Source organism: Lichenostomus cassidix, unplaced genomic scaffold (assembly GCF_008360975.1).
Source record: "Lichenostomus cassidix isolate B80296 unplaced genomic scaffold, HeHo_3.0 unassigened_scaffold_chr26, whole genome shotgun sequence".
Classification (NCBI taxonomy): Eukaryota; Metazoa; Chordata; class Aves; order Passeriformes; family Meliphagidae; genus Lichenostomus; species Lichenostomus cassidix.
Window position 1 is genome coordinate 1,696,200 of NW_028147268.1, and position 70,642 is coordinate 1,766,841.

At 49.2% G+C, this 70,642-nt stretch overlaps 2 protein-coding genes across 3 annotated transcripts; one reads left to right on the top strand and one right to left on the bottom strand.

The window, feature by feature from the left end:
- Positions 1-1,970: 1,970 nt before the first annotated feature.
- TAFA3 (TAFA chemokine like family member 3) lies at positions 1,971-12,307 on the top strand. Its single transcript, XM_085044258.1, has 6 exons — positions 1,971-2,226; positions 5,428-5,512; positions 5,742-5,860; positions 9,352-9,501; positions 10,505-10,629; positions 11,035-12,307. Exons 3-6 carry the CDS (start codon positions 5,743-5,745, stop codon positions 11,044-11,046), a joined length of 405 nt encoding a protein of 134 aa, XP_084900384.1. The 5' UTR covers positions 1,971-2,226; positions 5,428-5,512; position 5,742; the 3' UTR covers positions 11,047-12,307.
- Positions 12,308-54,080: 41,773 nt separating this feature from the next.
- SLC16A1 (solute carrier family 16 member 1) lies at positions 54,081-70,049 on the bottom strand. Of its 2 annotated transcripts, none has more exons than XM_085044371.1 (5): positions 69,914-70,049; positions 60,992-61,249; positions 57,378-57,521; positions 56,035-56,898; positions 54,081-55,609 (listed from the first exon to the last, which is right to left on the bottom strand). In XM_085044371.1, the coding sequence occupies exons 2-5, from the start codon at positions 61,206-61,208 to the stop codon at positions 55,332-55,334; spliced, it is 1,503 nt and encodes a 500-aa protein (XP_084900497.1). In that variant the 5' UTR covers positions 61,209-61,249; positions 69,914-70,049; the 3' UTR covers positions 54,081-55,331. The 2 variants fall into 2 exon arrangements, with proteins under 2 accessions (XP_084900497.1, XP_084900496.1); XM_085044370.1 differs by lacking the exon at positions 69,914-70,049 and adding an exon at positions 69,585-69,722.
- Positions 70,050-70,642: the final 593 nt, after the last annotated feature.

Here is a 70,642-nt window from a genome sequence, read left to right on the forward strand (position 1 = left end):
TTCCAAGGTTTGCATGTCCCCTGTAATTGGGAAGTTCAGAATTTATTGTTATTTCTTTGAAGGGATAATTTGACTGCAACCACACATCTTGATTCCCTGTCTGTTCCTGCTGGAGTGCAGAGAAGCCTTTGGAGCACTGCTGCTCCAGGTATGTGTGTGACTTATCTGCAGGTGGATACATCAGTGTTTTGCAGAGCAGATGACCTGGATTTGGTGCAAATTCCCGGAGGGTTTTACCCTCTCCTCCCCCTTCTGCAAAAGAAGTGGGGGGAAGGGGGCACATTAACCTCCTTGAATCACTTGGCTTTTCCCCCTCTGCTACTTCAAAATCTTCCACACCATTTTCACATCTCCCAAGGGATCTTCATTCTCAGTTCTGCTCTCAAAGTCTTCAGGAGCCTCCTGGTCTCATTTAATATTACCTGACCGTAGAAATACAGAAGAAGAAAAATAAATGTGGGGCAATAACACTCACTGGAATTTATGGAGCCTTTGGGGAATTTACTTTTCAATTTGGAAACTCAGACCCACATTCCAGAGGATGCAGGAAGCAGGACTTCTCCCTGCCTTTGCAGCAGTGCCCAGGCTTCCCAGAGATCCTCTCCCTGGACTGTGGTTTTGACAGGCTGGGAATCTGCACTGAAGTTCACTGTTGGCAAAATTTTCTGAAAGGGGAACAAAATCCTCAGAGGTGGGTGCTCAGTGCTGAGACAGACTGGAGATGCTGGGGCCTCCTCAGAGGAAGGGGATAAATAAAATTGAGTGATCCACTAATAACAATCCACTGATAAACTTCAGTGATCCACTGAAAACAGGGTGTGATAAATCTTCTCCAGGAATAAAATGTCAGGAGTTCTGCTTTTTTCAGCTTCAATAAAATAATTTGTGCCCTTCTTCCTATTAGCAGCTGTAGATAAGTGGATTGCACCGAGCATTTGAAGTCTTTTGATGTGCTCATCTGCCTTTGCATAACCATTTGCCCCTAACCCTTGTCTTGTACCCCAAGCCCCAATCCATGAGTCTTTTTTCCTAAAAAAAAAAAAAAAAAAAAAAAAAAAGCTGATTGCTCACCTGGAAGTCCATGTCCAGGCATGTGACAGACACCTGGTCTAAGGGGAAATGATTTCTTACATGGAAACCGGATTTATCACTAAGGATTCATCAGGAATTGCTGCTAAGATTTTCTAGGGCAGTTCCTTTCCTTTCCAAACTTGGCTTGTTATGGATAATAAAAAATTGGGTCCCCCCCATCCAGTAAAGTACTGGGCTCCTTGAGGAGTCACAGCCAGGGAAGAAAGCAAGGCTGAAGGCTGCTGCTGGACACTCAATAAGAAGTCAGGATGATGATGAGGAGGAATGACTTTTTTCACTCCCAGCAGAATTTAAATTACACCAGTTTTACTGATGTCTTAATATTTCCCCCTGCATTTAAACGCTGTGATCTGGAATGCAACAAGTTTATATTTCTATATCATTACATCAATAAAGAGCTGGAGTTTTGTAGGCTTCCTTATTAAATACTCTGGCCTAATTTAATTGGGATTTGGCTGGTGTGAAAAATGTCTTTCTTTCTCTTTCTTTCTTTCTTTCTTTCTTTCTTTCTTTCTTTCTTTCTTTCTTTCTTTCTTTCTTTCTCTTTCTTTCTTTCTTTCTTTCTTTCTTTCTTTCTTTCTTTCTTTCTTTCTTTCTTTCTTTCTTTTTCTTTTTCTTTTTCTTTTTCTTTTTCTTTTCTTTTTCTTTTCTTTCTTTTCTTTCTTTTCTTTCTTTTTCTTTTCTTTCTTTTCTTTCTTTCTTCTTTCTTTCGGGGGGGGGCCGGGGGGTGGTGTGCTCGTGTAAGTAATTTTTCCGGTAAATTCTCTGTGCCCATTCCTCCTCCCCGGCCGCCTTGACGGGCATTGGGACTGACCGGGGTGGGGCAGCGCCCTGGCGGGCGGCCCGGCGCGCAGCCGGAGCCGGTGGCAGCCCGGGATCGCACGGCCGGTCCCGGGGCGGCGGCAGCAGCAGGCGGCGCTGCGCCCCTTCGCGCCGCCACCGGGTCCGCCGGGCTCCGCTCGGCTCCGCGCCCGCCGCCCCCGCCCAGCCCCGCGCCCAGCCCCGCGCTGCCGCCCGGCGATGCCCGCGGCCCCCGGCGGCTGCGGCCCGCGAAGGCGGCGCTGACCCGGCGGAGCGGAGCGGCCCCCGGCCATGGGCAGCGTCGGCCCTCGCCAGCACCGAGGCCACCGGCAGGTACGTGCAGAAAGTTTGGGGGAGGGAACGCGACGGAACCACCGGGGCGACTCCCGCCGCCGTGCCGAGCGCGGGCCCGGTGCCGCTCCGAGGGGACGCTGAGCCCCGGCGAGGGCCGGGCAGCCAGGGTCGGGGGAGACGCCGGGATCGGTGTGCCAGCGGCCACCGGTGGCATCGAGACGCCGGTCCGGGGCTCCGCCGCGGGGTCCGGCGCTCTCGGCTCCGCCCGGCGGCCGCACGTCGCTGCCCAGTCCCCGCGTGTCCCGGTCTCTTGTCGCCCCCCGGCGCTCCCCGGTGCGGGCTCAGGAGGGTCCCTATAGTCAGTTTCTCGGGGCCGGTTCTGCCTTGCGACCCGTTACCGGTGATTCCGACAGCAGCGGCACTCCGGGTCCCTGCCCAGCCCGTGACGAGGCTGTGCCGTGCAAGGGTATTCGGACACGGTGAGGCCCAGTGCGGCCACCGGCTCCAGGGCTGGGCTCGCCACGGGTGCTGTTTGCCCCTAGTAAAACGGTTTTGCCATCAGTGCGAAGCTACTCGCCTTTTTCAGAGGCAAAGCACCTAGATTCTGCAGCCAAGGATGCTCCTTCACCCTGGAAGGGGCCACGGATCCCAACCACTGCTGCCTTCAGTGCAAGCTGTCCCTGCAGCCAAAGCCTCGAGCAGGACAGGATGGGATGGGGGCTTTTATCCTTCTCTGCTGCTTCTCTCTCTGCTATAGCTCCTCCAGCCAGGATGGGTTTTCCTCTGACCAATACCAGGCTGGACTAAGCCAGTGGCACAGAGGGCCAGCTTCCTCATGGGGTGGTTCGAGGGGCACAGTATGAGCATGGGTCAGACAGGCTGCTGTCCTGTCACTGATGAGCCAGAAGCTGCTGCTATTGTGGGTCTGTGTTCAGGGCATGGCAGCATCTCTCTGACCAGCCTCCCCAAGGACCCCCAGCCTCAGAGCTTGGGCCCAGGATGGGCAGAAGCAGACGATCCTGGAGATCCTGGGCCCAAATCTCACAGCCCGTGTGTGTCTGAGCATTTCCTCACCTGACCAGTGTGGAGGATATCCAGTGCTGAGCTGTTTTTCCAGGAGATGAGAGGGAGAAAGGAGATGCCCTCTGCCCAGCCTGCCCTGCTGTTTTGCCCTTTCTTTGGCTACTGAAGACTGAACCATACCAGAGCCTGTGCTGCACCTTCCTGGGTGACTCTGGAGATGTCTCCTTGCTTGTCAGGATCTTCCAAGGAGGCATCAGCTTCTCTGGAGACCCAGCAGAGCCTCTCCACACCACCGTGTTGGCTGTTGTGCAGCCCGAGGAGCTGTGCTTGGCAGTAAAGGAAGGACAGCTTCCCTCAGGCAACCCCAGGCAGTGTTCTGGGGGTCCAACCTACCTTTTGTATGAGGAGGGAACAGCTCAGCTACTGCTGTCATGAGGTTTTTCAGGTGTGGCAGAGATGCACAGGGCTGTCCCAGGCTGAGTATACAGCCTGTCCCCGTGTCCTGGGCAGTGGGACATGGCTGAAACAATCTGAATTTTTGCTTCAGGGAAATACTAAAATCAAGTCTCCCCTTCCAACAAGTAGTATAACACCCCCAGCATTGTGGGAGGGTTTCTGTGCCCATGGGCTCTGGCCAGGTTTCATCCCTGCTCTGTGGCCAGGGTACGGGGCTGCCCAGCACTGCCAACCCCCAGCTTGTGCTGTGTTGTCCCAAAGCACCAAACAAAGGTGCCCAAGTCCCAAAAATGCTGAAACAGCAGAAGTTTGGAAATAGCTCTCAGAAAACTGGCAGGATTGTGAGACCAGCAGAGAGTGCATAGAGGTTGGCAGTGTTGGGGCTGCAGCAAGGAGGGTTCATTGCACTCAGCACAGAAACCAGACAATGTGCCAGCTTCTTTTTCTTCTTTTGGGGTGGAATTCTGCAAATTATCCAGCTCACGCGGACCATTGCAAACATTGCTTCAGACTGGCAGGACTTGGAGTGTAATTTGGCAATGCAGAGGACCTCATTAGCACTGTGGAGCACTGGGCTGTGCTCCAGCGAACTGCGGACGGAGCAGTCTGGCTGGAGGATCACAGTTTCACGTGTGGCTTTAATGGAGGAGGAGGAAAAAGTCCATAGCTCCTGTGACAGGCAGAGTGGTTTTTGTCTGGGAGGGCAGCAGGGTGCTGTTCTTGTTGTGTGTCTGTGCCAGAGAACCTTGATGAAGCTCCTATGTGGATGATGGCCTGTGCCCATGTGTGCCTGCAAGGAGGGACATGGGCCCACAGAGAGAAACCATCATCTCTTGGCACACGGGTTGCAGCTGAGATTGATAGTGATAGTGAAAGATTTGAGCACTTAACAGTTACTTCAGGTCGCAGCTCAGACCTGAAAGGCAAAAGCAGCTAAAAAACATTAATGAAAAATTCCACAAATTCCAAACAGCACGTAACAGAATGAAGAATACCAAGATTTTCAATCAAAATTAGGTGTTTTGACATGCCAGAACATCACTCTTCATTTCAAACTGACATTCCAGGCTGAAAAATCTCAAGTCAGACCAAACATTTGTAGTTGTAATCTCATGAAACTGGAGGTTGGTAACTGCCAAAATAGCAATTTCCGTGGAGCTGTGTTTTCTAATGGGAGTTTGGGCATGAATGGGAGCCCTGAGTGCCTCTGCCAGCATGGAGCACTGGGATGTACCTTGTCCTCGTCCTCTCCTGAACCACATGTGCTCTCCCAGGACATCCAGTGGGATTGGCCCATCCTGCTGTTTGTCACCAAGTGGTTTGCCAATACCTAACCTTGGGCATCACTGCAAGGGGCCTCAGCGAGACAAGGATGATGACAGTGTGTGACCACGCGCAGAAAAGGCAGAACCTGAGATGACTTGCTGCTGATTTACACTGGCTCTTCCCACAGATGCTGGGTCTGCATTTAGTGTTTGTCATCGGCTTTAATAACCTACCATAAAGGGCCTGATTTTCTGCTCTCAGCAGTAAAAAACAGGAGCAGCTCTTCAGGTCCTGTTGTTCAAAGAGGGGAGCAGGGTTATGGGCTGAGCTCCTGGAGAGGTTTCAGTGGTCTGATGGGCACATGCTTGGGCACCCAAGAGCTGTGTCCTGAAGTGGGGCTTGTGAAACTCCAAGGTGTCCCCAGCCACTCCCAGGGACATGGTGGCTCACACTGACAGCAGGTATCACTGCCCATATCATTCTTTTTCCTTTCAGATGTGCTGATGTCTGCTCCTTGTAAAGACCTGACCCACCTGAGGTTGGCAGATGCACAGGTGTGAGGGTGAATCCCCAGTAAAAGGTAACTGCCACTCACTTGTACTACTGCTGGTGGGGTTTCTTTCTGTCCTGCTGCAACAGCCAATGCTGCTAATGGAGTCCGAGCCCATTTGAGGGTGGTGGGTGAATCCCTTTGTGTCCCAGGACCATGTTCCCACAGCCAGGACACCCCAGTCCCCATATGTTCAGGAGTCAAACCACTGTGCAAAGGAGCAGTCCCTCTTCCTCCACATATCTCTTCTTTTTGGCAGAATGAGTGAGAGAGATATACAGAGCCTGAGCAAATGGGTTTTTGTGCTCAGTCTCTGCCTTACCACACTGTGGGGACGACTGACACTGGCCTCCACACATCATCACAGAAGCCATTCAGGTAGGGAGTGACATCCTTGCTGCATGTGTCTCATGCTTGTGCAACCATCTGGGTCCCCATGATACTGGTGGTACCTTGTGGTCTTCATGGGGTGCCTGAGGTGGGGGTTATGTGATTCACAAGCATCTCATCAGATGCTTGTGAAGTTTTGTCTTGTGCTTCTTGGTGGGAGGAGTAGTTTCAGGCTGTGGTGCGCACCAGGAGCAGGCAGGTGTCTCTCTGGGGACCAAATGCTGACAGCCTCAAGGAGCTCGGTCTATCTCTGTCTGTGGGGTCTGGGCAGCAAGGATACCAAAGGTGCAGGGCAGCATCCAGCAGACACCAAGAGGCACCAACACAGTGCCACTGTGACAGCTGTGGGATTCGCATTTGGGTTGTCCACACCTAACCCTGTCCTATTTCTGGTATTTTTGCCTGACAGTTAAAGTAGTTCTAATCCTGTAATCCCCACCCGCATTGCTTAAAACCAAAACCCATCTTCCAGAGTGACTCCCTCATCCAATCAGTTGGCAGCTCCCTGCTTTTCCCTTGTCCTAACTCTGGATGCTCCATCCCTGGAAGTGTTTAAGACCAGGTTGGACAGGACTTTAAGCAACCTGGTCTAGTGGAAGGTGGCCCTGCCACCCTTGAGCAGATTCCCCTGGGCACAGGATCCTCTAGCTCCCTCCTTCCTGCCTCTGTCTGCTGCTCAGCTCTCCTTGGGACACCCAGGCCCCTTTAACAGAATTTCAGTGCCCAGGAAAACCATATCATAGAATAGAATAGAATAGGAAGGGACCTTAAAGCTTATGTCATCCCACCCCCTGCAATGGGCACAGACACCTTCCACTAGACCAGGTTGCTTCAAGCCCCATCCTGGAAGCCTTGAACACTTCCAGGAGAAGGGGATTTAATGCAGGACTTTGGGCATTGCCTGGCACTTACATGCATCCAACTTCTCTTCATTTTGTAGCTCTCCACCAGCAGAGCAGTATTTTACACTGAACATGTGGAGTTGTGCCCACGCTTCCTGAGACGCTCAAAATGTGTCATTTCAGGTTATGCCATTAAAAACCCATGTTCTGTCACTCATTTAAAGGTCAGCCAGAGTAGGACAGCATTTTTATTTTATTTTTGCTTTCAGGATTCAAAAGCCTTGTGCTCTTACAATTCTTTTATGGTTCCACAAGATAAGGTGTGTCTTTTTAAAAAGGGTTCCAGTGGGGGAATACCAGTTAAATGGGAGGGAGAAGCATGCCAGAAGCTCTGGAACTTATCCCAGGCTCTCTGGAGGTTTCCTGCTGTCAGTGTTAAACACACCATCCATCTGATCTGCATTTTGTTCCACGTTTCCTGCTGCTCAGCAAAAGGAGAAGCAGCTGCAGGGAGCTCTGGAGCCCATTGCTGGCACTGCACATGGGCTCAGCCTCTCTGCTCACACTTCCCAGGTGTGGGACATGAAAGCCCAGTGTGGCAGGGAACCTCTCAGCCCTTCTCTTCTGCTGGCATCCCTTGGCATGGGGATGCTCATCTCCTCTGCAGTGAGGAAACAGCAGTGTCTCCTGCTGATGTCCTGGGAATCACCATATCTGAGGCAGAAGGATTTGTTTGCACTCAGTTACAAGCCCCCAAACTTCTGTGCTCACTTGAACGTTGGGATCTGGCATGGTTCATGTTGCCTACAGGCCAGTGGCTGTGCCAGGGCAGTGGGGTACCTGCCCCACACAGGCAGCTCCTCCTGGGCAGAGATTTTGAGGCTGCAGGTCCAGCACCACAGTGCCCCACATTCAGCCAGCTGCAGTAAGGCAGACAAGAGGCAAATTTCTCTTTATCTCTGAGCTGCACCTTTCTGAGCAAATTAAAAGGGCTTTGCCACGTTCACAAACTCCTATTGCATGGCTGTAATGACCGATTTCTCAGTTCTGCCTGGCTCTCCCTCAGCTGAACCTTTTAAAATTAGCTCAAAATGAGCAGCTGGAGAGCAGGAATGTGAGGGAGCAGAGGGGTTTCCTGGGTAGCCCTCCTGGGAAGAGCTCTGCTAATGAAGCTTTTCTGAAAGTGAGTCAAAATCATAACTAGGTGTGAACACTGAAGCTTGAGGGTGTAAAATCCCCTGGGGAGGTGCACAGGGTGGAAGAATATCTCCTTGTGGTCCTGGACCACCGTGCAATGGGAACGTGGGCTCATAGGCAGCCTATGCCAAGGTTCTCTACTTGTTCCTCAGATTAGTTGAAAAATGCCATAAACTATAATAAAAGGAAAAACAGTCATGTTTCTTCTGCAAGGAGTTGCTTTCCTTCTCACTTTCACCGAAGTCTTCCATTTCTGCATGCAAAAAGAGTGGAATTCATTATTAAAGCTGAATGACTATGGCATTTCAAGAGAAAGACAAAATCTGTGGCCAGAGATACTACTAGAAAATACTCCATATAACAATTGTGTAATTACTATGGACAGAAATGAAAGTAAGGGTTTATTAAAAAAAAATGACCATGAAATAACAATAAATAAAGTAAATTAAAGATGTGGAGATTGCACAGTCCATCCTGCCCGTGTGCTGGTGGATGCAGGGCACAGAGGTGTGTCCTCGAGCAGCTCCTTACATCCTGCTCTTTGTGTTCCATCCAGTGCTCAGACACGATGGGAACAGAAGGGCAGGGAGTGCTTTGGATGGAAGCTGGAACAGCCATGCCCAGCTGGCAGGAAGGCTCTGACGCCTGCTCACCTGCATGCATTTTGGGATGCCACACTGCAGGAATGCAGCTTCCCCGCCCTCTACCCAGCCTGGCTCCCTCTTGCTAGCAAATAAAAGCCTGTTCAGTGACCCAGGAGACCCAGGGGATGTCTGTGCGTGGCTCTGCAATACTCCTCCAGCGCTCATTAAGCAGGACCTGCAGGAATCTCTGGGGTCATGGGAATGAAGTCTCTCAGCCCTTTCTGGCTGATTTGTACTGTGCTTGTGTGGGCCATTACCCAGTCAAGGCATTGATTTGCGATGCTGACCAGCTCTAAACCCTGATCTCAGAGGTGACCAGCCAACACAGTAGTCTTCTATTTTCCTTTATATTTTGATGGCACTGAGAGAGGGAGCAGCAGAGCAGCCTGGATGGCTGATGAGCACCATGACATTTCTCTGCCACTGCAGGGTGGAAACACCATCCTTATCCCTCCTCCTCTAGGCAGAGGGTGGTGGGTGATGGCGAGATGTAGGCATTGATTGTGGCTGGGGTCAGAGGTGGTGGTGCTCTGCTTGAAGCCAAAAGCTGCATGATGCACCATCCTCTCTTGTAGCAAAGTGCATCTCATCATCAGCTGCAATTAGCTAATGTGCTCATTAGTTTCAATAAAGCTCTTGGCTTGCCCGTGGCAAGAGGGGATGAATTTTGGAGGGTAGGATGGGAGTGAAGGCTGTTGGGAGCGAGAGCTCAGATGCAAGAGGTGTGAAACAGGACCTGGGCAGCAGGTGGCCTGAGGTCTCTAAGGTGTGATGGTGGCTGTTTCTCCTTCTGCAGTGCACATAGAGCCCGGCACGTGTGAAGTCATTGCAGCTCACCGGTGCTGCAATAAGAACAAGATCGAGGAGCGCTCCCAGACGGTGAAATGCTCCTGCTTCCCAGGGCAGGTTGCAGGGACAACGCGGGCAGCTCCCTCCTGCGTGGATGGTGAGTACCCCATGGTGCAACCCCATCCTTTTCAATCCCTGACCTCATCGTCACATCTGGTTAAGCTGGTGTGGGGTTAAGCCCCTGGGGATTAACAGAGGAGACCTGCCCAGGGAGAGCAGTGCCAGGGAGTCCCTGCCAGGGAGACCTGCCCTGCAGCAGAGCAGTGAAGACAGTGCATTCTGGGGACACTCTCACTGGACACTCACAGAATTGCTCTGGCTGTGTTACCACACTTTGTGCAGCCCCAGGCTATGTGCTGTGGGGGAGTTACTGGGGTTCCAGCATTGCTGTGCTGGGGTCAGGTCTGCAGCATCGATCCCTGCACATTTCCTCACTGTGCTGCCACAGCTGGAAGCAGCAATGTGACTGAAACCATGCAGCACTTTCACCTGCAAGAAGCAGCAAGCCAAACTAGCACTGTGTATGTTTTATCAATTGCCATCATATGCCATGACCAAAGAGCCCTTGACAGTACTGGCAGCCCCTGCCAGCGTGGTATTGATTCACTTCACAGCCGGTGGCCTCTGGGTGCAGTTCTGTGCAACACCAGGAAATGCCAGAATGAGTTGTCAGAGAAGGCTCTTGTTATTCCAAACAGCACAGGTGTCATCATTCCCAAACATAGGAGAGTCCACTCTGGTTGCCCACACTGGAGGCATGAATCACAAGACTCTAGTAGAGCAAAATTATAGGAGAAAATTGCTTTGCTCTGTAAGTGGAGCCTGAAAAATGTTATTGAACAGCACTGCTCTCACTGGGAGTGAGGACATTGAGCTTTTTACCTGGGGTAGCGAGAGAAGACAGGGTGTTCTGGAGGCAGGTGAAGCAGCTGGGTCAGGTGAGGCCAGGCAGGTGATGAGCAGCTCCTTATACAGGGCTCCTTGGTGTGGGTTATGCTGAAAAGAGGGTATGTATCTCTGGCTGTCACACAAAGGTGGGCAGGGCTGGTCCTCCATACCCTGAGTTGCAGCTCAGCCTCTGATCCCCTCCTCTCCCCTAGCGTCCATCGTGCTGCAGAAGTGGTGGTGCCAAATGGAGCCTTGTCTTGATGGGGAGGAATGCAAAGTGCTGCCTGACCTTTCAGGGTGGAGCTGCAGCAGTGGCAACAAAGTGAAGACAACCAAGGTATGTCCCTGGCAGGTGACGTGTAGAACCTGGCTGTGCCTTCCCCAGGCTGGAGCAAGCAAAACCCAGGAGAGCATACCAAAACAGTTCTGTGGGGAAGGAGAGAGCTCCAAAATCTGTCCCCATTCCCTGTCTGAGGCAATCATTTCTGACAGAGCACTACATGATTATTATTTTCATGGCTTGCTGAATGCCCCAAAGAGCAAGGTGTAATTAAAATTTTATCAAAATCATTAGTAATTACATATATGCCATGGTTAATCAGTTGCATAATTTTGTAATCATTGTTCATACTGTTAAGTGTAATTATTCCTTATGCTTTCGTTTTACTCACCCCACATCCCCTGCCACAAAATGATTGTATTAAGTAACATTGTATTAAGCAATTTCTCCCCTCCTCCTCAGGTCACTCGATAGCCTCCGTGCAGTGCAGCACTGGCTGACCAGCCTTGGCTTGGTTCCTGGTGCTCCTGTGAGCAGCAGGATGTGGCCCAGTGCCTGCAGAGGTGGGATGCTGCAGGTCTGCTGTCCTGCACCTGCTGGCAGGACTGTGACAGGTACTGGATGAGAACATCTGCTGAGCCCCAGCTTCCCTGGAGGCTGCAGGCAGGGAACCCAGCGCAGCTGCCAGACTCCTGTCGCTCCACAGTTCCCTCCTTTTCTGTGGACACGATCACCAACCAAGAAATGGGCTCATTCTCCAATCCTCCTAAATAAAGTACTCCCACCGTGTCAGAGCTGTTGACAACACAGAGACAGACAGGCAGCAGCCCCCCAAAATGGGCTTTAATCTGAATAGCTGAAATCATTGCTGTGAGTTGCCCTCCCCTATCTCCCGAGATGCTGAGTCCAAGTTGCTGTCGGGAATTGGGAAGTCAATGGTTATGCGAAACCCTCCCCCATGTGGCTCCCAGCTCCTGGCCTGGGGGTTCCTAGGAGCAGCCACTGAGCTCCAGCCTGATTCTGAGTCACTGGGGCTGCTCTGCCCTCAGAGCATTGGGCTCTCCCTCCCCCATCACCTTCCTGCTGTAGCCACATGTGGCAGATGTGGCAGCGTAGTCAGAGGGTGTCTGACACCCTGTTGGCCCCAGGGTTGGTGACATGTCTCCATGGCGCATGCTGCTGATTTCTCCTTCCTCAGTAATTGCATTAATCAGGTTGCAAATTTAATGTTTTCCACCATGCAAGTCCCAGGAGCTCTGGGGTGCTCTGGGGCATGCAGATGCCCAGCCAGGGCCCCAGACCAAGCCAGGTTTTGTTGCATTAATCCAAAATAAAGAAAAATGTACCACCTCCTGGCCCTGAGCTTGTGACCTTCTCCAGGATGCACCATTTCCTGTGGTGTGGCAGCTCAAGGTAGGGGAGAATGTGAGCTCTGTGCCCCTGATATCAGAGGTGCTTGAGACCCTGGGGCTATGGGACCAACACTCCCAGCCCTGCTCCATGACTGCTTGGTGACCCTGCAGGGGATGTGCTGGCTCACAAGGGCCTGGAGATGGTGTGGGGGCCATGGCAGTACCAGGGTCACTGGTGTGTTCGCTGCCACCTGCCTCCTGCCCCAGGTCCCACCATGGGACTCATTATGGAGACATTTTTGTAACGGGGTATGTAATACCCTCTCCAGATGTGATGTAAATAATGGACTGTGAAATAATAAATTCATTTTAATCTCTGCAAAGGATCTTTTCACTTAGCAGTGAAGGGAGGCTCTGGGAGTACTTTTCACCCCAACTGAATCCGAGGTGGAGGGGCTGGGAACTCTGCCCTGGCCGTTCCAATCCCTCCAGCTTGTGTGACAGTGGCTGTGGAGGAGAGCTGAAAGCATGTTGTGGACAGCAAAGACAGATTAGCTCATAGTGATCATAGTGATCCTAAAGAAAAGTGCATTAATTTCTATGGGATGCTTTGCTGGGAGCTTGTCCTGTCCCTCCACCTTTGTGTGGGAGCTCCCACTGCTGCAGTGCCACGTCCCCACAGACGCTGCCCCCACCCAAGGCCAGACTGTGACTGTAAGGTCCCCAACCAGAGTCCTGTCCCCTCTGAGAACCCAGGCTGTCCAATGCAGAGTAGGAATCTGTTTTTTCTGGTAGCAAACACTGGCTGAAGATGGGAGCATCCCTGCTTGGCTGAGCATTTTCATAGTTGGCTCATAACATGAAGGATCCGCTCTGAGGAAATGTTGAGCTTGACACCTAACATTGATATAAAAACATTTTATTGTCTGCATAATAGGCATTCTCGGCGCTTATTTTTCACTTACTGCAGTCCACAGTTTAGTGAGGAAATAGCCCCTTAGTGTCTCTGCTGAGTGCTGACCTTGCTGCTATCACACCATCAGAGTACACAAATACTGCAAATTGCTGCTCCTTTCCTGGCAGGTAGATGTGTTTCCAAGGAAAGCACTGTAGCCTGCAGGACTGCTGGTGTTATCTCTGACTCCTGAACAGCCAGGGAAGCATGCTCCTGCCACAGGTTCTGGCCCTCTGCCCTTCTTCCATTCACTGTATTTTCAACGCTTTCCTTTGGCCAAGCAGGCAAACACTCCTAGCAGAAGCAATAAGCCAAGGAAGAGGGAGAAGGTGGTGGGAACCTCTCTGGGCTGAGGCAAGGACTTTGATGCCCTTTGATGCCCTTTGATGCCTCAATGGGACAATGCCACCTCTTTACCTTTGGCCACACTGCTGGGCTCTAAAGGACAGATCAGCTTCTGCAGCTGCATCAGCAGCTTGGAGACCCCAGGCTCCCAGCCCAGGGTCCCAGATCCACTGTGGCCAAATCCCCATCTCAGTGGGGAAGTCTTGTGCTATGCTGCATCTTGGCACCTCTGTGCAGTAACTGACTGGGAGCTTGCACAGACCAGATTTGAAGTTGCCTGAGGGGTGATTAGTCACAGGAAACTGTCACAGCTAACGTACTTTCAATATAATCTCCCTGGGTAATATAATTACACCCCATTCAATTAGTCTTCAGGGAAAAAAAAAGGCCTTTTGTATTAAGATTTGGCGGAGAATTATTAGAGAGTGAATTAAAAGACAAGGATTCCATTTTACCTCAAAATACTAAAAGCATAATGTATAAAATACCCCCAAATTACAAGCTGACTAAATTTAGAGCTGTGCTAGGAAGTGAAATGAAAGGTAAAATGAAACCCTTTGAGCAGCCACGATATGCAGTACAAGGTGGGGTATTATCAGAGAAATAAGATGGAAACATAATTAACAACCTGGCATTATGATGAAAGATGGCAAATTGGAATGGGAGACAAAATTAGGTGAAATTGCAGAGCAGGCTCATTTATTTCTGCTTTATAAATCAGTGCTACCAGTCAGCAGTGATGCCAAGCATTCCAGAGCAGGAGCTTTCCAAGGGATGCTGTTTGCATGCACCTCACTTGTCCAAGCTGGGGCTGCTGTGCTCACCCCGATGGTGAACTGTCTATCACTCCAGGAGAAGGTGATGCCTCCAAGGATCACATCTTTGGCACCTTTTCCTTCACCCAGCCATGGTGCACTGGGGCCACATCTGCTCTGTCCGCTTCCCCAAAAGCTGGTTCCCTTTCCCTGATGCTTTGCTGCTCTAACTAATGCCAATCTTGTGATTTCTGCTAGTGTTCCTCCTACAGCATCTCACAAGGAACCTGCCATCAGTGGCCTCTTGCACTGATGAGTTGAAATCCACTTTAGCGCTGGAGGACCATTTTTTTAAACTGTGCTAAATTTCCTCCTCTCAGGCTTAATTGGCTCCTGTTCCCTGTAACCTCTGCCCCCTCCACCCCCCTGCTGTTGCTCTGCTTGCTCCTCTCTGCCCATTTGTTTTATTGCTGCTTTTCAATGAATTCAAACAAGAAAACAATTGTCTTTTCCAGAAGTAGAAAAATTTTTGTTAGAATCACCCCAGCTATAGAAAAACATCCCTGTGCATCTCCCATGCATCTCCCTGTGTTTAGGAACGGAGCAACCCAGAACTGGCTTATTAGATGAGAAGCAGAGTCCATTTCATCCAGCTTACAGGAGTCACAAAAGTGGCAGGTTCAGGTGGCTGTTTTGGTACTCCTATGTTTGGACATGAGCATTTTTTTTTCCCCTCTCTGGCATGTTTGTAAGTAGGTATATCTGTGTTTTGGAGATGTGAAGCAAATGGCTTCAGCACCCAGACATGCTACCCCATCTCACCAGCACTCAGGACAGAAGCCAACAGCAGCCACAGCCCACACCTCCAGGATACAGTGACATGGGGCTGCAGGGCCATGGGGCTATGGGCACCTTCCCCATTGTCTCACATGCCATGGGACTCCATTAGAATCACCAAGACAAAAATATAACAGCACAGTGATTGCTCTGGTTAATATCCTGTGATAGGGCTGTTTGAAGCACTAGATGGCCCTTCCAAAAATGCATCCTCATGTTTTATTTGAATGTGCATTTGTGGAGATGTTCTTAAGGGAATGAATAAAATATTCATTCAGATGCTACTGTGCAATAAAAGCAGAGTCAGGGCAGAAATCACACTGCTGGGTCAGGGCAGACCTGGCCCTGCTGCAGGCAGCCTGACTTCTGATGGGTCCCAGGAGGATCCCTGGGGATCATAGAATCAAAGAATATCTTGATTTGGAAGGGACCCACAAGGAACATCGAGTCCAGTTCCTGGCCCTGCACAGGACATCCCCGAGAATCCCACCATGTGCCTGGTGTGGGTGAGGGATGGTGGCCCTCGCTGCCACCTGCTTGAGACACCCCAGCCCTCTCCAGAGGCTCTGGCACTGTCCTCCTTGAAGAACTACTGGATCCATCTGTCCTGGAACAGTCACTACTGAACAGGGTGGTGAGACACTGGCACAGGTTGCCCAGAGAAGCTGTGGCTGCACAGTCCCTGGAAGTGTTCAGGGCTGGGTTGGATGGGGCTTGGAGCAATCTGGTCTGGTGGAAGGTGTCTCTGCCCATGGCAGGGGTAGAACAAGATGATTTTTAAGGTTCCTTCCAACCCAAACCATTCTAGGGTTCTACAATTCTGCTGCTGCCCATTTTCTTCTGCCCAGGGTCAGTCCCTCTGTGCCACACTCAGGCGGGTGATGTGGGACAGCCTGGGCAGAGCTGCAGAGATGGCACTGCACCAGAGAGCAGTGCCCATGTCCCACCTTGCTGCAGGCAGAGCCCTGTCCCTGATTGCCATCCTGACCTGGCAGGAAAAGTCAGGAGTCCTAAGCACCACATGTCCCTCCTGTCCATATCCACATCTGGATCCCTCCACGCTTGGCAAAGCCAGATCATAGAATCATAGAACCATGTTCTCTGCTCCCCAGGACATGGGGGGTTGTACAGATATGCGCTCATCCTGGGCAGACTCTGCTTACTACCTGCAGCAGGGATTAAATGGGGCTCATTTTTGTAAAGTGATTTCTACCCTTGTTTTCCTCCTGGAGCGGCTGCAGTGGCCACAGCAGAAACAGAGTCATTGGCTGGGGCAGAGCAGATAGGGAGGATGCAATTTAATTTGTGCATTTCCCAGCTTGTTAATCTCCCGATTTACTGCAGTTATTTGATTTCCATAGCATCGCTTCATAATACAGGGATTAGCCTGGACCATAGGTCTGCTCTGATGCTCATCTACTAGGGATTACTGAGAAATTTTGCAGTTAGTTAATGGGTCAAATAAGTAGAAATGAAAATATGTGTATATATATGGTTTTGTTGACATTTGCAGGAGCATTCAGCCTGTGATCTAGCAGCAGCTCCTCTAACCCATTCAGCGTCCCCTACTCCTCGTGTCATGGGGGGTCCTGATCCACTCTTTCCTGTTTCACAGGGTTTCCAATCCCCTGGTCCCTGTCACAGAGGGTTCCTAATCCCCTGCTTCCCATCACAGGATAGTTTCAATCCCCTGTTCCCTGTCTCACAGGAGTCTCAATCCCATACTGTTGGGCCCAGAGCCCAGGAGTCAAGAGCCTCAGCACCTCTCCAGTGTAAGGCCGATGGATGCTGTGGTGACAGCCAGCAGTGCCTCCAGCTGCTAGTGCTGGGCAAGCTCAGGAGGTGCCTTGGGCAATGTGTAAAATCCCTGTAAAGTGTGGTTTGAATTTTTCCTGTGCACATCAGTGGCACCAGAGGTTAATACAATATTAGCAGGCTGACCTGGATATGAGTAAGTCAGACTTCCCTAATAAATGCCTGCTAACTGAAAACACAGACCAATTAGCACATGCTCCATTTCCTTCTAATGATGTGCTTTACTCTGGTTGCAGCTTCTCCACGTGTGCCAGGAGCCAGCTGTGCCTGGAGTCCTGTGCAGTAGGACAGGCCACCTCCTTTGTGTCACCTCTGCAGTGCTCCCAGCCAAGCCTGGCCCTCTGAGCCACCAGGAGTGAGATTCTGCAGGCGAAGAGATGCATAATTGATTTTTTGGTAACATGATACAGAGCACAGAGCCAAGATTAAGTAATGCTCCTATTAAACACTCATGGATGTATTCATATTAGTGAGCTTTAAGTCAATCAATTATTTAAATACACTGGGAATCATGTCCTGTGATTATTACAGGGGCTGAGACCATGTTCATTAACAAAAAATAATAAATATTATGGATACTCAGTTCTGTAAGAAAATTATTCTATGAGTTGTGAAAACTGCAGGAATTGCAAGGCTGGGAGGACATGAATATGAATCAGCAGAATTATTACACACACCAGCAACAAGGGACAAAATTAGTGTTTAAAATTCCCTGCAAAGACAAAATGTAAAATATCACAATATTTGCAACCATTCATAATAATGAAATTTTTATTAGAAAGCCAGGATCATGCATAAGGTACTGAATCCACCCTCTGGGTCAAACAGTGTATTGAATCTATGAATGCAGTTGAGAATGTTTTGGCTTTGAAGAGAATTTTGGCATTGCACTGGACAGAGGGGTGCCCGATCCATCCGGGATGCTGGTGGACCACAAGCCTAAGTGGTGGGCACTGGCAAGGGGCTCTGGACACACAAAATTAACTGGCCTGACCTGGAGGAGGAGAAGGAGGAAGAGAATGAGGAAGAGGAGGATCAGGATGAGCCAGTGACCCCCTGGTGAGGGGTGTCTTTCTGAAACATCGTCTGTTGGGTACATGCATGACCATGCTGAGGACAGAAATCTTCCTTCGGGGTTTTCTGGTCTTACATAGCAGAGAAGTCAAAATATAAATTATTTAAGCAGGCAGAAGATAATTAACTTTAATCAATCTGGACTCTGCCCAGGTTATAGCTCTGCAAGAGCATTAATCTCACTAATTACTTAATATAACTAACAGATTTCAGCGAGTTCAACAATGCGTTCAGTGACTCTAACATTGAGCAATAGATGTAAAGTGATTGATTCTGAGTTGAAAAGTCTGGTGCTACTGCAAATCTAACAATTTTATTAATCAAGTTACCACTTTTAGGGCACTGAAGAAGTAGCAATTCAGTCTCATGGGGAAATTTTTTCATTTCGCTGATGGGTTATTCTGGGATTGCATTAGAGGGTGTTATTTCAGAAACATTAAGAAAGAAGAATGTAGACTAACAGGATCACTGGTAAACAGTTATTTAAATAATGGGGTGAGAATTGAAGTTAAAAGCCTGGTTTTGATTGAGGAATTGCAGCTTGTGTCTGGCTCTGAGGTGAACCATCATGCCAGAGGGTTTGGCCAGGATTCCATCCAGGAGTCTGGCCAGAAACACAAGCACTTGGCAATGCTTTCCATCCCTCCCATGGTGCCTCTGCTCATGCCTTGGGCTCTGCTTGGTGGCCTGACACGGGCTTCTGAGCATCAGCACCCATGGCTGTGAGGTGCAGCTCACGCTGGGACTGCGCTGGAGATGTGCCAGACAGAAGGGAAGCTTGCACTGAATCAGCTCCCCATTAAACACCAACCAACATTTCTGGAGCCACCAGACAATGCAGTCCGTTATTTTCCAGTCATTCTGCTGTGAAAGTCACAGGAATCTAGGGAAATGAAAAGGTGAGAACACATATTGATTAATTACTTAGTCATCTCCAAACAGTTATTGAGCCCAGATGTGACTTTGACAAATTACTCCTCCATTTTTGTGACTGATACACAATTTGATTAATGCAGTTTTATGATGCTCCTGTAAGAGGGTGACACAGAGCCTGATTCCAGTGCCTGGCATTTGGCAATGGTGTCGTGTTCTCCATATCTGGTGGCATTTGGCAATGGTCAGCCAAGACATAACTAAGCGATGTGATATTTTGTTTGAAAGGAACGGTGGGTTAATGAGTTGAGCTGAAGGCGGAATATCAATGTTATCTGATCACACTGACACTGATCACTGTGAGCTGGTGCTCTTACCACACAGGGCGTCTGAACACTGAACCACCCAATGTCAGTGTTGGGAGATTGATGCTGGCTGATGGCAAGGAGGCCTTGGAGCAGCACCCAAGTGTCTGCCCTGCAGAGCCCTGGCACAGGCAGGGCCCAGGACAGACCCCTCTCCCATTTCAGCCCCATCTCTGCCTTTCTCAGAGCTGATACCACTCCTGGGAAAAGGCAGGAGTGCACTGTAGCACTGTGGGGTCTGGTCAATATTTGGTTAATATTTGGTTTTGGCTTTTCCACCTCCCCTGGGACTGGGAGGGGAGCATTGAGGACTGTCTGGTACCCCTGTCCCTGCCTCTGTCACTCAGCCCAGTGCTCCATGTATATTACATGTTTAACAAGTGTCATGCTCTGTCCTTCTTCCACTGAGTCCATGTGCAGAGGGTTTTCCTGCTAATTTTACTCACCACCAGGTTGCTGATGGGGTGGTGTTGTGGCCACTCACTCCAGTGTGAGCTGTTTCTGCACCTTCATCACTCCTCTTAGCACCTGTTCCATTTGAGACCTCATCTGGAAAGCTGATGCCTGGGGCAAGGAATCCAGGATGATGCCCAGGGAATGGAGACTTTTAAAGGCAGCAAGGCTAGTAATGAATATTTTAACTGCTTTGCTGGAATAAATTCAGCTTTAATGAAATAAAATTAAACCAGTGGCCTGGTGCAAAATGAGCACAAGGATGGAGGTTATGTTAAATCATAAGCTCCAAGTCATACCATAAGTGTCCCAGTGGTGAGTTTTTAAAGAGAAGTTGCATTTCAGGCACAGCTCCAGATGTCAGATGGTTTCCCCTGTATCACTTCCAAAGGCAGTACAGCTGCCTCAGAGCCAGGAGCTGGACATGTGCCACCAGATGTTGGGAATTAAAGAGAACAAGCAAATCTGTGTCTTAAAAAAGAAGCCACTGTTATTTGGGATGGGGCCATGGGACTTGACATCAGGTTCCCTCTTCTATTAATCAGTATTTGTGTTGAGTTTAATTATTTTTGATTGCAGTTTACAAATGTAAATGTATCTCCCATGGCATCTCCCTCACCTCCTGAGAATATGAAATGACTGTTTAGTGTAACAGCATCGGAGCAATTCACAGAAAGGAAAACAAACAGAAGATGTACATCCACAGAGTTCCTGGTGATCTCCAACTCAGTCTGTGGTAATAAACAGGAAAGGGAGAAGCTCCTCAAAAGAAGAAGGGAAAGGAGAAGGGAACCTAATCTTGATGCTCCTGAAAAGCAGTGTCTGATGCTCTGAGGAAAGGTCCACGGGCCGTTACTGTGCCAATGTGAAGTCTGCAGGAGTTATCCATCCAGTTGTGCTCTGCAGGAGGAATCACAGCCATGCAGGAAGAAAGTGTCCCATGAGCAGCCCAGCAGTGACACCAAGGACACCTTGCAGCAAGCTGAGAGGTCTCTCATATCTGTCAGATGAAGAAAGAATTCCTCACCAGGAGGTTAATGCACTTGATTCACCCCTCACAGGAAAATAATCTTTCTTATTAGTGTTTGCCATTTTACAGTTTAATTAAAGTCATCCAGTGGCCCTCTAAATGACTTCTTAATTAAAGCCTACGATATCTGCCAGTGCCAGTCAGGCTTACTGTGGAGTCAGCACCCCAGGAGGAGAGTGAGAGCAGAGACGTGAGGCACACCTGGAGTTCTTCATCTGCAAGGAGAAGATCATTGGTGCTGATCCCAGTGTGCCTCTGTGTGTGACAGGAGCATCACAGCTCTGTCCATGGGTGCTGTGTGTCCTCAAGAAAGGTGTTGTTTGATTTTGGCATCCCAGATTTACACTTTGGCATTTACTCCCAAACCATGAGATAGAGCAGAGGCCACCTCACCAGCCTGTAAATGGGGACGTGTGTGATCTACCAACCTGCTCATGACTCAGTGGTGTACTCAGATCCATTTCTTGTGATTTACGACTCAGCTTGGTGACTTATTCTGAGTCAGTCAAGTTCACAGACAACCTATAACTCAGATCCATCACATATTCATCAGTGACACAGGACTTGGATAACTTGGGGATAACTTCAGAATTAATTGTGTTACTTACGAAGTTGCTGACATGACTAATCAATTGCCACATGGCAAATAAATCAGCGAGACACCTGAGAAATCCATCATCATTTTTTCTGTTAGAAACTTCATATTCCTTATAAATCAGACACTGGAACAGCTTATTTTACATCAAACCCACACTTGGAAAATGGCCTTTTGGAGAGAATATATATTTATGGAATATCTATCATGAACTGATTAAAGGAGTTAAAGAAAATGTAAGGGCATTTACATTTTATGGGGCTGAACATTTTATTTTACAGTCATTAGCTGTGGGCAAACAATGAACTAAGAACTTGCCACAGTCATGGCTCAGTGGTTCGGGTCAGTGCAGGGCACGGTGTTGTGTCCAGAGCAGAGGTGTGAGCTGTCCCCTCTATCCCACCATCTCCATCCTGGGGATGAGCCTTAGCCTTGGGCACTCAGCCAGAGCTGGGAAGATGTGCATGGAGCTGACCTTCAGACCAGATCAGATTGGACAAGATTTGGAGCAACCTGGTCCAGTAGAAGGTGTCCCTGCCCAGGGCAGGGGGTGGAACCAGATGAGTGTTAAGGTCCCTTCCACAACCCAAACTCTTCAAGGATTCTGTGATAATTCCCAGGATGCACACAAAACACCCTTTCTCTGTTTGGAGCTCAGCAGTGCTGCTGTTATTCTGTCAGCCCCCTGCTCACCAAGGGTAACAGATCTGCTCTTAATGATAACAATCAATATATTCAATGAAGAATCAGATTTTATGTAATGTGCAATTCACTTTGAGCCTGACACCTCTATTTAGATTTATTAAAGCAATTCCTGTACATTGACTTGGTACTGATTGATTCCTTGAAATGCATTTTAGTGGGGCTTTAAAATCCCAACAAGATAGACATTTTCTATATCCTGCATTTAAACTGCTACAAATGGAACATGTTCTTATCAATAGGTGTCCTCTTAGAATACAGAATCACTCCATTTTTGCTCTATATATAAAATTCACGGAAGAGATTATTCAGAACATATGTAAAGGATGGGTGTTTTAATGAATCTGTGGGCAATATACCATAAATTACATATGAAAATGTAAAATCTAATCAAACTAGTTGCATAAGCAAAGCCATATGTGCAGGAGTTCCACTCCTGGGAGAAAAAGCGAATTAAATAAAAGCATTGGAGATTATTTCAATACATGAAGTAGATTTTTCAAGAATTTCCTTAAGAAACTCAGCCTGCATTAAGTGCTGTCATTAATAGAATGGGAAAAGTTGCTTGTAAATATTTGTATTAGCATCTTTTGATGGAAAAACAAAACCCCAGAGAGAAGATCTAAGGTTTCCCATCAGATGCAGCTCTGAGACTTGCTGGTTTCTTGCTGTTCTCCCCAATGGAGTGGGATTGTTGAGTGGCTCTGCCTGGCTTTATGTGGAGGGATCCTGTGGAACCCAGGGAGAGAGCTTTTCCAGAAACATCTTTAAAGACTTTCACTCTCAAGAACTTCTCACTCCAACTGGAGGCCTTAAACTCAATTTCCCTTGTGTGAAGGGCTTGGTGAGTGGTCACTGCCTCCTTTCTCCAAAGCTGTTTGGAACCCCCAGCTGAGAAACACTAGGGAGCTGCTACTGCTGCTGATGACCAAGCCTGGTTCAACCCTCCTGGGATGCTCTGGAAGTGGTGGGATACAGAAAGACTTCACCACCACAATCTTCCTGCTGCTCCAAGAGCTGTTGTGCAGCCCATACCTGCACAGAAATTGGACACAGTCATGGAACAGGCAGAGATGGAAGAGGATGTACAATTTTACTAGTCTTTGAAAAACAGGGTCATGGAATGGTTTGGCTTGGAAAGGACCTTAAAGGTCTTCACAGCAGATGATGAAAACAGTTTTTAAAATACTGGTAAAGGAACCAATATTGGTGCCAATAGGCCAAGAAACACCCCTGGCTTTATCCTCTCTAGTCTCTTCTTTTCCTTGCCTCAGCTGAAGCTGGAATAGATTAATGAGATGCAAATATTGACAACAAACTGCAGCTCCTGAGCTCCCCGGGTGCTGGCATGGGATCACTGGCTGCTGAGTCCCATTTTCTGCTGGCAGCCAAGGCAGTGTGGCCATCCCGAGTCACAACAACCAGCTTGCTTTTCTGAGGGGTGGAATAAATCTCTGATGGAAACTTAAAAAGCCCCAGCAGCCTGACTAGTAGTGATGTGCTGCTCAGTTTCTATGGGAACAGGCTGAGCTGGTTGATTGGAAGCCCACATGCAGGAGAGGAAAAGAAAGAGTGAGTGGGGCTGTGGATGCAGAGATTAATTGGTGTGACTCAGGCTGGGCTTTTATATAATTTGCAGCCATCCCTGGGCACTGGAGTTGGAATGCAATGAGGAGGTGTTCACAGGAGAACAATCTCATTGCTTGTTGAAACGATTGTAGTGCCTACTCAAAAAAAAAAAAAAGGAAATGGGTGATTTATTTCCATCCGCTTGTTTCTAAATCACCTGTATCGTAGAATCATGGAATCGTTAAGGCTGGAAAAGTTCTCTAAGGTCACTGAGTCCAGCATTAACCCAGCACTGCCAGGTCCACCACCAAACCATGTCCCCCAACATCACATCTACATGTTTTTTGAGTACTTTCAGGGATGGTGATTCAACCACTTCCCTGGTCAGCCTGCACCAATGCTTGACCACCCTTCCAGTGAAGAAATTTTCCCCAATATCCAACTTAAACCTCACTCATAAAGGTCACTGCTAAGGCATGAGAAGCATCTGTTGCTGGTGGGAAGGCAAGAGGCTGTTCTTCCCCTTGCCCTTGCTTGGCTTGGTCTCACCAGTATTGGTCAAAGGTTAAAAATGGATTTTTATTTTCCATTTGTGAAATTATTGCCAGCTATGGGAAGGACCAAAAGAAGCCACAGGACTGCTGTCCCTCAATCCTGACAGTGCATTATGCACCACAAACCACCAATCTCTCCTAAAAATGATCCCTGAGCTAAAAACCTCCCTGCTGTCAGTCCAGAGCTTGGACATGCCCTGGTACCATGCCGGGCAGATGCTGGCGTGTGCCCTTTAGGAAGACAAAGCTGCTGCCAAGGTCCATGTCTCTCCCAGCCCCTTTGGTATGTTTGGATGCTTTTTGCAGGATGATGCATGAGCTGGGAGAGCAGTGGAATAATTGTAAAGCACGTGGAATATGCCCCACTTCAGCCATTTAGAAATGAGTAGAGCTACATCCTTGCTTGAAAAGAAAACACATTCGGAAACCAAAATCAGACACAAAGCGGAATGATAAACTCTGTTGTAAGCACTTGTAAGAAAGAGTTTAAGAAAAGGATTAAAGGGGATTAGTTGGGCCTCTGAGACAGAGAAGCTCCATCAGTAAATCTGATTATCAGCTCTCCGTAACACTCTGTGATTTAAAATGCCAAAAGGCTGATGCTGGAAATAAGGCAGATTTGGAGATGTGGGCTCCCATCCCTGCCATGGTGAGGGAGGGTGGAGACCACATGTGGCCAGCACTGAGTGGTCCCAAAATACTCTCTATGGGGTGGGTACTCCCCTCCTGCCCACAGAAGGACATGTTTTGCCTCCAGGTCCCGGACAAGAAAGTGAACCAGCATTATCATCAAATCACAGAATGGCTTGGGATGGAAGGGACCTTAAAGCTCACCCCATTCAACCCCACTGCCATGGGCAGAGACACCTCCCACTAGTCCAGGTTTCTCCAAGCCCTGTCCCACCTGGCCTTGGACACTCCCAGGGCTGGGGTGTTAGCTGGTGGATAGATGAGGTTTTCGCCCTCTTCCTAATGAATGATACTCAATGCAAATCAGATGTTACTTGTGTCAGTGGCTGTTGAATTATGCGTTGGTGAGAAAATCACCAGGGACCAGGCACAGGAAAGCACTATAAGCAATTAACTGCCTTCATTGGTGCTACCTGCCTTTTGTTAGTCTGCTTCCATGTAATCAATAATTTTTCCAAGGGATGCATTTGGCTCAGGGAAGGAGCAGAGTGCACAAGTTGTGCTCTGCACAGAGTATCTTCTGTTGGTGTTTCCTAGAGAGTGGGAAAAGATTTTTGTTTGTCCCTATCTGTCTTTCTTTGGTTCTTTGGTTTGGTTCTTTGGTTTGGTTCTTTGGTGGTTTTTTGTTGGTGGTGGTGGTGGTTTTGATTTTGTTGGGGTTTTTGAGAATTTTTTGCCACCTCCTGGACTGCTTAATAAGAGGAAGCTACTTAAATAAAAATCATCAAAAGAATATGTAGAGAAGCGGTGCTGTCAAGGAGGATGGGGCTGCTCAGAACCTCCCTGCAGAGAGGAAGGGAGCATTTAGTGGCCATGGACCAGGCTGGACTGAAGATCTCCAACACCTGCTGCTCTGTACATCCCTGTTCCAGAGCAGCCCATCTGTGTCTCAAAGCCTCCTGCACTCACAGCCTGGTCTCAGTGCAGTGAAACAGCACTTAGAAGTTACATTTCAATCAGAACAACCATAGCCTGAACAAAATTACTCTTACAAAATGCAGATGAGCTGCAGTTCCTTTTCATTTTCCTTCTTCAACAGCATTTACTCTGTTGCTGGTAGATTTATGGCAACTGGCTGCAGGTTTTAATTGCTGTTTGCATACGCAGCAGTGCCACAGCCAAGCACTAAATGTGTATTTCCATTTTACATCCAAATCTAAACCACTGCAGAAAAATTATCAGTGTGTATGTTTTGATACCAGCTCCATTGTAATTTGCCCTTAGAGCTGCTGAGGACAAGGGCTGAAGTCTATTTGTTTTATTTTAATATCTTTGTAAAACACCCAATGAAGCAGAAAGGAAACCAATTGCACAGCAGAGGCCACACAGGACACAGGGGCTCTATGTGACTTTGGGACTGGAAGGAAATGTAATAAAATTTGTGTTACTCCAGCGGGATGAGGTGAAGAGCTGGAGCAGTGCAGGGATGTGTCCCTGGTTTGGCTGGTGCCACCAAGCCTTGGGGGCAGCATGGTGGCCCTGGGACCCCTGTCACCACTTCAGTGTGCCACCCATCCCCCAGGTAGAGGCGTCTTTCTTTTCCAGGTCACACATCATCCAGGTACCTTTCCTCCCTTCTTATTTCTTTATCTTCTTTCCCTCTCTTTCTTCTTCCCTGGTTGATCAATTATTTAATACATTTCATCTCAGTGCAGAGCTCCCTGAAGTGAGCTGTTTTAAATTAAATACATTTCTCTTTGAATCAACTGGAGTCCCTGGGAAATTTTTAGCTCTGCAAATGAGCTCATTTGAATTTTGGAGGTGTACCTGAAGCTTGCCTCTGTGTTTTTTCTTTATTTTTATTATTTCAAATCTCATTCCACTTTGTTCCAGGTTCAATCTTTTCCCTGCAGCAGTGCCCTATGCACTGACTGATCAGAATAATTTCAAAAAGAGCAAATTAAAGGGCCCAATATGAAATTTCCTGAGAGAATTGATGTGGGTTAACTGTCTGTATCTTATTGTGCTGCCTTGTTTGGAAGTCTTCTAGCAACCATCCATTATAGTTACAAGGCTGAATGATGACTACAGCTACTCTGGGGAAAAAAAAAAAGAGGGAAAGAAAAAAATAAAAGAGAAACATTTTCTATGAATAATAGCACCAGGGTATTTAAAATACTTGGCTGCACACTTTTCAGGCAGCATGTGCTGAAAAATGCACTTCTCCCTTAATAACCTTTAAATCCCTTGTATGATGTGGCTTTTCTCTAAGCCTCTAAATACGTTGGCAAGAGATTTTGGGCTTCTTTGTATACCACCAGTCTCTGGGCTCACAGCATGCACCCCTCTGCCATCCCTGCTCTGCCAAGTGAGTGAGCTCCTCACAAGTGTGGTACAGGTCTGTTATCACAGGAACCAGGTCTTCAAAAGACAAACTCTTGGTTTTTGCAGGACACCAGAACCAACACAGTCTGCCTGAGGCTCTGCTGCTTTTCCTTTGCCCTCACTCAAAGAAAGCCAAGGGTTAACAAAAGCCAAGCCAGGCACATTTACACTGAATTCCCCCCTGCAGATCCCAAACAAAAGCTGCAAAAATGCCATGAATAAATTTCTTCCTGTTTGGCTTCGGTTCCAGCGTTAAATGGACCATTTTGTGCTCTGGTGCTCCAGCAGGGAGAGGGCTCTAGGTCTGCCGAGCAAAGGGAGCTCAGTCTGCCTCTGCTGTGCTGTTATTTCATTTTCGTCATGACTAGCCTAAAGATCTAATAATCACAGATAAGCCTGAGTGAACTCTGGTTAAAGCCATCGGGCAAATAACCAGCCCAGCCCAGGGACCCCACAGAGCCTGAGAATTGCTTCTGGCACTCCACTACCTCCAGCCACGCAGGACAAGCAACTTTTGATCTGCCAACATTCAAAACCAAACTGTCCAGTTGGAAATTTCCAACAGGCTCATTTCTTTCAAGCAGAATAATTTGCAGTTTCCTCAGTTTTTGAGCCAAACTCTTTCCCTACTTATTTTCTGAATTTGCTGTTTAGATGAAAGTCCTGCCGCCTCTGCTCAACAGCAACTCTGGGCTTACTGCTGCAGCTTCCTTGATAGGAAGAATGTCCAAAAATCAGAAAAATATCCCAAATGCCTCCAAAGGGAGTCACACCTGCACCCCTGGTTCTTCTGCACCTTTGGGACTTTCCTCCCTGGAACAGGGATTATTAACAAGGTTATTCTGGAAGCAGCCATGGGCTCATGATACAGGATCAGTCCTTTATGGCAGGGATCAAAAAGGGCTACGTCACTGATACTTGGGTCTCCTCCCAAATGGCAAAACTCTCATTTCCCAAAGAATGAAACTACAGTGCTTTCTCAAAATATCTAGAAAATGGAGTGTAACTCATGACTGACAAGAGATTGCCTGATGTGTCATTTTCTGAACATACCTTGGGAAAAGAAAGAGGTTACTTGCAAATAATGAATTTCATATGTTGATAACAGGGGCTGTTAATTAGCTCTGGGTGCCACTGCTGGCAGATGCTGCAAGTAACAGGAGTGTGAAAACTTACACTTCTGGAAGTTGTTTAAGAATTCTTTTAATGTGACACTTGTGAGGATGGTTTGTGCAAGGGGTCACAGTAGTCTCAAAGAGAATCAGCTTAAAGCCACAGAAAAAAGTGAAAGAGGACAGCAAGACATGCCAGGGTTGGGCAGCTGGGAATGCTCTGCCTCAGGGTCCCAGACCATCAGCTTCTTTCTGGGCCTGAGACCCCTGGACCATGCAAAGGAAATGTTCATTCCAACCCAAACTATTTTGTGATTCTATGATTCCTTGGTTATTGCTTTTGTGTGGAGCAGAGACAGGAAGTTAGGGAGCAATGGGCTCATCGAGCAGTTAGGAGCTCAGTCATGAGTGCAGAAGATTTCTTTGAAGCTCTCTTAGTTATCTCTCTGCCTAGCAAAGAAATACAGCACATCTTGGTGTTTTGTTCCCTTTGATCTGGCTGCCGTGGTGTTTGCTGCCCCTGCCAAACCTCTTGCTTGGGTCTCCATCTTTGATGTGGGTTAACAATATCTCCTTTGATGCTCCCTTTAATACTGCTTTTACGTTTTTTGGCAGCAGTGTGCAGGGCAGGAGTGAGGCCAAGCCACTGTCACTGGGACCATGGATGAATCCTGGAGCCCAATTTGGACCAGTTGATGCTGTGCGCACACAGCTGAGGCACTGGTGAGGGCAGTGAGGAGAAAATAACCCCATTATTACCTGCAAGCATAGAGTGGTAGTAAATGCAGTCTTGAAATTCCCACCTCCCTGGTGGAAGGGAAAATCCTTCCTGGAAGGACCCCTCTTTCCCAAACACCTCCTTGGGTGAAGCCCTTGACTCTCCTCCCACCATCCCAGGGTTTGGCTGCTATTCTCTAAAAGCACATGAGAAAATCTCCCCTCAGTTGTGCCGGGTCCCAAGGGAAGCTGCCACAGAGTGGTAACTAATAACACCCCTGTATGATCTATACAGAGCTGCACCCCAGGACCCCTAAAATGGGACCTTCATCATCCCTGACAAATAAAACTCAACTTCTTGCTGGGATGCTCAAGGGTAGAAGGACCAGGAGACTTTATTTGACATTAAAATCGTTCACACTGTGGTGTTCTCTGTGCTAATTGTTGCCACTAGTGAGTCGGAGGGTCACTCCTCCTCCTGTACAATCAGCCATTAAATGTCACTTGAGGAGCCTGTCACAGCCCAGCACCTTCTACTTAATGCAAAGCTCGTCCTGGTGTGCCAGCTGCTGATTGATTCCACTTCCTCCTGTCAATATTTTAATTAGGACTGTGTTTCCAGGGTTAGGTAAATTTGAGAGGCGAGCAGCCATAGTAGGAAGCTCACGGCTTTACTTAGACCCACTGACTGGGGCACACAACTGTGTTGAAGAGGGTTCAGCCTGATGCACACCTGCTGTCAGGTTTGGTGTGTTCCCTCTTGGGGTGCCTAAGGCCACATTTAGGATTTCATATGGCTCACAAAGCCCCAGAAGCAGCAGGGTCAGTGCTTGACACCAGAGTGCAGCTGCCCATGGGGTAAGCAGACACAGGGGACAGGAGCCTTGGGATGAGTCTGTGCAATCGAGGTTCCAGCCCAGCCCATCCAGCCCATCATTCATGGGATAGACACATGCTGGTGGCTTCCCTGCTAAGGGATCTGATAATCATGGCTGCTCTCGAAGGTTGTCTGGGCAGGATGGCTCACACAGCTGCTGTGGGGTGCGTGACAATGCCAGTGGCACCACAGTCCTGCCAGCACCCTGCTGCTGGGTCACACAGATAATCTCTCAGGCACATGCCCTCCTGAATGCACGGGAGAGCTGGCTGACCTAATTACAGGGATAAGTATCACACACAGAGCAGGGAGAGGGAAGGGGAAGCAGAGATGAACAAAGGATGTGAGGATCTGGAAAGCACTGTAAGGGCACAGGTTTCATATAATCGCAGAAGGCTTTGGGTTGGAAGGGACCTTGAAGACCATCTTGTTCAGATTCCCTGACATAAAGCTCATCTTGTTTCAACCTTCCACTAGACCAGGTTGCTCCAAGTCCCATCAAATCTGCCCATTAACACTTCCAGGCATGGGGCAGCCACACCTGCTGTGGGCAGCCTTTGGATCTCACCACCCTCTGAGTAAAGAAATTCTTCCTAATATCCAATCTAAACCTGTCTTTTTTTAGTTTCCAGGCTGCCTTGTCCTCTGTACTGATGCCTGATCTTTTCCAGGGTCTTACCAAACTTTTTAAAGTCTCAGGTGATGAGTTTCTTAATCCAAGAGAATGGAGAGGGAATAAAACTCCATGGGGATGAAAAGGTGGGCAGAAGGGGGGCCATCACAGGAAGCGGGGCAGGAGCTTTATCCCAGTGGAATGTGCTCCAGTGCTTTGGGCCCCAGGTGCTCTTGGGGCTCTGCTGCAGCTGATGTCCTGAGAAAGACCAAAGCAGAGGAGTCTAGTAGATTATATTCTACATGATAACTTCACAAAACTCACTTCCTCCCAGTGGGCAAATAAAACCAAAGGAGGAGAAAGGTGGAGGAGGGGAAGGTTATAAGTTATCAGAGAAAACTGCTTTGAAGAAAAGTGTAAGTTTCCCCTCCAGAGGACTGAAAGCATATTATGTTCTAACCCAATTAAGACAGGGCTCCTTACAAATGCAGCTGGAAATGGCTTTGAACTTTTGCACAGAGCATGATCAGCATACGCTGTGCTGCGGAGAGGGACAGGAGATCACAGGGCTGGCTGGCTGGGGACTACTTAGGCAGGAATTTAATTCCTCTAAAGGAAAGTTTAAGGCATTTCTCCCAGATGAAGATTTTTTATCTGGCCCCTTTCCTGCCTGCTCCAGAGCTGACTAATATTGCTGGGGCATGGGAATCATCGAATCATGGAATGGTTTGGGTTGGAACGGACCTTAAAGCTCATCTCATTCCACCCCTGCCATGGGCAGGGACACCTTCCACCACCCCAGGTTGCTGCAAGTCCTGTCCAACCTGGCCTTGAAGACTTATAGGGATTGTGCAGCCACAGCTTCTCTGGGCAACCTGTGCCAGGGCCTCACCCGACTCACAAGAATAATTTCTTCCTAACAGCCAATCTAAACCTGCTCTCTGTCAGTTTAGTCATTCCCCCTTGTCCCATCAAAGGGCTCCACAGCCAGGCTCCTCCTGTGATTTATGGTTTAAAAAGGAAGAAGAAAGCATGCTGGAATTACTAGAAGAAGACAGAAGTGTCTGGAAAAACCCACCTGGATGAAGATTCATCCCCATGCTGCCTGTGAGCTGCCTGTACAGCCCTGCCTGCTTGGGGACAGGATGTCTCATCCAGCACTTCTGGTGGGAGCACCCTGGATGAGGTATAACCACCCCGTTGGAGTCAGGTGTGCTTGTGTTTATTTCCAGGTGTGAGACTGTGTGCTGGCTCCAGCAGGTTGGAATCAGAACCTCCTGGTCCCTGCAGAGGGTGAACGCACAGATGTTCCATTTATCATCTTAAAAGCATTAAAAGCAATGTTTTTCTTCAAATACAGTCTTACAAGCTATTCATTTTAATTTGCTCCATCCTTGAAGGTGAGTTTAATACCATTCACACATTTTCATTTATAAATTTGTCAGTAATAAGAGAGTTGGCACATGGGAGAAAGTAACTGCATAATTGCAGCTTACACGCTTGTCTTACTGAAAAACTGCTGGCTCAGGCATCGGCTGTGCTGGGCGTCATGCATGAAATTGCAAATAGAATTTAATTTGCCCTTGTATCCTGTAGGATCAGCTTAAAATGATTAATGGAGGGGAGAATGTTGTCAAGATTTATTCATTACAATCTCGAAGGACTGCAGTGCAAAGCCATCATGTATAACATGACAATGTGTAATATGCAGGTTTCTGAGTTGCTCTCTTGTGGCAAACATTCACATTTCTGCTCCTTTATTCCAGTGCTGAGGTAAGCAGGATTCATCCCATGCATGTTGTTGTGATCTCCTGGACACGTGGAAATGTAATTTGTTTAAATTTAGGACATATAGGGCTGGTGTCCAGAGCATCCCTGGAGCAGGAGGTAGTGTAGGCTCTGGAGGCTGTTGGACCTGCAGGAGGGTGATGTGACCTGCTCCATCACCAGCTGGTAACACACCAAGCTCTGAGACAGGGAGAGTCCAAAAATTTTGAGTTTAGGTGCCTCAGTCCTCTGTGAGCTCAGCTGTCAGCTTCTCTCACCCTTTCCCTTCCAGACAGCCAAGGAAGAACTGAGGGACTGGAGAAATGGCTGTCTTAAGAAAAGGCCTCTGAAGAGACAGATGTTCTTCTCCTGAAACTTCTACTGCTGATGAGTAGCCAGTAAGAAAAATCCCTTCTGCTCCATTGCCACTGGCTAATTGGCTTAATGTGGTGAGAGTAATTATTGGATCGTTCTCTTTTTAGTGGTGGTTTTGTATGGCTTAGAAACTGTTCTCATCAGAACTCTAATTGAGGAATGAAATATGGGTTGTGATTATGTTATTGAAATGGATTGTCTGGTAATTATATTAATACAACAGAATTACTGTAAGATCCCATGTAAACTGCAGCTGGGAGCATTCCTGTCTCAGAGGAATATTCCCTCCTGCCTCCTAATTAATCACTGTTTTGTTAGAAGGAGAAATGGCTCTCCCAGACCCCCTAATGAGTGAGAGACAAACATCCTTTTTCCTTGGCCTGAAATCCATTTTACCTTTTGATTTCTTGTTGGCTGATCCACACCAGCAAAAGCAACAAGAATCCTGCCCTTTCCCCCTGCTGGTGTCATTCCATGAGTGATCTCAGGTCCCTCCTGATCCACAGGGATGCACAGTTGGCTCCCTGAAGCTGCAGGTTAGGGAATACTCCTGCAGCCGGTTGTGCTGCTGTAATTACAGAAGCTGTTTGGCTAATTAGGCATTCAGAGCATGGCACAGACACCTCAGGCTCAGATCTCCAGCCCACGCTTTGCTGCCTGTGCTGTGGCAGGGACAGAGCAGGGCTGGGACTGGCAGAGCAGCACTGCTGCTCACACAGACCTTCCCTATATCCAGGGTAGACAGTTCACCCTAAAACCAGTTCACCACATTTTTAGTGGAAGATCAGGGTGTGCATCAGGGGAGCTGAAATTACGGCAATTAGATGGTTGAGGTGTAAGTCAATATAAGTGTAAGATCATCAAGATGTTGGGCACCCACTGGTGGCTCCCAAGGTGTGGGCTCCACACAACTCTGCTGACTCACCTGAGTGTGAAGCCCTGGAACAGGCTGCCCAGAACAGCTGTGGCTGCCTCATCCCTAGAAGTGCTCAATGCCAGGTTGGACAGGGCTTGGAGCAACCTGGTCTGGTGGAAGGTGTCCCTGCCCATGACAGGGGAGCTGGAAGGAGATGAACCTTAAGGGCACTTCCAACCCAAATTATTCTGGGATTCTACAATGATTTAGCAAGGTGGACATCCTTGTCCAGCCTGCACCTGCCAGCAGGTGCACATTTAAAAGGCATCTCAGTTTGATATGTTCCACTTCTGCATTAATTTAGAAAACTGCTGCTAGTAGTAATTCTGCCTAATCTGCTTTGCAAGCCTTATGTCAGATTTTTGTAATTAATTATTAGCAAAGAGAAACACGTCAGGCTTGAAGAAGCCAACTGGGCTGCCTGGCAGGAGAACATGGACTAATGCCTTATTGGTTTAGCTGCCAGTTAAAATGAGACAAATCAACGTAAATTTCATTGTATTACAACAATATTGATTCCCTATTAAACAGCAAACAAAGCAAGTTATGGCTTTAGGAAAGCTATTAGGAGTTAAAGAGTATTTTTTCTTGAGAATAAATTGAAAACTAGTTTAATACTAGTTTATAATACTAGTATTTAATACTAGTTTATAATACTAGTATTTAATACTAGTTTAAAACTAGTTTAACACTGGAGAGCCAAAGAAGGAGGAAGGTGTATGGGAGGTCAAGGGGAGTAAAGGGGCACAGTCAAGCCAAGAAATGCCATGCACAGATGTCTTAAAAGAAACCAGTGCAGTAATGGACACCCCCTGGCGTGTCCATTAACTCACTTAATTCCAGCAAGTAGCGGTTGAAAAAACAATTGATCAAAAGAATTAAAAACAGCCACCCTTGCTGCTCCTGGAAATTCAAACTGCCTGACAGAAAATGAAGGAACTCTTTCAGGCCAGGTCCTCCCTGCTGAAGTTTTACACCTAGTGAGGCATTCCAGCCCACCAAAAATAAATGGACACAGTCTGAAGTGAATTCTGTACATATTTAATGTCAACCCATTTAGATTAATTTGCATTTTGCTTCACTGGTTTGTTGAATCAGGGTTGACCCAGCAATCCTGGTCCTGCAGCATCTCCAGACCCCACACCAAAACACAGGTTGCAGAGCTGCTCTTCCCATGGCACAGAAGAGTTCCTGGAGTTTTAGGAATGACTAAAAGATGTTTCCAACTAGAAAACGTAAAGTAATTTAAGGGGGAAAGGATGAAACTTGCATTCTTTCCATGTCTTGAATTACCACTTGCAAATACAAGAACCTCCACTTTTCTTCCCTGCCAGGAAGATGGATCTGGATTTGAGATGCTGCAGCTCTTGCTGGGCTGGGGCACAAGTGCTCAGGGAGAGTCTGCAGCATCACCTGGAGTCCTCAGACAGATGCACTGAAGTCGGTTTAACCAGCCGACATGTGTCTTTTCCATCAGTTACTGAAGAGTGTTGCTACTTATAGTATCATGGAATGGTTTGGTTGGGATGGGACTTTGAAGCTCATCTTGCTCCACCCCTGCTGTGGGCAGGGACACCTTCCACTAGCCCAGGCTGCTCAGAGCCTGATTGCTGATAATAGCTTAGTGGAATTTCTTGCATGATATAAAATAGTACAAAGATTTTTTTAATGGTAATTACTAAGTGCTCATTCCCAGAGATGAATTGTAATTATTCTTTCAGTTTCACAGGCATGTCATGTACTGCTGGAAGAGCAGAAGGACACTGAAATAGGCCTCCATGTATTGTACATTACATATTAAGCCACCTCTCATGAATATTGAGTGGATGAACAGCTATAGTTTTGAAAACAAAAGGCTGCGTGATTAATTTTCCTATTACTTTCCCTTTCTTTGGAAGAGCGGCTCTTCCCCCCAGCAGAAATCTCTGGGCATAAGGCTATGGGTCAGGGCTCTACACAGCGTTTCCCTGCCTGCTCCTCCCCCAGTGGCTTGAAAAAATACTTCAAAGGGAAACTTCAGACCAGGAATCTGATTTGCCATCAGAATTTTTAACCTTGAAAACATAACCCCACCGACGTGTGCCAGAATGCTAACGAGGGCTGGGAGGAAGAGGCACTGAAAGGTTGGAGTTTGGGAAATTCTCCATCAAGCCTCAGAAACAGCCCTGGGGAAAACAAAAACTTAATGAAAATTGCATATATGAGTTAAACCAAAGGAGAAGTTAATAGGACAGCAGGTGGTAGAACAAGATGAGCTTTAAGGTCCTTCCAAACCATTCCATGACTGTGTGACCTCCACTGCATTGCCAGGTATGGCAGAGCTGTTGCAGGTACCTGCTTGTATGACCAAGATATGGCAATGCTCTTGAACTTGTCTGTTCTGTTTGCCTGTTCCTTAAAGGGGTACTGATGGAAGTACAGGTTACAATGCAAAGTGTTCCAGCAAAGGTGGGAGGCTGGTGGGTGACAGCAGCACTTCCCAGCCTTGCTGCTGGTTGTCGAGCACAAATGTCTTTTGGTCACACCTTACCAGTCTCTGCTGCTGCACGTCAAACTCAGACACCCCTAAATATGTAATATTGGGGAACTTAACTTGGTTTCACAAATCACATTTTCCCATGATTTTACAAATTTCTGCAGAGCTTCATCCATCTCCTCAGAAGAGCATGTGGAAGTTCAGAGCCACCCACTTTGGGGAGCAGCACTGAGGTTCCTCGTTTCCATCAGGCATTTCAAACCTGGCCATTGGCAAACCACATCTCGGGTACAGCATTTCTCATTCTGTTTCCATCTTGTGCTGTAATTTGTTACCGAATTCTTACCCCTCCCTCAGCCTCAGCCAGCCATTTTACATCCGGTGCATGGCTCTGCACAAGGGTTCTGTAAATGAACACGGTGACACTTCAGCATAGATGAAAGTGAAAAATTGATGTCGTATTCCCAGCTTCATTTCACTGCAGCACAACTCATTGGTGCCATCTGTCTTAGTCCTTTCTAAATGGCAGCTCTTCTTGAATTGATTGACAAGTGAATAGATTTTCTGCCACAACGTTTTGAGGTCAATCAATCACTTATGTGTATTAATTACAAAGATCTTGAAGCTGCAGTGGACAATTTTTTTACTTCAATGAGCTACACATATAGAGTTGCTTAAACCTATTTTTAAACTGCTTATTTTTTACTGTTAGCCAAAACTCTGGGCTGACAGATTCAAAATAAAGGATTGGCAGTTCTGAAAGCAAACTTCATTATTTCAGCAGACCACACTGTTGGGCTATGTCAGTGGTGGCACAGCAGGAATCTGAGGGCATAGAAAGCCAGATGTCTTCCTCCAGATGAGGAAAACACCCAGTTGTTTAGACAATTAAAGGTTTATTAACCCTTTCTGCAAGAGAATACATAGAATCCTGGAATGGTTTGAGTGGGAAGGGTCTTTAGAGCTTATCTCATTCCAATCCCTGCCATGGGCAGGGACATCTTCCACTAGACCATGTTGTTCCCAGCCCTGTCCAGCCTGGCCTTGGACACTTCCAGGAATACTGTGGCAGAAATGAAGCCTTGTCCAATCCCTGCCCAAATTCCACCGTTTCATAAAGCAAATGAGCAGCATCCTGGCTGACAGGATGCTGCCCAAACTCCATGGGAAATAGCAATGTAATAATGTTGCCTCATGTTATATGGATTTGTAGAGCTGCTCTGCACAGTTAAACAGATAATGTTTCTCATCCAGAGACACCAGAGCAAAGATTCTTTATATACACAATATTTTTCTATACAGAGTTGCTGACACATGAAATAGAAAATGCAGGAGATAATGTAGAGTGTGTATGTATATCTATCCGTACATAAATTCTAGTTTATGTATCAGTTTAACTTGATAAAGGGTTTGAGCTTCTGAGCACAAAAAGGGACAACTTAGGCAGGTGTATGTTCCATGAATGTTGAAATTTTCTTGGATTTCATATAGCAAAATTCTGTCAGTATTTCAGGCCAGTTCAAACCCAGGAGGCTGGAGGAAAGGAAGTTTTGGTAAGAAAAAGGTTAAAAAGAAACTGGGCTTATATCCTCTATTATATTAATTATATGAATGTGAATCTAACTACAGTCTAATGGTGAGAAAATGCCTAACAACCTCTGGGTGTTAAAACAAGCACCAGAAAAGAAAGGAGGTGGTTATTTTGGGAGGTTCTGCTCAGGCTTAGATAATTGCAACTCCTGCAAAAGCTGAATTGTGTGAAATTTTTAAACACATTTTGGGGAACATTGAGAATGCTTGATTTTCTCCAGAACGGGATATTAACGATTTTGTAAAATCCCCCAGGTGCAGCAGAAAACACATTGTAATATCCACCTTGGAAATGAGCACAGTGTAATTAACACCTCTACTGAGCCTCAGACACAATGGAGGCTTCCAGATAAACAGCTCAGGGGAAAAAGGGAAATGCTTTGATACAGCAATTAGGGGTTTATTCCAGGATAATGTTCAGCCTCCCTTCCAACCCTCGGGCGAAGGAGTGTCTCTGCAGCACCTCTCTCCAGCTGGCTCCGGACAGCCTCATCCCCAGTACGGCTTAGTGGGGATGGTGGTATTTGGCCAAAAGCTGGATTTGATGATCTTGGAGATCTTTTCCAGCCTTACTGATTATGATTCTATGATTCTGTGATTCTCCCCTGGGAAATGCTGAGTGGACCTGGCCTTGCAGACCCCAGCCAGCCCTGGATGATGCACTGGAGAGCATTTCCTTACCAAGAAATGGCTCAGCTCCACCCCTTCTGAAAAAATACTGGCAGCATTTCTTCAGCTCCTGCTTCAGTTCTCACAAAGACAGAGAGGGAAGTGCCCGTTCTGTAGGATCTGTGAGGTGCTGGATGCTGTTTCCCACCTCTAAGCACCATTTCAATCCACACGCAAAGGGAAATCTCGAGGCTTGAGCCCTGTGCTTGTGGACACGTGAAGGCTTTGCTTTACGAGAGGGGTTTGTAAATGACATAATTGTAGCTATTTGTATGTGAAACAGTTTGTCCTTCACCTACCGATCTAATGCAGCCAATTACAATTCCCAATCTCCTTTTAGTGGAATAGTTTGAAGGAAAACCCGAGGCTGCAGCCCATCTGTGCTTGTAAGTTTCTATTTATTGCAAAATAATTTCCCATTGCTGTTTTCTAAACTGCTTTGACAGAAACAAAGTGGTGGGTTGGGGTTCCGACTTCCCTCGGCAGTAGCCATGTGGAATTGCAGGTCTGACCTCATTTAATCCTCTGAGTATTTAGAGATTGCTTTCATGCCCAGGAACCATATGAGAAGAATATAGATTCCTTCCAGAGAGCATTGAACTTGGAAACAATAAGTGACCTCTAAAGTTGAATTCTATAGCCACAAGAATAAAGAATTTCTTTCTTTGGGAATGAAAGAAACAGGTTTTAGATCAACACCAGAAGAACAGCTGCTCAACTGAAAATATCCAATAGAGTGGAAATAGAAAAGCTGTTTCCAAATTATATCTTTTTTTAAGAAATCATTATTTTTGTGATTCCCTTATGCTTTTCATATCTATGTTGCTATCCAACAGCAGAGGCTGCAGAATTTAAGGAATGTGAGTTTATCCTGGTGTTCCTTTGCAAACACACAGGCAAAGGGAAGCTATGCCAGACCTGTTACTAGATTCTATTCCAGGAAAAATGGGCAAAATTTCCACTTAGACAATGCGATGCCCAACGGGCATTTTCACAGAATGGGAGGGAAAAAACGGAGTTGCTTCAGGTTGTTGGTCTGCTGGAACAGCTTCTGTAGAGGACCTTGTAGAGATTACTTCCCCTTAAGGGGGGGTTTCACAGCTTTCCGTGAGGAATGGGAAACAGTCACAGCAACGAAAGTGCAACCAGCACTTTCTACTTCTGTGGCTTCTGGGAGAGATGATCCCTGCTCCTGGGACATGTTCCAGCCTCTTGTGGCCATGCTCTGTCTAGGTACTGAAAGCAGCTCAAGTGGCTGGGGAAACAGCTCTGAAAAAAAAATCACCAATCTTCCTTCTTTTGCTGCATTATTATTAGCATTAGTTTTATTGGTATTATTGTTTGTATCATTATTATTTATATTACTATTGGTATTGTTATTATTTGTGAGAGACAGGAGGGCTTGCTGGCTCAAAATATTTCTTTGTGTGCATGTGTGGGGATATTAGTAAAGGTCCCCTCAGAGCGCAGAATAGCGGTGGTACTTTAGGCCCAGAGTGGTGGCAAATTGAGGGATCACTGAGTGGGAACAAGTAGCAGCAGACAGCATTCTCTGTGGAAAACAGCTTGGTAATTACAGATTTTACATATATTTAAATTAGGAAGGACTTTGCTGTTTCATCTCAGGTAATTGTGTCCCGGCTGGAAGAGCTTCTGTGCCAGGTTCAGGCACTGTGCCAGGCTGGGCCAGGAATGCTAAAGGTTCACCACCCTACCCTGTGCCATCTTCAACCCACCCAGTGGGTTTCAAAGGGCTTTTCAAACTCTTTACGTCAGGCCATAAATGTGTATCCACTAGTTACCTGCCACAGCAACCAGGGGAATGGAAGCAATTCCTGAGGCTAACACGGAAAAAATAAATCCCACCCTTTGGAAGGTGATAGCATGGAAGTAACCAGTGCACATGTCTAGACAAAAATAAATTAATACTGCAGAAGCTAAATTGTCTTTTTGACAGATGATATGTAGATAGGGTCATAAAAACATTCCCTCCCATAACTACATCCGCCTTGATATATATTAGGAATAGTGCCAGGAGTCATTATGAATTTAAACACGGCATTTTGCTGCCATGTGCTGTGATGTTTCCAGCTAGATCGGGAGAGAGCAAATGGAAATTGCTCTTTATGTTGTCATTTCCCAGGATAGGTGTGAGGAGTTTGCACACCTTGGTATCAGCATCACTCCTGTGGGAGTGATGGCCTCGGGAACTGTCAAAGGCCAGGGACTGCTCTCCTCCTTTGGCTGCAGCAACACCAGGAGAGGACACTGGGAATACCGAAAAGCTGTATTTTGTTTTGTAGCCATGATCTTTTACACCCCAGCCTGCAGGCGTGGATGGAAACCTTTGTTCTGCCTTGGTTTGTAAACAAATCTTTAGGTGCTTCAACTGTTCTTTGCTGCAGGGCAGTGGGGAGACAAGAAATGTGTTAATTAGCTTAGAGTGGTAATGTGGTATCCAGCACCCACAAGGGGCTCATGCCAAGGTCCCCACAACCCTATTTAGCACCTGCCATCCCTGTGACACATCCCAGCATGGTAACCAGTAAATACCTTCATCCTCAATGGAGCAAACTGAGTACCAGACTCCTCCTGGCTCAGTGCAAGCCATAAGCACATTAAGCAGAAATTGCCTGGAAATACCCGAAAGATCATTAAATAAATGATCTTTATGAAGCTCTGAATGAAACCCTGAGCCAGCTGCAAAGCTCTGGGCGCTGACCTGCCTCCCAAAATTCGTAACAGTTGCTGTTGTATGGGGCAGGATCTAGAGTTTCACACGCAATTAGCACCTAACTGAGATACGGGACTCCCATTAAAGGTGATTATTAAGACCTGATGGTGTTCGTGCTCCTCTACTCCTAGTCAGACCACTCTCTGCTGCAGCTTCACAAGCGTTTGGTGCAGCAGCAGCTCCCAGGAGATGGGCCTTAATGAAAGGCTCCCTAATAAAGGCTTTAATTGTGTGGTAAGAGGAAAGTCGATCCCCTGAGGTGGAGCATCTCTAAGATTAAAGGATGTTTCTAGTCTTTCTCCCACTGCCTCTCCTTTTGACCTCAGATTTAACTCTCTCAATGCTTTATTTCTTTATTTCTCTTCCCCTTTGGCAGTCATGCAAAATAAATGGGAAGAAGGAGAGAAAGCCCAATATCAAAGGGAAAAACTATAGTCTTTAAAAACTTGAAAACTATTTTTTACTTTCTTTCAAAATAATACAGGCAAGAAACCCCAAATTAACCCAGCCTGGGAAACATATTTTTAGGTGTTTTGGGAGCCTAGAAAGCAGAATGGCTGAAAGAAGTTGTTCCCTGTGAGGGTGCTGAAGACTTGGCACAGGTTGCCCAGAGGAGCTGTGACTGCCCCATCCCTAGAAGTGTCCAAGGCCAGGTTGGAGCAACCTGGTCTAGTGGAAGGTGTCCCTGCCCATGGCAGGGGCGGGAAGGAGATGAGTTTAATGTACCTCACAGCCCAAACCATTCTGGGATTCTATGACAGCTTCCCAGATACCATCCAGTGGACAGTGAGCCTGGCCCTGCCTGTGCTGGGGTCCCCTTATCCCAGTCACTCTGCTTTGGTGATGGAGTGTGCAAAAGCATTCCCTTTATGGAGAGGGAATGGTGCTTTAGCTCCCTTACTCTGTCGAGAACTTTAATCAGGTGTCCCCAAACATGCTAATTAATTTGTTCTGAGTGGAAATAAATGTCTCTAGACTTCCTTTGTCATTTTCAATATCTCTAACTCCCATCTGTTTCCTTCATGGTTTGTGAACTAAAAAAGAAAGAGGGGAAAAATGGAAAGGAGTTGACTTGAATTTTTCTTATCAAATGCTATTACTATAGTGAGGCCCTGGGGATCCCACAGAAAGGTTTCACATGCCTCTGCTGAAATCTAAACAGCTGTGGGAAATGCCCTTTGACTGTATATCTTGCATGCAAGTCATTAATAATCTGCAGTTTCATTAGGTAGTGCCAGATGTTAACTCTGAGAATAGCAGAAGGTCACCAGACAGCTGAAACACGAGCAGTGGCAGTGCCAGGGAGGGAGCTCGTCACACTGGGCTCTCTCTCTGCAGCAGAGGGCTCCTGGGAAGACAGGGACCCTTGGCCCTGACAACACGGTGTTGGAACTGTGCTCTGACTGCTGCCCTACCCTGTGTGAGGGCTCGGCACAAGCACGGTGCCTGGAAAGGTTGGGAATGCTTTCTTCCTTCTCTTCATCCCCATCTGCTCCTCCTCCTCCTCTTCTTCCTTGTCCTCTACCTTCTCCTCCTCCAGTGCACTGCATGATTCCAGGAGCAGCTGCTGCCCCAAATCTCATTCCGGTGCATGGGGAATCATGTTGGAAAAAATCTCCAAGACCATGAAGACCAACCTGTGCCTGATCCCCACCTTGTCAACCAGCCCAGAGCACTAAGTGCCATGTCCAGCTCTTCCTTGGGGCAGGAGCAGGGCATGAGGCAGGAGAGGAACAAACAATGCAGCTCTGCAGAATGAGGCTCTTTTCCCTCCTCTGCAGAGGATAAAGTTACTTATAAACCAGCCAAGACACTTCAGCTGGAAGTGAGCAGGTTGTTATACCTGGCAGTTGATTTTCATAGCTTTTTTATATGATGCATTAACAGAGTAACAAACCCTATTACAGTTTAATAAACATGCAACCAGACTGAAGAGCCCTGTTTCAGGGCTGGCTCACGTTCAAAAAGCAGGATAGCCAGCTCAGCACTCACTCAAGAAGCTGGGAAATGGTCTGCAAACAAAAGGAGAACCATAAATGAAGCAAAAAGCTCTTGTCTAGGTTTGGGCTTTCCCACAGCTCAATGTTCTAATTAAATGCACCAGCTAAGCACCTTGATTTTGGGGCACAGGGAGGGATGGCTGCAGAGGCAGCTCCCGATGGGACAGCCTGACCACCTGCTCACCATGACCTTCTGTGTTGCTTTTATTCTCGGCAAAACAAATTTGCCCTCCATGTAATTATAGAAAGAATATAGTTTTGACCTCAGCTTCATACTTCGCAGCTTAATGTGTATAATTGCTTTGCCAGCCATTTATTACTGTCAACATTTCCAGTTGGTGCAGTGGGGAGCAGCAATGGGAGGGCAGGGGGGATGCGGACGTCGGAGGTGTGCAATAATAAAAAGCTGTTTACAATTGCATATTAATCATAGATATGGACCTGGGGTGAAGAAAATCCCACTGTCGTCAGGCACCAGAGGTTTACAGGGATGTTGGAGGGGAAAATGTTGCTGTGTCTCTTGCCTAGCCCTTGGTCTGCCTGCTGCAAGCTCTTCTCCTTCTAGAGGTGCTCCAAGGCCAGAACATCCAAGACTAATGAATTATTGATCAGCAGATAATAGGACGAGTTTTATTTCTAATGGTTGAATTGCTTATTGATCCGCTTCACATGCAGAGAGTGGGAGAACTGAACATTCACCACGTGTTATTGCCACTGTACCCTTGTCTAATTAACACCCCTCAGGGGTGTGTGCTGGAGAGGAGCCTGTGCCTAGGACCGGGACTGGGAGTCTGTGAATCCATCTGGCTTTAAGTAATATTAACAATGAAAGAAAAACAGAAGCTTTAGGTAATCCTGGGGAGAAGAGAGAGAGGAAAAAGGGAACTCCCTGTGACGAACAGGCAAAGCCTGGTAATTCCCTGGTACCACAGCATCTGGCATCTACTGTGAATCTCGACAGGAAGAAGAGAGAACCAGCCACTGCTCGGAGCTCCACAATATTTGCTAAGTACAAAGGAGTTCTCACTCTTGGATTTATGGAAATCGGCCAGGTAGAAAAAACAAGGGCTAAATACTACCTGCTAGTAAAAAGTGTTATGGGGAAATGGATTTTTTTTCAAGTTCTTAACTGCTCTTTGTCCTTTAACCCTGAGAGATTGAACAGGTATCTAAACTGGAATTACAATTTGCATTTCAAAGTAATATATGCAAAAATAATCGTAGATTTCAGCCTTTGCAATTTTAGCTGATTAAAACAGATTGACTCTGGGTCCTCAAATTCATCCCACCTTTGCTCTCCTCCACTCCCCCTGCAAACTTTGGGCTCCTCCCTCCTGGAGAGCCCTGGCAGCCACAGCACAGGATTTTGCCCAGTGCCTGACAGGCTGGGCATCCCTTCCCAAAACCTGGCACTGGCTCCCCAGCCCGCGCTGCCCCCACAGCTCCCATCCACTACTGACACATCCCTATGCCTTGTGCTTGGCAGGATGGGCGTCAGGGAAGGAGAGATGCACCATAATGAGCAGGAGAGGAGGAGGGAGGCAGTGCTGGAGCTTGGCAGGAATATTCCTGCCTGCACAATTAGCAATGAACAACTCCCTAATGATTGTTACAAAGTTTTAAACCAGCTAATGGGTCCTGGGAAAAAGAAGTTCATTGAAAGTACAAAGCATAAAAGAGCAAACACAAGCGGTGACATTTTAAATGTAGAAGGCAGAAACTACTCTCTCTGCAAGTGATTATGGAATTATACTACTGCCGCAGTTACCCGTTAGCCAAAGATGTGCTGGGAATGCAAAGCCGGTTGGTGCATGTGGCTTCCTGGTGCCGGGGGCTGCCTTATCCAGGTGGGCACAGAGTGGCAAGGAGTGGTGCCCGTGGGGACACGTCCCTGCTGCTCATACCTGATGTCCGAATAAGCCAAACCCACAGGGGTGCCCTGAGCAATGCCCCGCAGCCAGGGGACCCAGGGGGCCGCCCAGTGCCAGGGTACTTAAGCTTGAGGAAGAGAGATAAAGCAGGTATATGGAGATGAAGCTAATTAAACAGATTTGTGGATGCAAAGAAGACTAAAGAAGGTGCCTTATCTGGCGGGAAGGAAAGGGCAGAGGAGAGGGACTGAGGACAGCTGGCTTCTAATCCCCAGCCTCCCCTAAATGTGTTGTGTAGCCTGGGGCAAGTCACTTGATTACCTTTTGTGTGCTATTTAACCTTGCACTGACATAAACCAGCCACACGCTCTACAGCATTTCTGAAGAAAAGCATTTGGGAATGTTTTGAGATTCCACCTCATCGTGCTGGCACTGGACAGCCACAATTCCGAAACCCATCTGAAGGCACATCCCAGTGTGGCTCCCAGAGCTGGGAGCAACCAGGAGCCTCTACCCCCGCCTCTACTGGTTCCCTGCAGTGAAGAGCTTTGGATTTGCTGAGACATCTGGTATTTCTGCACCTGTTCTTTCCTTTTGTTACCAGAAGCTGAGGTTTTACCCCAGGGGCTGATGAATGTCCTGTAGAGCTGGGGACAGGCAGAGTGGAACAAACCCAGGTGATGCTCAGCACAAGCTCATCAGCAGGATTTTAGGAAGAAGTGCAATAATTATGATTTAACCAAATCTGAGACCCACAGCTAGCAGTGAAGGCAGCAAGAAGATCAATATGGTGGCTAATGGATACAGAAGGACAATTTAATTGGGTGTTGTGTTTGATAAATCATTTGGGATATTAAACACACACCGTGAAAGTATCTCCGACTTGCCGGCTCAGGAGGTGAGGAGTCAGCTGGCACAAATGGAGCCTGGATGATTAATGGTTTTGAGCACCAATGTTTGCCAAACTGACAAGTCACCAAGAGCAAAACCAAAGCTGGCATATTTTTAGTTGAGTTTTATGTCTGTCTGCCTCTGTTTGGAAGCAGCTTGGGAGCAGGTTTTTATTTGAGATAGGGAGTCAGCATGCCAGGCTGTGGTCACAGGCATCGTCCCTGCAGCACATCCTGCAGTGCCACAGAGCTGCCTCTCCCAGGAGATGTGACAAAAGTTGTGATGAAAGTTGTGTAAAAGGCTGAGACAGCAGGGGCTGTTCAGCCCAGAGAAGGAAAGGCTTCAGGGAGAACTTGGAGCCTCTTCCCATGCCTAAAGCAGGAGCTTATAAATAAGAGAGTGATTTTTCACACAGGCAGATAGGACAAGGGGGAACAATTTAAAACTAGATAAAACAGATTTACATTAAATATATGGAAGAAATTCTTACCTGTGAGGGTGGTGAGGCCCTGGCACAGGTTGCACAGAGAAGCAGTGGCTGCCCCCTCTCTGGAAGTGTCCAAGGCCAGGTTGGACAGGGCTTGGAGCAAACTGATCTAGAGGAAGGTGTCCCTGCCCATGGCAAGGGGTGAAAGAAGATGAGCTTTAAGGTCTTTTCCAACTCAAACTGTTCAGGGATTCTATGATGATTTAGCAAATTATTTTTTTAAAGGCACATATTCATTCTCAGTAAGGACTAGGCATAAGACAAGAGCTGGCATCTTCCTCTACCCTGCTTTGCTTATGTCTTGAGCCAGGACAGGAGTCACTGGATGTGTTCATCCTGCTCTTCCAAGCCTCATCTATGCAAATCCATCATGAGAACATGTGTGATGATGGTGGAGAAGTTTTCAGCAGAAGCACTGCAGACACCTTTTCTTTCCTCCTCGGTTTTCTGCAGCAGTTGTGTCTCCGCAGCACCAACCCATCACCTGGAGCTGTCTCTGTCACTGCTCTTTCTTTTCCTTCCTCCTCCCTCCCTCCCTCCCCACAAACCTCTCATCCTTGTATCCACCAGCTGTGTTGTCTTCAGACATGATTACATCTTCCCACTTCCCCTGGCACAGGATCCAGGCAGTTGTGGTCCTGAGCAAATGTATTTGGGGCAGAAAAGCCATTCTGCAGCCCCTGGTACGAGGTCAGACCCTCCCTGCCTTTCCTCCTGTCTGGGATCCACTAATTACAGACAAGGAGTTTGGAACTAATGAAAGGAGGGATGAAGACTCACAATGACCGAGTCTCAGTGGAGTGGGTTCTGGCACCTTTTCAAATTGATTTTAAATAGAAACTCCCTTTAATCCTCCTCCCTTATCTCATTCCCTACATCACTGATTCCTCATCAAACAGTTTAAATTAATTTGAGCCTACCATTCTCTGCCCTATTATCTTTCCCCCCCTCATTTATGAATTTTAAATCAACTTGTTAACAACCTACTTAGTTGCATAATTTCCCTATAATAATCCGTGCCCCTGGCCGATTGTGCATTAATTCTGGAGACAGCACACTGAGCAGCTGCAGCACTGCCAACAGTGGCTGCAGTGACAGGAAAATTACTTTATACAGACCAGTAGCCCAGCGGCCACTGGAATTTGGGCTACTGGTGCTTTGCTTCCAGCTCCTGCCCACCATTCTCTAATCCAGACCATGCCACACTGTTCTGGTATAGGCAGGAACATGGGATCTGTGGCTTGGTGCTGAGCAGGGACACTGGAGCACAGGACAACTTCATTGCTGGGCAGGTAGCCCTGTTATCCTTTCTGTCCCTTCCCCACCATTTCTATCCAACCTCCCAGCCCAAGAGGCTCTGGAGCCATCTGTGATGCTGACAGGTACCATTTCCAAGATGGAAACTGAAGATAAAATCTAGAAACCATTTCCTACAGGTTATAATAGTGGATTATGGATTAATACAAGAGGGTAGAGAAAACATAGGAATCCCTGGAGGCCATAAATCCTGTAAATTAAGCACCTCTGGGTGTCAAGTGAAGCCAGCTGTGTCCTCAGATCCTTGTGTGGCAGTGGATGGATTTCCTGCCTTGAGGATGTTTTAAATCTCACCACTGTCAGGGCCAGGTGCCTGCCCTGTGCTCACCAGGAAATGTTGAGGGACAGCAATGCTGAGTCCTGTGGGTTTCCTCTAGGCTCCACAGTGAAGCTCATTTCAGTGAGATGCTCAGAGTTCCATCTGTGTGAAGTTTAATTCCCCTCCCATGCTTTGCTTTCATTCCTTCTTGTCTCTTGAAGTCACTGAGAGCAGCACTTCTTTATTCAACCCTGCTGTGCATTTATCCTGCTTGTTCTACTTGCACAGACACATTCTGAGAGTGCTGGTACTTATTTTGCTCACTTTTTATTGTTTTGGTTGGTTTGTTGTTTTTCTTTTTTTTTAATTTCAAGGCTAAAGAAAGCTGTCATAGAATAGAATTATAGAATCAACAGAATCATCAAGGTTGGAAGAGACCTTTACAACCATCCAGTCCAACTGTCAACCCAGCACTGCCACTGTAACGCCTAAACCACTAAACCACATCACCCAGTGCCAGATCCAGACACCTCTTAAACACCTCCAGGAATGGTGACTCCACCCCCTGTATGGGCAACCTATTTCAATGCCTGATCATTCTATCAGTTAAAAAAAATTCTAATGTCTAATCTGAATCTCCCCTGTCTTAGTTTAAGGCCCTTTCATGCGGTCTTCTCACTGCAGGCACAGTAGGAGAGATCGACCCTAATGTCACTACAAGCTCCTGTGGAGTGTGATGAGGTGCCCCCTGAGCCTCCTCTTCTCTAGAAAAGGTCCATTACTCCTAACGACAAACTAGCCAGAGGACCAGTATAGCACGGTGTGTCAGCAGCGAGTGTTCTACTTTAGCTGCAGAACATGTCCTCTCTTTCCAGCCTGGAGGAAGCGCCAGGGAGAGCTGAGAGCCCCTTCCAATGCCTAACGGGCTCAGAGAGAGCTGGGGAGGGACTTCGGACAAATGCCTGGAGTGACAGAACAAGGGGGAATGGCTTCACACTGTCAGAGGGCAGGGTTAGATGGGCTATTGGGGGACAATCCGTGGGACAATTGGTGGCCCAGGCTGTCCATGGAAGCTGCGGGCGCCCCATCCCTGAACTATCCAAGGCCGCAGGGCGCCCTCTGGCGTCCGCGCCTCGAACAGCCACATGGACTGGGAAGAAACACCCCATTTTACTGTTTCTTCCCTTTAAGCAAGAAGAAACTTGAGAGAGAGCTCCTAAATTATTTTATAGACATGCTCAGCCGTTTCCTCAGCTCCTGCATGAGATCTGGCTGGCACAGGCTGTTTAGAGCTGTGGAGCTGCTCGTTTGGTGAGGGCACATTGAGGGCAATGATGCCTGTAAAGGTATCTGCATATCATGAGTGGGTGCAGCGCTGGGGCTGCCTGAGAGCCTTTGCTGGGATGCTGGGACTGTGGCCAGATGTGGCTTTTTCTCTTTTTTCCGGTTTAACTTTGCAGAAGGATAGGATGGTCCAGTGCCACCCAGGGTTTGTACCAGGATGGGGTGTCTTGACTGGCTTCTCAGCCATTTCCTAAGCTTGGTGCTGCCCTGATGTAGGAGCAGGAATTGTTCTCGGTGAGAGCAAGTATTTTAAAATATTACTAATGCTTTAGTTCCCTCAGTGTTTTGCTCTCTGCCCCAGCCTGAAGCCCTGTCACCAGCTGTGAAGTGCTGTAGAGCCCCACAAGGGACCCTGCTGGTATCTCAGGCAGCTCAGCATTGCTCCTGACTCTTCCTGGGCTACACTCCCACTTGAAAAGTGTTTCAAAGCCCACTGGGTGTCCCTCGGGCTGCCCTTGTCACCCTGCCACAGGCTGCACATAGGTGCCAGGCAGAGCTGCGGATGCTGGCGATGCTCCACAGCACCCGCTGACAGCGCAGAACCAAACTCTCTGCCGGCAGCTTCCCCTCTGCCCTGGTGCACTGGGATGGATCAAGGGATTAACCTCCGGAATGTCACTGGTAAGGGGATAATCATCAGCCCATTTGCTGCAGTCTTGGCTGAAGAGCCACCGGGTAAATCTGGTCTCTCCATGCAGATAAAAGCAATGAAGATATCAGAGACATGTCACACCACAGTGGGGGACTTATAATGACTTCTTCATTACTGAATCATCAGACTACAGGATTGATTCCATTTTTACACGGTTTAGTGCAATTCAAAGCCTGGTGAGCTTCACCACGGCCTTGTCTGCGGATCATGGGCACTCCTGACATGGACATCAAAGCAAAGGAAAAAATGCAGGGGTCAGTGGGGGCTCAGGAACTGCACCCACATGTGGGAGCACATCACAGTCTCAGCCGAGGAGCTCATGACACCACCCTAGCTTGGACACCCCATGCCAGTGGCTGGGAACAGGGTGGTGAGGAGGTAGGAGGCCAGCACGGCTGGATAGGGGATGCAGGGAGATCAGCACCACTGCAGAAGGGGTGCAGCTCCCAGTCTGACAGGGAGGAGATGGAAACGAGATACTGGTCTGTAATTGCAAACAATTAAATTGGCAATAACAGGCTCATTCTTATGCGTAACCTGTGGCCTCCAAACAAATTTTAAACATGTTTCGTTTTCTGTCTTTTCCCCCCTAATTTTCCATAGAAAGTAATTAGCAATCTTTCTTTCTGTGGGTACATAGTTAGTTAATACTTTGCTAATCATGGCCAGGATCATACTGGTTTGATTTACTCAGTTTTAGTCATTTCCCAGTGCAATTACTCCCAGTTCTCATACCCAGAATAAAAGGTGCAAGAGTCTGGGAAAAATCTGCACAGCCCTGCCCACAGCCCCTGGAGGATCCTGTCCTGGCTCCCACTGCACCCCCTAAATTTGTCAGTCTCCCTGTGTCATTGTCCTCCCACCTCATCCTCCCACTGCAGGCACCACTCCCAGCAGGAATATCTGAGCTGTGGAAGCTGCCAGGCTGTAGCATCTGGCCCCCCCAGTCCTGGGTTCTGAGGCACAATGGGAACACGGGTCAGGGGGGCTGCTTGGGCAGCAGGGCCGTGGGTGGGGTGGTTGCCACGAGAGGGTGCTCATGGAGCTGGATCTGACTCTGGAATAACTGTCCAGCCTCCTGCCTGCACCCTGCTTCTGCCTGTAAACCATTCTCCCCAGTACAGGTCACTGATGCTCTGCCCCAGCCCTAATTTCACCAGTGACCAGCTGCTCTGGCTGTAAATCCTGGTGGGGCTCTACAAGTCACCAGCACAGCCCCTTCTGATGATTAATCGTAATAAATTCATATCAAGCCACAGCAAAACATCACAGGGCAGCACAGCAATAAGAGCTGCTGTTGAGACACTGAGAGCCCAAGATGGGTGAGCAGATGACACTCCATGGCCCAGGAGGCTCTGCTGATTTACAGGGGGTAAATCATAGAATCATGGAACATGCTGAGCGGGAAGGGACCCACAAGGATCAAGTCCAACTACAGGCCCTGCAAAGGACAACCGCAACAATCCCACCCTGCTCCTGAGAGCATTGCCCAAATGCTCCTGGAGCTCTAGCAGCCTTGGGACTGTGACCACTGCCCTGGGCAACCTGTTCCAATTCAGCTCACCTTGTCCTGATATCCAACCTAAACCTCCCCTGACACAGCTCCAGCCATTACCTCGGGTCCTATTGCTGGTCAGTAGATAGAAGAAATTGGTGCCTGCCCCAGTCAGCATCTCCTCCTCTCCCCAGAATGCAGGGTGAGTAGAGGGGTGGGCATACATGGGCATTCAGCTGAGGCACTGGCCCCAGCAGCTGCAGGCACTTCCCATCTGCCAGCACTGTAGAAAACCTGGGATGCTCAGGATGTGCCTGGGTCCATCCAGCCTCTTTCTATCATGCATAGTCCAGCTCACAGTCCAGACAGGACAAGTCTGCCCACCGTGTCCCTCCACTGCAGTGGCAGCTGGGAACAGCAGCATTTGTTTGCAGAGCAGCAGCCCAGAGTGCTTGGACAGAGCTGCACACTCAGCATAACCCAAATCTCCCAAAGAACTGAATAAAGTCCCTGGGCAGAGCAGGAGCAGGCAGGGACCCAGATCCCCTCCTCATGCTTGTCACATGAACGAGCTCTGCAGCCGGGCTCTCCTCTCCCCAGGAAGGGGATTGTGCTGCATTGTGGGGAGGATTAGGCTATTTTGGGAGGCTGAGAGCGTCTGTGGGTGCAGGGCTGTGGGGCTGCCTGGCCTCTCGCACTACGGCAGGCACCACGGCAGGAGGCTCCTCCCCCAGACCTGGGAAAATGGGCTCAAGGCACCCATATGGGGTTGGGGTGCATTTGGGCACCCCCAGGGAGGCAATGGAGGATGTCCCAACACCACAGCAGACGAAGCAGCAGATTCCCAGCTTATAACCACTGTATCTAGAGGGCTTACCTGGTGAACTGTCCCCAAATTCCCCAACAGAGGGAAGAAAGGAAAGGAAGGAGGACAGCTGGGGTCTGCCTGCCTCATACCAGCTCCCACCATCAAAGGGCCTGGCTACCACTAGCAGTCAGCAGCTGGCAGTGGTTCCCAGCCAGCAGCTGGAACACCCGCCTGCTCCTCTGGGAGCCCACAAACCACCCCCCCCAGCTGTTGCTGAGCACTTCTGGCCGGCAACCTCAGATGTTTGGGAAAACAAACAGCAGGGGAATTAGCTCCCAAGTATTTCCTCAATCCTGCTCGCTATGAAGAGAATTTTATTTGCTACTCCTGGAGGAAGGAAGGCAACGTGGCTGGGTGCATAGAGGAAACCTGTGGAAGAATGGGGAGAATCTGGCCAGCAATACTCCCACTGCTCACACCTCCTGGCCTGGGGAGCAGAGAACACATGTCGCCAGGGATTTACCGTGGTCTTTCACAAAGGGATCAATCAGAGTAGATCTCAATCTTCTCCAGTTAGGCAGTCCCATGGGTTCAGCCTGCAGGGCATCCCTGGAACACAAAGGCTGGTTTAAACATCCACTGTCCACTCACCCATCATCATGGGTTAAGTGAGGGCTCTCATCTGCTTTTCAGAGCCCTGTGTCTAATTTTAACTCCTGTTTTACAGGTATGTAACAGTGAGAGGACTCTGGGAGCCCAGCTCTCTGCAGATAACTTTGCTTGCAGAAGTAATGTGACTAAATATAACCCTGCTGTTCCTGTGAGCTGAGCCTGGAGGAGCAAGCACAGGGACAGCCCCCACCCTCTGGGAGAGGCTGGTCTGGGCCAGTCTGTCCCCTGTGGGGGTGCCATTCCTGCCACAGCAAGGACTGTGCTCTAGCCTAATTGGAGTAATTAATAGTTTATAGGCTAATACAGGGCAAGCGTAAGTTTCTCCTCTTTATCCAACACACACCATCCTCCCTCACCTGCATTTCCACAGCACCGGACCCCAGGAACAGTCCCACAGGAGAGCCCAGAGCCAGGACAGGGCTAACACAGAGCTCCGCATGACGCATGGAGATCACAGGTAGAGAATAACCAGGATTTACTCCTGAAGTGTTCCCAGCCAGCAGGAAATTATTTAAACACTTTTTTCCTTAGAAGCAGGGCTGGCTCCCTGCCCTGGCTGTGTGAGCCTCTCCCAGCAGCACTGGCTATGGGAACACCCATGTCAGCTGTGGACATAGCCCAGACAGGACCCCCAATCCCACAAGAGGTGGGGACCAGCAGAGGACTGAGCACATCCTTCATTGCAGAGGACAGATGCTTCTCTCAACCAGGCATCACCAGTGCTTGGTCTGGCAGAGGAGCCCAGGCCCTCCTGCAGCCCTGCCTGCCTGAGTCCCACCGGAGACCACCCCACACACAGGAGTTTGTCTGTATCTACAAAAGCGCAGATAAACAGGGGCAGCTTCCTAGGAATGGATTACTGTGATGTGAGCCTGTCCCTGTGGTTCACCAGACACCCCAAAATTACAATTACCCGGCTTTACAATATCACAGCTCAATAACTGTACAACCAACATCCTCTTGTACAAAATGCTCCCTTGGCTTTATAATCTACAGTATAAAAAAAAAACCAGAACAAAACACCAACAATACAGGCTGCTTTCTGAGATATTTAGACCAAAAAAAGGCAAAAGGGGCCTTGCAGACAAGGGAGAGCAAGGAGACCAGCTGCAATGCAGGGCTTGAACCTGCTACAGGTCCAGGGACCCTGGAACGACTCCCTCAGGACCACCTTCATTTAACCCCTCATTTAGTTTCAACCCCACACAGGTGTGGTCTTGCTCAGCTGAGAGGGAGACAGCACAGCCAGACAGCAAGAGCATCTGCACATTGCTCAGACTTAAGTGCATGCAATCAAGGGAGTTCTCAAGGGTTTTTACAGGTTTCTAAAACCAGAGTGCACGAGGACACTATGCTGTACCCATCCCAACTGCCAAGCAAAGCCTCTTTCTGCAGCTGAAAAGGGGCATCTCACCCTCTCAGGATGTGTCCAGCTTTTACAGGGTGCTGGAGCACCAAGTGGAGACCCAGGCCCTCCCAAGGCCCCCACACATCCTCTCCCCCACATTGACCCTAAATCTATGTGATATGGCACATGGAAATCACACTTGTAAGAAAGAAGTTCAACATCTGATGGGTAAATTGTAAAAAAACAAGTTTATTTGAAAAAACTCAGCCTCTTAACATGAATTCTGATCAACATTTACTAGAACTTGAGAGCCGTTAACCTGCTCCACGTACGTTGAGATATTTTCCAACACTAAAAAATAAAAAATAAATACATACAAATTCATTCCTTCCCCCTTACGTGTCCTAGATGTGAGAGGTTCAGCATCCATCACCTTAAGATCTCAGTTGAACAGAAGCAAGTAAAAGAGGTTTCTCTAACAGATAAAAGAGCAAAAGCAGAAAAGTCTCAGGGATGTGCCATCTCCACCCACCTCACCACTCTGCCCAGGGTCAGGCACCCAAAACACTTAGCTGGGTGGTATGCTCTGGTGGAAACCCACCCCAGGGGTGGAACAGGGCAGCACAGCCAACAGCAGCATGAATGCCAGCATTCCAACCTGAGCCCATTTCACATCACCCAGTGCTGGGCTGAGAAAAGGCACCATTGAGGCAGAGTGGGGAGGCAGAGGGGACCCCAACCCTCCCCAAGGAGGGCTTGGGCAAGCAGGGCTGTCACAGCCCTGGAGTGGGTGACGCTGCCCAAAAAGAACCGCAGCCATCCTTCTTCAACCTGAATATCCCATGAGAGAACAGCTACAAAACCAGGGATTTTAAAGAACTACAGTAGCTAAAGTGTTTTTAAAACATACCTAAAGACCACCTATAGAGCCAGGAAGCACTGGGCACAGGGGTTGAGGAGCACCTTGCCCCATGCCCACATCTCCCCCCCTGCAGAGGGCCTGCAGTAAGAAGCGTGTGAAGCAGTATTCATCCAGGGCTGGCCCTGAAGCCCATTGTACTTCAACAAATCCAGTATCCTGCTCTTTATGGCTTTTTAACAACAAAACTCCCCAAAACACACACATATCCCCCCACCCCCCAACCCCAAGCAGAATACAGAGCTAAAGCACAGTTTAGAGTTAAGGCTCATCCAGATTCAACTAGATATGGAGATTGTAAGGCACTTATTAGTACATTCATGTTACTGTTAAAAAGCCAGACTATAAAAGCCCCCCTTGCCCCTGGACACACGAGGATACTGCATGTGTAGTCCTGTTACCTTTGTTGAACACAGATGGAAAGACAATTCAGAGCCTGTTTAAAAATGAACACCCGGTTTAAACACTTCTCACGGCCACCCAGCGCCAGCAGAGCTCTGCCCCAGCCACCACACCAGGACAGCAGCACTTCCCCAACACTCTGGGATTGAGACCGGTCCCTCACATGCGGCTCTCCTCCTCTTTGACACCATCCTCTGCACTCTTTTGAGGTGAGGGGGCCACATCATTGTTGGCCTCTTTCTGCTTCTCAGCCTCATCAATGTTGGTCTCCTCCTCCTTCCCTTCATTCTTCGCCTTCTCCTCCGCCTTCTGCTCCTTTGCCACCAGGCGATAGTTGATGCCCATCCCAATGAAGAGGTAGATCCCGGAGATGATCAGGACAACCCCGCAGGCCCAGTACGTGTACTTGTAGTCACCATATATATCGTTGAGCTTCCCTAAGAGACAAGAGAAGGGACAGTTTAGTGAGACATCCCCAGGGCAGCTCCTGGTCGTGGAGATGTTCCCAAGAGCAGCACAAGCCCATCACCCTCACCTTCAGGCAAGGACCTGTCCCACATTCTTTTAATACCCTGCTCGCCCACCCCATGTACAGAGCCCCCTTCCTTGGCCATTCCTCAGATGCTGGGGTGGTCTCCTGACTGCTGCCCCAGTGCCACGGGCAGCCCATGGCTCAAGGAAGCCCACCACCATTCAACAAGTCCAGGCAGGACACCCAGAGTCAAAGAACTGTAGAAACCTTAAGGCGTTAAGGTTGGGAAAGACTTTTAAGATCAAGTCCAATCATCAACCCAGCACCACCCCCATGTTTACCATTAAAACCATGTCCTCAAGTGAGTTCTCCAGGCACAGCACACCCTACCTAGCATAGGGGGTCCCAGAAGCACAGGGCAGCATTCCACGATGGTTACCAGGCCAACAGCACTGGAGAACCGCTGAGCTCCCACCAGGTCCATCAGGGTCTCAAACAGGATCGAGCTCAGCCAGCCAAAGGCAAAGCCAAAGAAGCCAGCATAAATGCAGAAGCCAGCATAGGTGGTGGACATGGGGGCCAAGAGGTGGCAAACCCCATTGTAAATCACAGAGATAGCAAAGAAATACTGGACGCGGGGTCTGATCCACTTGGTGTTTGCCACCAGTCCCATGGAAGGTCTGGCCACCATGTCCACGAAGGCCAGTATGGAGAGCAGGAAGGCTGCAGACTCACTAGCAATCTTCTTGCTCTTTGCGTAATTGCTGAGGAAGACCAAGGGAGCAAACAACCCAAAGAACATTATTACATTGCCTGACAGATACAGCAGGAAGCCCCTGTGTGTGAATAGAGACAGGTCCAAAAATTTGTTGATTGTCTGGAAGACTGAACTCTTCTCTTTCTTGGCCTTCCCATCAATGAGGTCTGTGCTGGTGTCACCATCATCCTTTTTCCCTAACTTCCCAGCCTCCTGCTGCACCTCCTTATTGGCCTCTTTCTTCAGCTGATCTGGCTTGGGACCTATGGGTCGCATCAGGGATCCAGCCACACAGCAGTTCAGCAGAAGGCCACCAAGGATGAGGAAGCTGCCACGCCAGCCAAATATGCCGAAGAAGAGCTGGTTGACGGGTGCCAGGGTAGAGAGGAAGACAGGGCTGCCTGCCATCGCCAACCCATTGGCCAGTGGACGCTTCTTGAAGAAGTACTTGCCAATCATGGTTAAGGCAGGGTTCAAGTTGAAGGCAAGTCCAAGGCCTGCAGGAGAGAGATGAAGGGCTCAGGGTTTGGTCAGCCCCAGCAGCCCTGGCAGAAGGGCTGGTGGGACAAGCAGTGTTTCAGTTCTGGAGAGTTCTCAGTTCTATTTCCAACTTAGAATCATGGAATCATTTAGGTTGGAAAAGCCCTCAAAGATCATGGAGTCCAACCCAGCACTAGCCCCAGCACTGCCAGGTCCACCACTAACCCATACTCCCAAGTGTGACATCCACATGCTTTTTGAACACTTCCACGGTGATTCCACCAGTGCCTCGGACAGCCTATTCCAACGTCAGACCACCCACTTCCCAGCTGCATGAGCTGGGAAGGAGAGGAGTCAGCCCCTGCTGCCAGCTAAGGAGGAGGCACCCAGGCAGCAACAAGAACCAGAATTTATGCAAACTCAGAGACATTAACTAAAAATTACTGGGTTGAAGTTGCTCCTCTCACTGCGCCATTAAGGCAGAGCTATCACTTACCCCCAATGACCCCAACGCAGAAGTAGAGCTCCTCCACCGTGTTGCAGAAGGAGGCTGCGATCAGCCCACAGCCAGATAGGCAGCCACCTGCGATCATGATGGGCCGGCTGCCGTACTTGTTCACCAGGATACTGCTGATGGGACCTTGGCAAACAAAGGAAATGCATCCAGAGAGGAATTATCTTTGCATGAGAGGCAGGACACCCATACACGCAAGCGCACTGCAGCTTTACTGCCAGAGGATTCCAGCTTTCATACAGTGGCGCTTCTCCCAGTGAGGGAATTGAGGTAAGGGGAAAGGGCAGGAGGTTCAGAGGCAGCTGGAGATAAGAGAATCACAGAATGGTTTGAGTTGGAAGGGACCTTAAAGATCATCTTGTTCCAACTCCCTGCCATGGGCAGGGACGCTTTCCACTAGAACAGGTTGCTCCAAGCCCTGTCCAACCTGGCCTTGAACAGTTCCAGAGACGGGGCAGCCACAGCTTCTCTGGGCAATCTGTCCCAGGGCCTCACCACCCTCACGGAAGAATTTCTTCCTAATACCTAATCTAAACCAACCATAAGAGAGAGAGAATTGTTGGAGCACAGAAAGTTTTGACTGCTCTGAGCAAGTTGCCTTCTGTGGGCTGAAATAAAAGCTGCCTGAGCTGCCAGGGAGCTGCCCCCAGAGACAGGGCTTTGGGACAGGCTGAAGCCACCAGCCCCATGCTGCGCTCTGGGCTCTGCCCCACTTGCAGCCACCCACCCACCATGGGTTGGGGTCCTAGCAACAAAGCAAGTGCACAGCAACTGCAGAGCAACTGCCCATCTCCTGCCAGATGTTTCTTATTAAGACCAGACAAAGCTATGAGGAAGCATCTTCTCTGGGTGCAGGTGAAGCTCCCCAGGGCTTGGGGAGAAGCAGCATTGCCCCAGGGGAAGGGGTGCTTCTGTTTTCACTGCTACCCCTAAGGCAGACAGGGCCCAATTGCCCTTTTAAGTGCTTCACTATCAGGAGCTTTAATCCAAAGCAAACAGTGATTAGATACTGCCAAGCATGCTCTACAGACACTAAAATGTATTTAAATACACTGAATGAACATCCATTGAATATTAACAGACCTCGCTTTGCCATTAACAGACAGGGAGGTTGTCAACATGTTATTCATGGGTCCTCAGATGGTACTTGACCTTTTTGCCCAATTTAAACAAAGCCTGAAGTAGGTTACAGAGGCCTTGGCACTGCAGAGGCTGTCCCCAGCCCCATGACATTCTGCTCTCTGCATCTAGAGCAGTACCAGACACTCCAACTCAAGGCCACGAGGAACGGGCCATGGCCCTAGTCCTGTGAAAGGCAGCAGCAAGACCTGGGAGCTGCCACATCACAAGTCCCACAGGCTTCCCCATAGAGCACTCAGCACTTTGCAAAACCTGGACCTTGAACTCAGCAAATGTGATACCTCTGAACAGAGTCTAAAGGCAGCCACGGCCTTTCCTCCAGGAAGTCCACCTGGGAGCAGCAGACTCCAAAGGGCAATCAGCAGGAAGCCACCCAGCTGGGCAGTGCCAGGTGCCCCAGTGGCAATTCCCCCCTCCCCCCTTTTTAAAGGGAAATAATTCACACCCACTCCTATTTTCTAAATTCACATGAAGCATTTTAGACTAAACATGACCTGATCTAACTTGATTGTTCAAGCTGCCAAAAAAATATATGTAAGAGAATCTGAGTCTTCCCTAATCCCAACATGGAGCTGACAAAGGAGCATTTGACACCATGAGAATTCATGCATCCTGATGGTGACCGCACAGGGCAGCTGTACGGAAATGTGCTGCTTCATCACACACAGCCCTGCCCAGGACAGGAGCTACCACAGCTCTGTGAGATTCCATCAACTCAGAACATTTTCCCAGAGGATGAGATACTTCTTTGGCCTCCAAGCAAGCATGTGTCCTAGGAGACAGGGAAAACGGGATGCCCGCTGGGACTGCTCCAGTGCAATTCAGACTCTGTAAAGGGTCTGGTTTCAGGCAGGAATGAGCACAGCAGCAGCAATTCCAGTGCTCCAGCAGCTGGGGGATGAATTACAGAAAATCCTGAAATGGAAGTGATCCTCAAGGATCAGGTTCAACTCCTGGCTATGCACAGGACAACCCCAAAAATCCCACCCTGTGCCTGAGAGCATTGTTAAAAATGCTCCTTGAGCTCTGGCAGCCTTGGGGCTATGACCACTGCTCTGGGAAGCCTGTTCAGTACCTGACCACCCTCTGGGTGGAAAAAAATGCACCCAGGTAGGTCTGGGTCTTCAAAAAAAATGAACCAGGTAAGTGGTTAAAGGCCAGCAGCTGCTGGAATTTAATGGCAACAGTTCAGAGGAAGCAGGACAGACAGTATCAGCATGAAGGAAGGGGGACATGGGGACAACCACAACTCCAGAACTGGAGAATGGAGTCCTTACCCCTAGTTGCCAGGCAGTTCCAGACAGTGCCCTCAGTGCACCCCTGAGCTTTTGGGACAGGAGGAATGGCCCAGATTGGGTCTCATTAAGGCAGTTACATGGTTTACAAGCTTGTTACAACACTGGAGCAGGGAAATGTGCTGGTCGCTTCACTAGCTCAGCGAGGACAAAGCAGAGCTTGTTCCCCGCAAAGGAAAAGCCTCGTGCTCAGCCGGGAGCTGACGTCAGCTCCTTTGGATGCACAAATGCAACAAGGGTGTGGGCAACTCGCCAGCTGGGGACTGGCGGCAGGACAAGCTCCCATTTGCCTCTGAAGTGGCCGCAACAGCGGGCTCACAGGGGGAGTTTCTCTCAGCCCAGCACAACGCTGTCCTTGCAGGCATATACAAGACCCCAGGGTCTGGATAACAGGAACATTCTGCCTGCTCATCACCCATTAAAAACATGCATAAAGCACCCAGCTTGAGAATTAAAAGCCTTCAAAAGGCAGCTTCTGAAGGACAGGGGAGGGGAGCTGTTTTAGTTTAAATGGGTTTGCCTTATTCTGCTCATGTCTCTGTACTACAGTGCACACTGCCATCCTCAAACAGCACAAGCTGCCTACAGCACTGCTTGGCACCAGCAAGGAGTAACAGGCAGCATGAAGCTTCAGTGCACTCCAAGCACAGCTGAGCTGACCAGAAACTGGGAACAGATCCCTAGATACACCACTGCTCCACGAATTAAAAAAAAAAAAAAAACCAAAAAAACCAAAAAAAAAGTATACACACACACAAAATATCAGTGTCTTGTCTGAAAGAAAGTGCCCCAGGGAGCAGGGCTGTTACATGAGGCACAGCAGCTCCCCAGCCTTCAGGAAGGTGCTGGGAGCAGACACAGCATCCACAGCCCACTGTAACAAGAACAAGGGCAGAATTACACAAGTCATAATTCCCCAGAAAGATTTTACTTACAGCTTTGCAGAGGAGGACAGATTAACCCAGATTTTGCATTCTGGGCATTAAATAGAACTTTTTGAGCAACCTCCTTTAAGAAAACTCATTAAGGGAGGTTTTGCTCTCACATAGGAAGAAATTTCCAAATTTGCTAAAAGTTTTGGTTCATGTCAACCCCAGCAGGAGAGCAGCATCTTCTGCTGTGATACAGGAGCACATGTACCACTGCCGCCAGCCCACTTACCTCCTGCATACATAACAGCCAGCATGATGGAGGAGATCCAGGAGACTTTGCTGCTGGACGCATTAAAGATGACCTCAATCTCTTTGAAGAACACTGTGATGGATTTGGGGAATGCATAGGAAAACCCAATGGAGATGAAGGCTCCAATGACCACGGCCCATCCCCATCCTCCTTCAGGAGGAGTGTATCCTACAGGGCCTCCGATGGCCGGTGGCATCTTGAACCAGGTTGCTGATGACTCAGTTGGGAATCAAAGAGCTGCAAAAGACAAAGTATTGCCTCAGCTGAAAGCAGAAAGCTGTATCCCTGCTCCTGGCATACAATTGCATGGCTCAAGCTCTGTTTGCAAGGCTGGCACCGCACCAGCACCCCCACCACCTACACGAAAGCGGATCTAGGATGTGAGAGCACCCCAGGATCACCACCACACCAGGCTGCCCCAAAGCACACGCTCAGATTGCAGCTGGCCTTTAAGAGCCCCAGTCAGCACACATTTTCAAGTGATCAATTTAAGACATGACACCCTGACCTAAGCTGGAAAGGGCAGGCAGTGTCTGGGACATCAGCCAGAGCTCATATGCATGGGCAGAGCTCCCACAGCATCTCCAGGAGTGCAACCCCAGCACTGCAAAATCCTAGGAAGCCCCAGCCCACCTGGAGCAGGAGAAGCATACTAAGGTTATTAAATGCAGACACACTACATTTACTGAGGGGAAGTAAGTCCCCATGCATAAGCCAAATAGGACACCCCTATCTCTGCTAGGAAAGAGCAGCTGGATATCACAATACACCCACCACCACCCCAAAGGTCAGGGGCTGTGGCTAAACTTAGCAGGAGCGTTGACCAAGGAAGGCTCCTGTATCCCACCCAGCAAGGAAGGATGAGGCAGATCCACACAGAGCAGTCCCAGCAGAGCCTGGTTCCCTGGGGGTTTTGGCCCTGGCAGGGCACCTCCTGATGGCATCCAGACCTTCCTCCTTGACCAAAAAGGCTACAGCAGGTTTACCAAAGCACCCAAGTATAAACACAATTCACCTAAAAAGCTCAAAACCAGAAGTGACTAGAAAACAAAATAAACAGGGCAAAACCAGCACTTCAGGCTTGCTGAAGTGTGAAATCCCCCCAGAGACGCTGAGCAGGGAGAGGCTGATTGGGAGTGATCCAGAGGCCATCAGGATCAGGCTGCTCATGCATGGGCCCACAGTGCAGCTGCAGCACAGCTAGATCTCACCCCAGAGCCTCAGTTACTCCAAATGAAGGCTGCTCCACGCAGCTTAGAGCAGCATGAGCCATCCCATCAAGGATGCCGCAATCAGGGCAGCTGCTCACAAACAAGGGTCACAACATGCTAAGCAACAGGAATCTCTACCAGCCCCAGAACTCCTGTGTGCCCTCAGGGATTTTAGAAGGCACTTTCTGATGCAGCCCTCCCCAGCCTCACAGCCAGAGATACCACCCCCTTGCCTGCCCATATTAAGCACCACCAGACACAGGGTGACATCAGGCTCCTTCACCAGAGCCCACCTGTTGCTCTGCAGCTTTCTGCTGCTCAGGTTTGCTCTCAAGGAAAAAGCCACCTTCGAGCAGGAGAGCTCTTCCAGAGCTCCCGAGGTCATACCAGGCAGAGTGACAACTTCAAAGCAGTGTGGTGCTGGCTCAGAGAGGTGCAGCCTCCTATTTATAGCCTGCATCCGCCCCAGCTCGCACCGATTACCATCTCATCCATGGCTGCTGACATGCCAGCATCTACCAGGCACGTCCCCATGGCACACACTACAGGACTAGGGGCTCCTGCCTTCTCACTCACTCTGTGTCACTTGGGTGCATATGCAAGGCCAGGATCCCAGTGTCCCAGACAAAGCACAGAGGAATGGGGAGATCCCCCTCCCACCTGGCACTGGAGGTACTGGCAAGAGTTACCTGATACAGCACCAGATTTGCCAGAGCCACCCAATACCTGGCCATGCTCAGGTGATACCCGGGACCCACACAGCGTGAGAGGAAGCAAAGCACAGGAGGCCGGTTTCTGTAAGCTGCTAAGATTGGTTTAGCCTGACCCAGACAATGATTCTTCACTGGCAGGGTATTTTCCTGCATCCTGGCCAGTGCAACACATGACCATCACGAGCAGCTCCAAGCCACCCGCTACTCTAACAAAGGAATCATTGACAAGACGCTGCCCCTGGCACGTCCACAGCTGAACTATGCCCAGGAGCCAGAGCCCATTTCTTCTGATTTCCTCTCTGGGACTCACCAGGATGAGCCCATATCAATGGTGTCTGCCTGAAGGCAGACCCCCGGGCCAACACACCTGTGGGCACCCACCCAGCACCAGCAGCCACCGAGGGAACTACCAGGTTCCACAGAGACCCCCAATGCACTCTGGTCTCTCAGAACATAGAGCAGCCCACCCACCCACCATGAGCGCTGGGAATTGCTGAACGTCCCCTCCACACACAAGCTGCACGCTGGAGTTTACACCAGCTCTTGTTTTGAGTCACACTGAGCTTTCACAGCCTTCAGTGAACCTTAAAGCATCTTCCAACCACAATGATTTATCCGAAACATTTATGAAAGCTGAAACTACCAGGTGTTGGCTACAAAAACTCCAAGCAAGGAATACAATCTACTTGTGAGCACTAATTAAAACTGCAGGCACTAAAAGCCATCCAAGGCAAAGGCTGGCAGTGTCCTGATGTGGTGCTGGGGATTTTTCCCTTTTGTTCATGAGACATATAAACTGGTTTAATTTTTTCACTACTCCCAAGGAGCTCAACTGCTCCAAAATGACTGTGGCTTGGTTCACTTATTTGTTCTTCCCCTGCAAGCAGCATTCCTCCTCCTGCGGGTGCTGAGGTGGCATCTCTGTAAAATAAAAGGCTTCTGGCAGGTTAGACATGACCTCTCTTGCATTGCTGAGGTACAGTGAAAAACCTTGAGCTAAACAAGATTTGAAATCAAAGATTCCCAAAGTCTGATGCCAAATAGTTTACAGGAAGAGTTCTGCATGCCACAACACTTTTCCCTGACTCACTGAAAATCCTTATTAAGAAAGACCAGTTTTAGAAAGCTCACCCTTCAACCAGATTAAGCCTCCTTGCTGATTTCCTCCTTGCCCCCACACAGAAGTAGTTTCAAACGAGTGAGGAAAAAAAAAAAAAAAAGCACACATAAGGAAACCAGCCCAACTGGAAAGATTCTCTCCCTTTTGCAAAAAAAGGGGAAAAAAAAAAAATAAAGACACCCAGAACACATAGTTATGACATTTTCAGCTGTTTTGGAAGCGCTGCAACATGTAAGATGTGATTAGAAATTAAATTCATAGCTGCCAGGCAGGCAGCTACAGTTTGCCCTATTAGGAAATAAAATAACCATATTTGAAGTAATTAAGACTGATGAGACCAAGTAATGACTGTGAATATCACATCTGCTCCTTATAAAAGTCCTGACTAATCTGCAGGAACGGGTAGCCTACAGTCACCCTCCCCTGCATAGCAAAATAAATGAGAGCAGGAATCGAGGCAATGAGGACAGTATCACCTCAAAACAGATCCCACAGAAGACCAAAGCCCTTCCATCTCCCAGGTCCCACCCACAAGCAGTTATCCTTTCTCCAAAGGGGCCTGGAGCAGTATGATTTCAAGACTTACAGTTACATAATGCAGTAAATTGCCGTGCTTTTCAAAGCTCAGATTGGCAGGACTCCAGCACAGAAAGACAGAGGCTCACATTTATAAAGCACTGCAAATGCCCCAAAGTATTTCTGGGGCAAAGCCTTTATGAAAGTGGACTCACACCACTCCTTTTTGGGGTCAGAGGAAGAGGGACATCCCCCCACCCATGCAGAGGCCCTGCCCAGGCACAACACACCTCTGCCTCTGCTCACAGATCCCTCCAGCTCAAGGCTTCCCTACTCTGGGCACATGCTCACCAGCGTCTGCTGCCCTGTGAACTCACAAAGCCTTTCCCATGGAGCAGGGCTCCCAGACCACTTAAGAGCTGGAGCAGGGCAGGCAGGGAGCCTCAACTCTTGCTCCCATGGAGCAAGACAGGCAGAGAGCCCCATATCCTTCTCCCACAACCCATCATCAGCCTGGTGCCCACACAGGCTTGTGCTGCTGCCAGCAGACGGTCATCTGGCATCTTGGCAGATGTGAAATCCACAGTGGCTCATCCAAGCCCTGCTATTTTTGCTTCCTCTCTGTTCTCCTCCTCCTGTGCCCCCCAGCTTCAGAGATGGACACAGCAACATCCAGAGCAGGATCTCCACAGCAAAAAGATCTCCAGGGATGTTCCAGCTATCCAGTGGTCATTTGGGCCCCTTGTGCCTTCATCAGCTGGACCCAGTCTTTGGCCTGGGAATGCCAACACTGACACACCTAGGCCAGGCAAGATGGATACAAAGCTGCCCCTTGCTAGCAGCAGATATCCCATTCCCTGAGGGAGCTCCTCTCTCAAGCCCCCAGTAGGACAGGGAGATGCTGTTCCACAGGAGCCCATTCCCATCAGCCCCATCCCAAAGAATCAGCCAAAGGATTAGCCACATCCAGCACCCCCTGCACAACCTTCCAAGCCCAGCTCACCACAAGAGGCTCTTCCAGTGATCAGCACAAGGCCATAAACACCCATGGGACATTTGCCTAACATGGGGAGCTGGCAGGCCCCAAACTTCCCTTCTGGTCCCTGAAACTACACTGAGATCTCACGCTGGGGAAATGAAGGCTATTGCCAGCTGTTCACAGCCAATAACACTCTATAGCTTCAAATCTGGCCTTTTTCTGGCCTGAAGCAAGGTGAAATTGAGATTGCCAGGAGTTAATGAGACACCACTTTCACCAGTTTTAAGCGGGTTTAGAGTATTAAGCACAGAGCTGTAATTCCAGCAAGCACCCACAGCCCGGGTTTAACCTGGCAGTACATGGCCTACGTGACTCCCCAGCGCTTCCAAGGGCTCTGCACCAGGACAATAGTCGATTGAGGCCCTGCTCAGCCCCAGTCTTTGCTGCCAGGGTGAGCCAAGGTCAGCAGCACAGGCACGGCTTGCTCGAGGCCAGCAGCTCGCACAGGCAAGCTCAAAGTTTTGGCCAAAAGCAGCTCAGCCCACTCAGTGCCTCTTTCCACCAGGGATGGCCAACACATCCCCAGACATGCCCTGGTCTGCCAGCCTGATGAGCCAACACCAGTGCGCAGACAGACAGACGCCACAGGGCACGGCATTGGCAGCTGCCCTCCTCCAGCTCCCCCACTGGTGGCACGAGCCTCGGCCTGCAGAGACACAGATCATCTTGCTCACCCCACCAGGCAGGGCCACAGACTTTCCCTGGACACTCACAATTGGTCTTTCTGGTGAACACAGCCCCTCAGTCCCCAAAATGCTCCAAGCACAGCACAGGGCCTGAAAGGCTGCAAGCTGCCCTGCAAAGTGAGATATTGGAATTGTTTGTTGGCAGCTTTGGGGGAAGCCAACCAACCAGAGAGAGATGAGCAGCTATTTGTGTCCACCAGAGAAGCTCCCATCTGGGGCTGCCATGCCTGATTGTTAGTATCAGCAAGGCTCAGCCTGTCTAAGAAAGGATTGAGCATCTTACTGGTATGGGAAAGCATGAAGTCAAGCTTAAGCAAGTTACCAACAAGCCCAGGGGAGAAAACCTGGCTTATTTCTACACCAGAGCCTGGCTGTGGCCATGGCTCTCCTAGAGCCCTCCGACCCAAACCCCTACAGTCAGAGCCAGAGGAGTTTGCAGGCCAGTTACAAGAACCTTACATGAAGCAAGCAGCTCTTGCATGTACTCTGGGGTCACATCAGCTTCAGCCTCCAGGACAGCACCCAGAGTCCTCTCTATAACTGTCCGCCCCCATCCCTAAGGAAAGGGATTCCCACAGAACCGGCTGTCAGCCAAGCCCCTCAGTCTCAGGAGGGCACAGCAGGTGCTTGAGCCCCCGTACAGGGCTTCCCAGTCCCACCCTGAACACAAGTCATGCTCTACCAGGACACAGAGTTGATCCTCTGCACCAGCAGTGCTCAGGAACGCTCCCAGGACACACTGTGCCCGCCAGGAAATCCTCAGAATGAGAAAAATGTGGTATGGAATAGCATCGACATTCTTCCGTTAGACACCCGCAATGCCAGCCAGGGACAGCTCCGGGTATTTTGGCAAAGCAGGGGGCTGCAAAACCCCAAAAAGTCACAGCCATCACTATCAAACAGAACTAGCTGTCCCTTTCCTAAGAGCAGGAGTCTGAATTTTGATCCCAGCCACTGACACAGTATTGCTGCCTTCGAGCCCTGAAACCACAGATGAGGAAGCACGAGGATGGAGGTGGGAGATGCACGCAAGGACCCAGAAGCATAAGGGTGGTGTTGTGAGAGGCGGTCACACCAAGGACCCAGGAGTATAGGGATGGAGGTGGGACACTCACACCAAGAACCCAGCCCTCAAACCAGGACCGAGGCAAGGGAGGAGGTCACACCGAGGGCCCAGTAGTACACAGGTGATTGTGGTTTCAGTAATTAACTATAGCCCCACGTGGATTTTCCTTGGCTACAGTACAACTACTATGCAGCAACTCTAAGAGCATATTTGAAAGTGAATCATACCAATACCACTGGTGAGAGGCTCCCACTTTCTTAAGAGTCTGTTATACACTGATTCCAGAGGAGGAAATAGGAAAAGCCATGAAAGTGCAACAACAGATTTGCACTACAGGGCTTAATGAGATGCGCCTCCTAAGCCTACGTGCAGCTTTTCAACTCCCCATAAAGGAGATATAAAACGACAGCATGAAAGTCACTGGGTATTTTCCACCTCAGCTGCCAGATAAATCAGGCCAACTGTGCCAAGTAAGAGCCAAGAGAAAGCACACGAGACCATTCACACCTTTTTTAGGTAACAACTCCTGGAAGGGAATGATGTTTCACACCTTCCCAAGGGGCCAGGAGGGCCACAGGCACCCCCACGACTTTGGGGCAGGGAGATTTGCCATACACTAGCAGAACTTGTTTGCAATTAGGAAATCCATCACCACGGCTATTCACCTAAGACTGAGAAAATTCCTTCCTAACAAAGGCACCATCAGGAGCTTGGTGAGTTTCTTTACACCCAGCACACCCTAGCTGTTCCATGCCCCGGCCCATTTGTCAGCTCCTGTTCCTTTCCTTCCAGACACAGTCAAGGAAACCTCAGTGCAGAGACACCCAGGAGAATTCAACAGCACAAAATTACCTTACTTAGCATGAAAACGGGATGCCTGTGCACCACAAAAAGACTTAAGGTTCACAGAAAGGCACAAAACCAGGATCATTATACCTGGTTTCTTGTGATGCAACTAAGAAAAAAACACCTTTTTCCGCAGATGAAACTTAAAGCCAGAGAACATGAGTAACAATGGTGCAAAAGGCCCATCCTTAAACGGCAGGGTGTGAGCACTCAGGCCATTTACTGTTCCAAGACACAAATCCCACCTCTCCTGCTGCAGATACAATTCACCATTTCCTTATGATCCTCCGGTTCACACTCATTCCCTTCGCCTGGGTCAACTTCCAAACCCTCCAGCACTGTTACCTCTTTCATGATGCATTTGTGCACCTCTCAGCTACAGGACTCCTGCCCGACCTGCAACACCCACCCTGGGTGAAGCATCCCAGCAGCATTGCCTAGAGCCCAGCCCCATTGAGCTCCTCGAGTATCTCACCCTGGGGCCAGCAAATACCTGCCAGAGGCCACTAGGCTTCAACCAGAGCACACCCCAGGACTAGAGCAAGTAGGTGCTGGCTCTGGGAGCATTCTGACAACCCCTTGTGGCCCAGCGAGTGTGAAGTACTACATGCCCCCAGTGAACTCCAGCAGCCCCAGTTTTCGGCTGCTGGTCACAACACCTCACTGTCTGAGCGAGTCGCACACCAAAGGGTGGGTGCGCGGTCCAAACGTGTATGGCACCATCGAGACCTTATTGCTATCCCCTCCCCTAAGCAAGGCAGAAACAAGGTTAAAGGTGCCTTTCCTGGAACTGGAGCACGGTTCCACAGTCCATCCTGCAAAGCCAGCAGGGAATTACGGTGCCGGAGGACTTGGGTGACTCACCCACCTGAGCGGCCTCGAGTGCCCGAGGTACAGGTCTGAGCACCTGCCAAGAGGAATCACCTAAAGACCAGTGCGAGCGCTGAGGGCTGCAGGAGTGCGCCCCACGGGGACCCGTGCACCCCGATACCGCAGACACACTACCAGGACACGGTTTCCACGCAGTTCCCAGGCCCTCCCTGCCTTTATCAAAAGCCAAACACACACAGTAATCACCTCTTCCTTGCGCCCCAGCGTTTATCGTGCACCCTCAAATGATGTGGAGACTCCCCCGCGGGGCCCCACAAACACGCCGGGGTGGCGGCCTGAGGAGACAAGGAGCTCCCTGGGACAGGGAACCACCTCCCCAGGGCAGTTGGGCTACCGGGCCGCCTGAGGCCACCGTCATCCATCCTCACCGTTCGCCGTGAGAAGGAGGGGGGCGAAACCCCGACCCTAGGGCGCTACTGCCGGTGAGAGAGGGACGAGGGCGATCGGGGCAGGGTACTGTGGGATCCTCACCACGCGGCCATACCAGAGAGGGAACAAAACATGGCTCCCCCCTCAGGTCGGGGGCGCGTGGAGACCGGAGCAGCAGTTTCAACCCAGCCAGAAACGCCGGCGTGGAACCGACCGGCCACGGGGCGACCCGCAGCTGCGGCAACGGCCCAGGACCACCACCGGCTCCGGCACCCTCGCGCCGGGCCGGGAGCGGCGGCCCCGGGCAGTGCGGAGCCGCCGGAGCGCGTGGAGCTCCCAGAAACGGCGGCCTGACTCCAGGCCCCCCCCCCCCGCTCGCTCGCTCGCCCGCCCGCTCGTCCGTCCGTCCGTCCCGTCGCGCCACGTGGGCCGCCCGGCCCCTACCTGCTAGTGCCGCCGCTACCGCCGAATGCAGCCGCCCCCGCCCCCGCCGCTATAAGGGCGGAGGGGCGCGGGGGAGGTGCCCGGCCCAGCACCGCCCCCCACGCGCCACGTGCGCCTCGCCGGGCCCCCCCCGCCCCGACCCCTGCCCGCCCCCACGGGCCCCGCGGTCGGGCGGGCTCGGCCGTGCGGCCTGGCACGTACCGCCCCGGCCCCTGCGGGCCCCCGGTGGCGGCGGGACGGAGTTCGGGGCCGGGCGTGCCGGGAGGCCGGGCGGGATGACACTGCCCGGCGCAGCGGCAGCGTGGGACTTCCCGAACTTGTCCCACGGCGTGACTCGGCGCGGGAGTTACGCTCGTTGGGAAAGAACAGGGGTTCCCCTTGCCCCTCACGGCCGGGCCGTCATCCCTCCCAGGGGTCCTGGACTTGCTTCCGATATTCCTGACCCCACTCTGGAGGTCCTGGCCCTGCTTCCAAGGCCCACTGCTGGGGTCCTGGCCCTGCTGCTGGCGGGTCCTGGCCCCATTCCTGGCATACCTGGCCCTGCCCCAGGGGTCCTGGACCCCTTCAGGTGCAGAACGCTGCACAGTGTTTGTATCAAAACCCATGAGCATTTAAAAATCCATTAAAATTAAAATACATCACCCAACGACTGTGCTTTTGTGTTCACCACATTTCCGAGCGTTGCCACCCTACGCTGGCAGCTGTGCTCTCATGAAGGTAAGGACACAC

Excerpts from the sequence above, each read along its gene's own strand:
- SLC16A1 (XM_085044371.1), bottom strand. The coding sequence starts at position 61,208 with ATGCCACCGGCCATCGGAGGCCCTGTAGGATACACTCCTCCTGAAGGA. Across the intron at positions 56,899-57,377 it reads CTGCGTTGGGGTCATTGGGG|GCCTTGGACTTGCCTTCAAC; the intron begins GTAAGTGATAGC and ends TCTCTCCTGCAG. Across the intron at positions 55,610-56,034 it reads TCTGGGACCCCCTATGCTAG|GGAAGCTCAACGATATATAT; the intron begins GTAGGGTGTGCT and ends CTTGTCTCTTAG.
- TAFA3 (XM_085044258.1), top strand. The coding sequence starts at position 5,743 with ATGAGTGAGAGAGATATACAGAGCCTGAGCAAATGGGTTTTTGTGCTC. Across the intron at positions 5,861-9,351 it reads TCATCACAGAAGCCATTCAG|TGCACATAGAGCCCGGCACG; the intron begins GTAGGGAGTGAC and ends CTCCTTCTGCAG. Across the intron at positions 9,502-10,504 it reads AGCTCCCTCCTGCGTGGATG|CGTCCATCGTGCTGCAGAAG; the intron begins GTGAGTACCCCA and ends CCTCTCCCCTAG.